At 39.6% G+C, this 60,948-nt stretch overlaps 1 long non-coding RNA gene across 1 annotated transcript; it reads left to right on the top strand.

Annotated features, from left to right (window-relative positions):
- The first annotated feature begins 24,360 nt into the window (after positions 1-24,360).
- On the top strand, positions 24,361-36,214 carry LOC125964471 (uncharacterized). Its single transcript, XR_007477520.1, has 3 exons — positions 24,361-24,624; positions 35,123-35,244; positions 36,149-36,214. It is a non-coding gene; the product is annotated as an uncharacterized LOC125964471 (long non-coding RNA).
- The last annotated feature ends 24,734 nt before the right edge of the window (positions 36,215-60,948 follow it).

Raw genomic sequence — 60,948 nt, 5'->3', positions numbered from 1 at the left:
CATGATTGATTCCTCTTCGACGTGACCCATAATGTAAAGGACACAGGAATGAAAAGTCAGATTCCATCCATGATAATTATCTCAACATTTCTAGGGCGTCTTGCCCCACTGTGATCTGACAGGACCACACCCACATGCCAGGCTGTGTCTCAGCATCCTGACACCTTCCTGCTCTGTGAGCCTGAACTTATACCCCCAGCAAAGCTTGAGTGTAAAGAGTTCTTAGAGGACAGAAGTGGAGATGGTACATCTCCTGTTGCTGGTTGCTACAGCTCCCTAAGGGATACTTCTTCCTGAAGTTTCAACCATTCTACTAAATAAGGTGTAGGGACTGTGCTGTCTCCTGTTGCCTTCACTGTACTTAGAGGAATTCTCACATTCAGAGGACTCTCCACAAACATGTGTTGAATGAGTTATTGATTCAATGCAAAAGTCAACTGAATTTGCCGTGTACCTAACACGCTGTAAGAGTGTGAGAATTATGAAACAAGGTCCCTAAACTTCAGGAGACTACAGTCAATCTGAAGAGACAGTAACTGGGAAGGAAGAGCTGGTGATGGCTCCTTGAAGAAGGTGGGGATTAGACTGAGTCTGAAAAGGGAAGGAGAGGAAAGCAAGGAGTCAGCCAGGAGTGAGGAGGGTGAACTGACTCCTGTGCTATCTCATTGGAGGCTGGCCTCCACATTTCTTGCACCCTGTTTCCAGAAGAAGGAAGCAAAAATGTGGCTGAATGGGTCTATGTTGTCATGCAGGAAATGCTTGTGTGCCTTTAAAACAAATCGTCATACTCAAAGCATGTAAATTAAATCAAAGGATTCTTGCAGAAAGAAAGAGACAGCAATTTTTTCCCATTTAACTTTCTTTTGAACAGAAACATAATCAATTTTCATTGTTCTCAGCCATGGAATTTACTGTACCCAGTGTCCTACTAAAATATCATTGATATGATGTACATGAATTCCAGCCTCAGGATAAACTCATGGAAAGTGTCAATTCTCCCTTGATGTTTTTTTTTTCATTATGTACAGAATAAAAAGGGAGCCATGGTGTAATGAAGGCTTGACAAATATCTGTGACATAAAATATGATCACTAGAAGAAAATAATGGTACCTTTCAAACTTTCCCCCCCAAATCCCATTATAGAAATAGGAAACCAGGAGTCATGCTTTTAGGAAAAGAATTGAAGCCAAATTCTTTCTCTCCTACTCTGGGAGTGTGGTTCTATGTCAAAATATTAGGATTAGAAGTTGAAATATAGTCTCAAAAGCCTGGATTAATGGACAAGATCATATTACCAACCTAAAAAGAATGGCTAAATTTCAAAATAAAATAGTTACATTTTGAGATTTTATCCCAACTTTATTGTAGATAGGAAAGATATAGGCCATTTACTGATATTTTTTAAATGTTTTATGGCTGATATAAATAGCTTCTGAGTATCAATGTTTAACATGCACAGACATACATACACAGAGTTCCTCAGTTATTATTTTGGAATAGAGGTTTCATTTTTAAGCCAAACAGACAACGTTATCTGTTTATGTCTGATGTTTGTGTCTCAGTATCTCACAATTTCCAGATAATCTGAAGCATGTCATTCCTTCCTTTAGTTAGAAACTCTAGATGACTAACATTCTGTGGCGTTGACTGAGTCTCTTCCAGGGCTTAGGGATTTGTGATTTGGGTTTAGAAAGTCTCATTGTCATGGTAATTTGGGATGCTTTTCAATAGAACTCAGGGAAAGTGGTAAATGGTTTCTTAGGAATTATAAGGTCAAGCTATTAGTTCATAAGAAAGAAAGTCAAAGTTAATATGAGGAACAGTTGTGGGTTTTTTGTTTGGTTGGCTTTTTGGGTTTGGTTTGGTTTTGTTTCATGTTGTCCGGACTTGAGAATCCAGGAAGGAAATTAAACTTTGCTGTCATGTGGTGTGTTTGAATTTAGATACTCCTGGAGAGAACCATCCATTTCTTGGAGAAGAACAACCTTCTCATTCTTTCCCTCCCCTCTTCTGTACTTCCCCACCCTGAATGCATGGGAGCTGAGATCAACCTCTTTGCTGTGTGAGTCTTGGACACCAAGACCAGAGCAATAGCAACTAGGCAGAGGAGAAAAAGGACTGACAGCCAATGTCCAAATTATAAAGATTATAAAACTTACAGGACACTAGGAGAGAGAGATGTGGGGAGAAGGGATAAATTAGGAGCTAGGATTAACATACACACGCTACTATATATAAAATAGATAACCAACAAGGACCTACTGTATAGCACAGGGAACTGTACTCAATATTCGGTAATGACATAAATGGGAGAGGAATCTGAAAAAGAATGAATATGTCTATGTGTATAACTGAATCACTTTGCTGTACACCTGAAACTAACACAATATTGTTAATCAACTATACCTCAATAAAATAAAATTTTTAAAAAAGGAGAGAGAGATGGAGACTAAGATTTCCTCATGTTCTCGGTAAATCTGGTGGTTCCCAAAAGAAAAAATGGACAACGGGGACGTGAGTGAAAAAGTGTAGGAAAAGTTTAGGGGAAAAAGTTTAGGAAGTGGGAAGAAAAAAGCAAACAAGTAACAAGGAGGTCCATGGCTGACACCTCCTTTCTGAGGCTTACAGGGTATTAGCTATTTCATGTGCATTTCCCAGAAGTGGGTGTAGGATGGGTTGCCATACCCTCCATCCTCTTACCTCGGCTCTCTACTCCTTTGGGGTAGTCCCACAAACCCCTTCAGTTAAGGACTTTTTAAAGGGCTCTTTGGGATCTACTGAGTGGAGAAGCTATTCCCTTCCTTCCTGATCTCTGGTGAGTAGATCTAGCTCCCTAGACACAACATGGGAAAGGAAGGAGCTTCTATCTGAAACCAACTACCTGGTGTGAAACACACAAAGGCTGAGTCCCTACAAGCTGCCAGCTTCTCCTCACACAGATCGTAGCTAGAGAGCCTAAGTGAGAGCAGAAAAACAGGAGTGAGACAGGGCTTCTTCTTCGGTTAATATTCCAGTTATGTTCTGCAGTTACAGAACTGACTGTATAGATATGAGACAGGCAATAGAAGAAAGAAATCTGGGCGTGATGTATAGGATGACCAACAAGTCAAATAGCTGGTGGGAACCACGCCTGGCAGCCAACGCCTTCCGTCAGACCTCATGAACTGAGCGCCCAACTTACTCCAGATGGAGACAAAGTCTCTGTAGCAGTTTCTTCATTCGAGTCTGTCATGTCGTCAGTCCCTGTGAAAATTTAGCAGGGGATGGAGATCGGTAAGAGGGAGGCAGTGAGGAGTGACTAGGGCAAGTGATGTGAGCTCTATGGGCTTTAGAATCTGGTCCAGGGAGGCCCTGTCTTGGCTGCAGTCACCTGGGAGGACATTAAAGTCCTGGTGTTCATGCCTGGACCGAGTAGCTCAGCATCTTCACGGGTGGGACCCAGGCATCAGTATTTTTGAAGGTCCCCAGGTGATTCCAACATGCAGCCAAGATCGTGAATCACAGCACTTGTACATTTTCATGTAAGGAATCTACCAGGAAGCACAGATTCAATCCCTCAGCAGCTTAGGAGTTTTGGGAACTCCCTGTGGTAACGTGTAGGTCTACAGAAACTATGCTGTGGGTGACAATGGTTCTCAAACTTTGCTGCACATGGGGGAGACTTCTTTTTTTAAAAAGTCCACTGGCCAGGTCACAGACCAAACAAATTAAGTCAGAATAGTATAGGGGCAGAACACAGGTATCAGTATTTTTTAAGTTTCTTGGGTTATTCCAGGTCCCGTTTCTGTGGCTTAATTTCTTCTCAGTTTTATAGGCAGGGAAATCACTGGTGGATGTTGATAGCATCAAGACTCGGGTTCAGCAGGTCTGGGCTGGAGCTCATGCTTCTGCATTTCTCCCAAGGTCCCAGGTGATGCTGACGCTTCTGGTCCATGGACAACACTTGGCTTTGGTCTATCTTCTTGTCAGTAAGACACGAGGGGCACATGTACAAGTCAGCAGCTGCCTTGGGAGTTTCAGAGAAGCCCCTGTGCTCTTGCCAGTGATGAGAGGGAGAGAGGGAGAAGAAAAAACCCCAAAGTCATCATTTCACAACATATACATTACCATATACAATATTATGTTTTATACTTTAAACAATTATAAAGTTATATGTCAATTATATCTCAATAAAAATGGAAAAAAAATCATGGCCTCTCTCAATACCACATTCTTTCATAACCAAGTCTAAATCCCCTGCTCACAGGAGAGAAAATGTCTCACAATTTTGTGGTCTGTGGGTCCTCATGACTTTTCTGCATTAGGTCTCACTTTTGCTAGTTATGCTGTGGCTAATAGAGCAACTTTCTACCTTTACGTGACCATGCAACTCCAAGAAGTGAGTTTGGAACTCACCTTTAAGAAGGTGTTGTTTGTAGGTTCACATGGAAAACATAAGGAAAAGGCAGGATTCCCAAGAGTGGGGATGTGGCTAATAAAATGAAAGACAACGCAGGGTTCTCCAGCTATCAAATCTCCCCAGGAACACACTGCAATATAACCTGTGTCAGGTCCTCCTTCCTTCAATGGAATGGTGGGAAAAGGGACACCATGAAGTAGCTAGCGCACAATTGTCCAGCCATTGAAAAGTGTTCAAGAATTCAGAAGCAAAAGACACAGTCCATTAGATCAAATCTAAAATGATAAACTGTAATGTAATAAATGGAATATTCCACACCTTAGGTCCAAGAAATCAATAACCCAAGTTTTGGTTGAGGAGATCTGAAATAATAGGACGAACGAATATAAAATATGTGCACATTTTAGCTGAAATGCAAGTGCAAATTAAGTCAATAGAGTAATGTTGCTGTTATTTATTCATTCAATTATTCAGAAAAAATCTAGGTCAAGTCCAGTGTTAAACCCTGTGCATACAGAAAATCAAACAGGATCTCTGTCCTTCATCTATTCATAATCTAGCCATGAGAAATGAAGTACAGAGTCTTGAGGCAAAGCCATATGTGCTCACTTCTTCTCTTCACAAGGAGCATGTTTGTTTCTGGAACAAATGCCTTAAGAGGAACCTTGACAAAACCCGTATCTTTAGGAGGCTGTCATTAGAACCACAAATCTACACATACAATGATGTTTGAAAAACAGGGGAAATTTTGCTATGATTTTCAAATATGGGAAGAGTGATTATTCAGAAGTGGGTTGGAACTTATTTCCTCAAGTTCTCTGGAAAGTCAGCTCAGCGCCAGGGGTGATACTTACTGGGAGGCAGGTCTGGCTCAGAAAAGAGCGGGACTGGAGGGGACTCACAGCTCAGAGATCCCCGCACACACGCTGAGTGTCGCTATGCAGAGCAAGTCCCTCATCCTCTCGGGGGTCTTCACGTGGGCAGTAGGTGACACTTTGTCAGGGGAGAGCTAGGAAGATCATGGCTGTGGGTAGGAGTAGAAGATGACAGACTCAGGAGAACGTCCAAATCTGAACACTCATGGGTGCATTACAGGCTACATGGTCATTGTCTTGTCTATGATGAAAAGAATAATTTTAAGGTGACTCCGGATTTCTCAGACCCTCTTTTCTTTGTAAAACCACACATCTAAATGGAGTCAGGGGCTGAATGTGCTCATCTAGAGACTGGGGTACAATTGACAGGAGTCACCCAGAGCCTTGGAGGTAAAACGTCCCAGGGGACATTCAGAGAAACTGATGGGAAAGGATCTCACAATCACAACCTAGGAATAAAAGGGAAGATTGAAGAAAGAAGTGGGCCTGAAAAATAAACTACAAGAGGCAAAAATAAAGCCTTGGAAACATGATCAGTACCTCTCCCCCTCACCCCCCAGTCAGTAGACTGGAAGAGGAGATGTGTAGAGGATGGATTTGGGCAAATTACTTTGGATCGGACTGGACATCTTTACATGTGACCAGCCATGTGACTAAGATGCCCGCTGGTACTGAAGAACAAGACACGTTGCCCTTAGCCCAGACCCTGGGACCAGCAGCTGGGCTTCGTGTCCATTAAAAGGTGACCAAGGTGAACTGGTTTTCTTATGGTCCTTCCAGCGCATGGCAGCAGTTCCCTCCTTTAGTTACTCACAGGCTTGGTGAATCTCCACCAGATAACTAGGGCTGATAACTAGAGCACACACGCTTCCAGTGTGCTCCAGAGTGGCCAGTACTTAGTGCTGGCCTGGGTGGGAAAGGAGAATCAAGTTTTCTCATATTTCTAAAAATAGCATCTTTGAAAGGATTTTAAACTTTGACATCCTTTGTGTCATTTTCACGCTTCACTCATTCTGTCCAAGTGAAGCTCAGCTTGAATTTCCTAACGATATCTTAATTAGTTCTCATAACTATTACATGTTAGTTCTCATAACTATTACATGTGGGTCTCTAGTGATGCTATGACCCATTTGTAAAAAGTTAGTTTCCTTGAAATTACTGTAAAACTATTCTGGAAACAGTATTATTTTCATTAGAATTAATAATGAATCCCTCACCCAATCCACCAGACTTTTTGTTTTTTTTATTCTCACTGTAGCTCAGTTCTCACTGTAGAGAACTACAGTGGCTGAGTCACTCAACCCAATGGCTGAGTCCCAGCCATTGAATTCTGCTCCTTAAGTCACCAATGGACAAACTTTATTTGATCATTCTAGGATTGGGGTTTAAACATTAGGTTTAATTTTTAAAAATCAGGATGAAATGACAGACCATTTCTTGACTCAGCGAGTTGACTGCGGATAATTCACTTGCAAACCCTTCTGTTAGGGGCAGATTTGCAAACCTCAACACAAAGGGAACCTTTCATAAAAGCTTTTCTCTGCCACAATGTTTTGCTACCTTATTCTCAAAAAGCAAGCCTTCTGTGAAGCTGCCTAACACACTACATGATTTAAAGTGTTTTTTATCTCACTTAAAATATTGCCGCACTAAAAAGTAAGATCAAGGAATAGTAGGTGTCACAGGGATAGGACAATTTTAAAAAATTGTCCTATCCCTGTAATTACCGATTTACCCTATTGCTTCCCTTCTTTGCGTTTGTCATTATCTTTTCATGTTTTCAGTTCTTATTCTTTGCTCTCTGTTTCATCAGCCTTTCTTCCCTTTACCCCTTTTGCTTCCCAGGGCAGACCACCCTAACATATATGCCATAGGACATTTCTAGAGAAATAGATTTTTCATGAATTTTCAAAGAGACAGATTCTTTTTATGCAATCATACCTCCTTTGCAATGGAAGGTGCATGTGGGTTATAAGATGCTTCTAGACTTCTCAGCCTCTTTGGATCTGGAGATGAAGGGGGAGAAAAGTTTTCTATTTTTATCTGTGAAACTTTCACTTGACATCTACAGCTCTGCTTGCAGATGATTTTTATCACTTTAAAAGTTTAAAGAGGACAAAGACTGATCCACTTCTTTTCTAAAGAAAAAAACTACAGCAATTGTGATAATCTTGTAGAAATAATGCCCTCTCAAGGAAAAATTGTTTTCAACTGAGAGGTTTCTGGGATTCTACAGCATTCTTCTGGAAGAATGAGCTGGTGTCCAAAGGGTGGAGATTTTTATAACTCAACTGGAGTTCATACACCAGGAAAAATAAGTGGTCAGCTCCAGAAAGACGCATCACGTTGGAATTTGGCAGATGGCATCAGTTTAGCCTAGGGCTGTAGTTCAATTCAGGGTCAATATATAGCCAATCCACGTGAATTCCTACTAATCCTATAACCCTACTTTTATTCTTATTCCTCCAGTGCTGAACTTAGAGCCTGGTTCAGACTAGGCTCTGAATAAATTTCTTTTTTTTTTAAAAAAATAATGAATATTTGTTGAGTGAAGGCTTCTGGGACTCTTTTTATTGTGAAGGAATAAAGGGGAACCATTCACATAAATCCAAACTCTAGTGGCTCCCCATGGCAGTGACATTAGCTATGGTGGTCTTAGGTCCATCTCACGAGCAACTCTTTGAAGACACCCAAAGCCTTGTAAAGCAGGAGTCCCAGGACCTTGTAAAATCCGTCACTGACATAGATTACATAGGTGGGTCATGGTCTCCAATATATGAAGTTAGAGCTGTCACATTCTGATGGCTTTTTAAAGTAAAAAGTTATTTAAAATTTGAATTTATAAAGCACCTCAAGGTTAAAAAATACTAAGGAAAACTTTTCTTTTTTTGTATCCAGAAGTGTGGATCAAATGTCAGTACTGAAAGGGTTTAAGCTCTCAAATAATATCGACAGAAAAATATACAACAGCCACAGACAAACGGAAAACAAAAACATCAGTTACGATTCTTGTTGAGACTGACTTCTCTATATTGAGCATATTAATCATACATGTCATGGTGCTTTTGGAAGTGGGGAGGAAAAAAGACAGGAGAAATAAAAATCAAGACGGCAGAGTAGAACAACGCTAAGCTCACTTCCCCTCATGAACACATCAAAAATACATCTACATGTGGAACAATTCTCATTGAAAACAAATTGGAGACCGGAAGAAAGACTCCTATACAGCCAAGGCTGTAAAGAAAGATTAACATGGAATCAGGGAGGGAGGGAAGAAAGCGACCAGGTCAGAACCCACACAGAAGAGCCGGGGGATACCCCAGGTTTGGGGATCCTCCCTGGGGAGCGAGGGGTTTAAACGGAGTATAATTTGTAAAAATACTGAACCATCAATATGTTCTACACCTGAAACTAACCTGATATTCTAAATCAACTCTACTTCAGTATAAATACATAAATGTATACATACATAAACAGACAAAATTCCTGAAACAAAACAAAACTGACCTCACTTTTAAAATCTTTCTTAAATAATACCTTGGGTGTTTAATTACAAATCCACGTGGTAGGTAAGGGTGGGTGGATGAAGTACTAACTCTCTGGCTTTATGTCATTCATTTATTCTTTTATTCACTTACACCATTGGCCATTTCAAAAATGACAGCTTTTCAAGCTTTCAAGGAAGCTTGAAAATATTTAGACAATACAGAAAAGTAATGTTTTATCTGTTTAACAATTTACTTTTGGGGTAAATCACTGCATAGAAATAACTGAGTGAGGTCACTAACCATCACCCAGGAGGGATCTTTCCTGAAAATAGGTAGGGAAAAATAGCGTAAATGCTGTACATTGAAGAAAATGAAGGTAAATTTTGCCTCCCTTATTGAAAAGGAAATTTCTTTGGCTTTCTATCTAGCGTACCATCCTATCTCTTATAGCCAGGCAGCATCCTGTTACCCACAGTTGTGGGTTCCCTTGTCTCCTGGGAAGGGCAGCTCATTGGAGACAAGATGGTAGGTGGAATGGATGGATGTTGCATGGGCCAAGCACTCAGAGGAGCAGGTCATGGGTTGGGGAGCATGAGATGGGCCCTCGTTCTCCTGTGATCCTACAAAACTCTAACAAACACAAGCTGGCTTTCTTAAGAAGCTTATCAGGATTGGCAGAGTGAAGAGTTCAGCAGCAAAACTAGAAGTAAGAGGTGTCTAAATTGAACATCTGAAATGCAGGGTCAAAGTGGAGGGTGCCAGGAGGATTTGACTGGAAATCTTCAGAGATCTCAGGACAGCCACATTTTTCAAAATCTCTGATGAAGTAAGGGCCTGGGTGACAGGTTCCGTATGGCTGCAGAGTCAATAGCAAGCCACCAACTGCCTTATTCCCGTCTACTCCATTATGCCCTATTCACATCATCATTCTTGCATCTTTGAGCCACTGATCGATGTTCTGGAAGATGACTATGTGATCCTTACCTATTGACTTCATTCAGGGTCTTCCTGCATTCGATTCACTGAAGCTAACACTTACTTAGCTTCAGTGAATTTATGCATCAGAATTCATCTACTGCTTAAAAAAGTAATTGACTCTTCTCTTCCAGGGAGGAAAGTTTTAATTGTGTTAAATTGTGTTAACTAGATACTTGTGTCTCATTGCTATTTCCAATTTTGCCTGAAGGTCTCAGGTTGGTATTTCACTAAGTTCTATTTTTAATTCATTCTCCTTGAAGGAGATACACCCCTAGATGGGGCGACCCATGGGGCCAGAGCTCTGGGAGAAATGGAAGAACATAACATTCTACGGGCGCAAAAGTCTCCCTTCAAACCAGCTCCAAGAACTGTCCTGGGAATTCCCTGGCAGTCCAGTGGTTAGGCCTCTACGCTTTTACTGCAGGGGCTGCAAGTTCAATCTCTGGTCGGGGAACTAAGGTCCCCCAAGCTGCACGGCCAAAAGAAACAAAACCTTCACCTTCACCAAAAACACAGAATCTCTGTGCTAAGGAGAATGCCCTCATCTAGTAGGGAGTAGCATCTTGATGTTCATGACAACGGCATCATCTTTCTGTATCCAGCTGGGTCCCTTCAAGCTCAGGCCCAGCGCCCTGCTCACTGAACAGTTCTCTGAGGCAAAGGGAAGTGGCACCTTGGGGTGATGAGAGTCCCTTCGTGACTCACTCACGTGTTAGTTCATATGCTGGCTGTAGCCCTTGTTTGCTGTGACGGAACGTACAAAGCAAATAAAATAAACAGACAATGATGGTGACGAGCCAGCTTTGTCTAGGTCACATTGCCCCTCATTGTAATTCTAGCTCCAACCCATCAGGCATTTGGGAATTAATGTGAACCATGTAGTACAGAAAGTCCAGGAATCAAAGGCCCGGGGTCCTACTCACTAGCAGGGTGGCCTCAGACAAACCATCGCCTTGTCTGTCAAGTAGTCCCTCAATGAAACAGAGACTGTGGCAAGATCATTCTGGGGGCTCCTTCCTTAGCAGAGGTCCTGGAGACTCCATTCACAAGTCCTATCTTCATTCTGTGGTTTATGAAATAAAGTTCAAATGTATCAGCTTGGCTTTCGATGCCCTCCGCCCTCTGATCCCAACTTAGGCTCATGTCCTTTCCTCCATGCACACCCAGCACACGATCCATTCTGAAGAAGGTGGGAGAGGAGTGTGCTCATCCTGAACCTCACAAAACCCGTGACATCTGTCGGCCTCCCCAAAGCGCCTCCCAGGAACGAAGCCATTTTTCCCCTTCATTGAGTGCCCAAGCTAGCCCAGAACGCGGCATTTTCTAATTGCTCAATAAATACTTGTAAAACGAAGGAATTCCATGTGTTGCTTTTCCCAAGGTCATTTGTTTTTCTTTTTTTTTTTTTAAATATACAATTCCTTTTATTTATTTATTTTTATTTATTTTTTTAACATCTTTATTGGAGTATAATTGCTTTACAATGGTATGTTAGTTTCAGCTTCACAACAAAATGAATCAGTTATATATATACATATATTCCCATATCTCTTCCCGCTTGCGTCTCCCTCCCTCCCACCCTCCCTATCCCACCCCTCCAGGTGGTCACAAAGCACCGAGCTGATCTCCCTGTGCTATGCGGCTGCTTCCCACTAGCTATCTACCTTACATTTGGTAGTGTATATATGTCCATGCCTCTTTATCGCTTTGTCACTGTTTACCCTTCCCCCTCCCCATAGTCTCAAGTCCATTCTCTAGTAAGTCTGTGTCTTTATTCCTGTTTCACCCCTAGGTTTTTCATGACATTTTTTTTTCTTAAATTCCATATATATGTGTTAGCATACGGTATTTGTCTCTCTCTTTCTGACTTACTTCACTCTGTATGACAGACTCTAGGTCTATCCACCTCATTACAAATAGCTCAATTTCGTCTCTTTTTATGGCTGAGTAATATTCCATTGTATATATGTGCCACATCTTCTTTATCCATTCATCCGATGATGGACACTTAGGTTGTTTCCATCTCTGGGCTATTGTAAATAGAGCTGCAATGAACATTTTGGTACATGACTCTTTTTGAATTATGGTTTTCTCAGGGTATATGCCCAGTAGTGGGATTGCTGGGTCATATGGTAGTTCTATTTGTAGCTTTTTAAGGAACCTCCATACTGTTCTCCACAGTGGCTGTATCAATTTACATTCCCACCAACAGTGTAAGAGGGTTCCCTTTTCTCCACACCCTCTCCAGCATTTATTGTTTCTAGATTTTTGGATGATGGCCATTCTGACTGGTGTGAGATGATATCTCATTGTAGTTTTGATTTGCATTTCTCTAATGATTAGTGATGTTGAGCATTCTTTCATGTGTTTGTTGGCACTCTGTATATCTTCTTTGGAGAAATGTCTATTTAGGTCTTCTGCCCATTTTTGGATTGGGTTGTTTGTTTTTTTGTTATTGAGCTGCATGAGCTGCTTATAAATTTTGGAGATTAATCCTTTGTCAGTTGCTTCATTTGCAAATATTTTCTCCCATTCTGAGGGTTGTCTTTTGGTCTTCTTTATGGTTTCCTTTGCTGCGCAAAAGCTTTTAAGTTTCATTAGGTCCCATTTGTTTACTTTTGTTTTTATTTCCATTTCTCTAGGAGGTGGGTCAAAAAGGACCTTGCTGTGATTTATGTCATAGAGTGTTCTGCCTATGTTTTCCTCTAAGAGTTTGATAGTTTCTGGCCTTACATTTAGGTCTTTAATCCATTTTGAGCTTATTTTTGTGTATGGTGTTAGGGAGTGATCTAATCTCATACTTTTACATGTAGCTGTCCAGTTTTCCCAGCACCACTTATTGAATAGGCTGTCCTTTCTCCACTGTACATTTCTGCCTCCTTTGTCAAAGATAAGGTGACCATATGTGCGTGGGTTTATCTCTGGGCTTTCTATCCTGTTCCATTGATCTATCTTTCTGTTTTTGTGCCAGTACCATACTGTCTTGATAACTGTAGCTTTGTAGTATAGTCTGAAGTCAGGGAGCCTGATTCCTCCAGTTCCTTCTTTCGTTCTCAAGATTGCTTTGGCTATTCGGGGTCTTTTGTGTTTCCATACAAATTGCAAAATTTTTTGTTCTAGTTCTGTGAAAAATGCCAGTGGTAGTTTGATAGGGATTGCATTGAATCTATAGATTGCTTTCGGTAGTAGAGTCATTTTCACAATGTTGATTCTTCCAATCCAAGAACATGGTATATCTCTCCATCTATTTGTATCATCTTTAATTTCTTTCATCAGTGTCTTATAATTTTCTGCATACAGGTCTTTTGTCTCCTTAGGTAGGTTTATTCCTAGATATTTTATTCTTTTTGTTGCAATGGTAAATGGGAGTGTTTTCTTGATTTCACTTTCAGATTTTTCATCATTAGTATATAGGAATGCCAGAGATTTCTGTGCATTAATTTTGTATCCTGCCACTTTACCAAATTCATTGATTAGCTCTAGTAGTTTTCTGGTAGCATCTTTAGGGTTCTCTATGTATAGGATCATGTCATCTGCAAACAGTGACAGCTTTACTTCTTCTTTTCCGATTTGGATTCCTTTTATTTCCTTTTCTTCTCTGATTGCTGTGGCTAAAACTTCCAAAACTATGTTGAATACGAGTGGTGAGAGTGGGCAACCTTGTCTTGTTCCTGATCTTAGTGGAAATGCTTTCAGTTTTTCACCATTGAGGATGATGTTTGCTGTGGGCTTGTCATATATGGCCTTTATTATGTTGAGGAAAGTTCCCTCTATGCCTACTTTCTGCAGGGTTTTTATCATAAATGGGTGTTGAATTTTGTCAAAAGCTTTCTCTGCATCTATTGAGATGATCATATGGTTTTTCTCCTTCAGTTTGTTAATATGGTTTATCACATTGATAGATTTGCGTATATTGAAGAATCCTTGCATTCCTGGAATAAACCCCACTTGATCATGGTGTATGATCCTTTTAATGTGCTGTTGGATTCTGTTTGCTAGTATTTTGTTGAGGATTTTTGCATCTATGTTCATCAGTGATAGTGGCCTGTAGTTTTCTTTCTTTGTGACATCCTTGTCTGGTTTTGGTATCAAGGTGATGGTGGCCTCGTAGAAGGAGTTTGGGAGTGTTCCTCCCTCTGCTATATTTTGGAAGAGTTTGAGAAGGATAGGTGTTAGCTCTTCTCTAAATGTTTGATAGAATTCGCCTGTGAAGCCATCTGGTCCTGGGCTTTTCTTTGTTGGAAGATTTTTAATCACAGTTTCAATTTCAGTGCTTGTGATTGGTCTGTTCATATTTTCTATTTCTTCCTGATTCAGTCTTGGCAGGTTGTGCATTTCTAAGAATTTGTCCATTTCTTCCAGATTGTCCATTTTATTGGCATAGAGTTGCTTGTAGTAATCTCTCATGATCTCTTTTATCTCTGCAGTGTCAGTTGTTACCTCTCCTTTTTCATTTCTAATTCTATTGATTTGAGTCTTCTCCCTTTTTTTCTTGATCAGTCTGGCTAGTGGTTTATCTATTTTGTTTATCTTCTCAAAGAACCAGCTTTTAGTTTTATTGATCTTTGCTATTGTTTCCTTCATTTCTTTTTCATTTATTTCTGATCTGATTTTTATGATTTCTTTCCTTCTGCTAGCTTTGGGGTTTTTTTGCTCTTCTTTCTCTAATTGCTTGAGGTGCAAGGTTAGGTTGTTTATTCGAGATGTTTCCTGCTTCTTAAGGTAGGCTTGTATTGCTATAAACTTCCCCCTCAGAACTGCTTTTGCTGCATCCCACAGGTTTTGGGTCGTTGTGTCTCCATTGTCATTTGTTTCTAGGTATTTTTTGATTTCCTCTTTGATTTCTTCAGTGATCACTTCATTATTAAGTAGTGTATTGTTTAGCCTCCATGTGTTTGTATTTTTTACAGATCTTTTCCTGTAATTGATATCTAGTCTCATGGCGTTGTGGTCAGAAAAGATACTTGATACAATTTCAATTTTCTTAAATTTACCAAGGCTTGACTTGTGACCCAGGATATGATCTATCCTGGAGAATGTTCCATGAGCACTTGAGAAAAATGTGTATTCTGTTGTTTTTGGATGGAATGTCCTATAAATATCAATTAACTCCATCTCGTTTAATGTATCATTTAAAGCTTGTGTTTCCTTATTTATTTTCATTTTGGATGATCTGTCCATTGGTGAAAGTGGGGTGTTAAAGTCCCCTACTATGAATGTGTTACTGTCGATTTCCCCTTTTATGGTTGTCAGTATTTGCCTTATGTATTGAGGTGCACCTATGTTGGGTGCATAAATATTTACAATTGTTATATCTTCCTCTTGGATCGATCCCTTGATCATTATGTAGTGTCCTTCTTTGTCTCTTCTAATAGTCTTTGTTTTAAAGTCTATTTTGTCTGATATGAGAATTGCTACTCCAGCTTTCTTTTGGTTTCCATTTGCATGAAATACCTTTTTCCATCCCCTTACTTTCAGTCTGTATGTGTCTCTAGGTCTGAAGTGGGTCTCTTGTAGACAGCAAATATATGGGTCTTGTTTTTGTATCCATTCAGCCAATCTGTGCCTTTTGGTGGGAGCATTTAGTCCATTTACATTTATGGTAATTATCGATATGTGTGTTCCTATTCCCATTTTCTTAATTGTTTTGGGTTCGTTATTGTAGGTCCTTTCCTTCTTTTGTGTTTCTTGCCTAGAGAAGTTCCTTTAGCAGTTGTTGTAAAGCTGGTTTGGTGGTGCTGAACTCTCTCAGCTTTTGCTTGTCTGTAAAGGTTTTAATTTCTCCATCAAATCTGAATGAGATCCTTGCTGGGTAATCTTGGTTGCAGGTTTTTCTCCTTCAACACTTTCAATATGTCCTGCCACTCCCTTCTGGCTTGCAGAGTTTCTGCTGAAAGATCAGCTGTTAACCTTATGGGGATTCCCTTGTGTGTTATTTGTTGTTTTTCCCTTGCTGCTTTTAATATGTTTTCTTTGTATTTAATTTTTGACAGTTTGATTAATATGTGTCTTGGCGTATTTCTCCTTGGATTTATCCTGTATGGGACTCTCTGTGCTTCCTGGACTTGATTAACTATTTCCTTTCCCATATTAGGGAAGTTTTCAACTATAATCTCTTCAAATATTTTCTCAGTCCCTTTCTTTTTCTCTTCTTCTTCTGGAACCCCTATAATTCGAATGTTGGTGCGTTTAATGTTGTCCCAGAGGTCTCTGAGACTGTCCTCAGTTCTTTTCATTCTTTTTTCTTTATTCTGCTCTGCAGTAGTTATTTCCACTATTTTATCTTCCAGGTCACTTATCCGTTCTTCTGCCTCAGTTATTCTGCTATTGATCCCATCTAGAGTACTTTTAATTTCATTTATTGTGTTGTTCATCGTTGCTTGTTTCATCTTTAGTTCTTCTAGGTCCCTGTTAACTGATTCTTGCAATTTGTCCATTCTATTGACCATTCTATCTCCAAGATTTCGGATCAACCTTACTATCATTATTCTGAATTCTTTTTCAGGTAGACTGCCTATTTCCTCTTCATTTGTTAGGTCTGGTGGGTTTTTATCTTGCTCCTTCATCTGCTGTGTGTTTTTCTGTCTTTTCATTTTGCTTATCTTACTGTGTTTGGGGTCTCCTTTTTTGCAGGCTGAAGGTTCATAGTTCCTGTTGTTTTTTGTGTCTGTCCCCAGTGGCTAAGGTTGGTTCAGTGGGTTGTGTAGGCTTCCTGGTGGAGGGTACTAGTGCCTGTGTTCTGGTGGATGAGGCTGGATCTTGTCTTTCTGGTGGGCAGGTCCACGTCTGGTGGTGTGTTTTGGGGTGTCTGTAGACTTATTATTATTTTGGGCAGCCTCTCTGCTAATGGGTGGGGTTGTGTTCCTGTCTTGCTAGTTGTTTGGCATAGGATGTCCAGCACTGTAGCTTGCTGGTCGTTGAGTGAAGCTGGGTGCTGGCGTTGAGATGGAGATCTCTCGGAGATTTTTGCTGTTTGATATTATGTGCAGCTGGGAGGCCTCTTGTGGACCAGTGTCCTGAAGTTGGCTCTCCCACCTCAGAGGCACAGCACTGACTCCTGGCTGCAGCACCAAGAGCCTTTCATCCACAGGGCTCCTTAATTTGGGATGATTCGTTGTCTATTCAGGTATTCCACAGATGCAGGGTATATCAAGTTGATTGTGGAGCTTTAATACGCTGCTTCTGAGGCTGCTGGGAGAGATTTCCCTTTCTCTTCTTTGTTCTCACAGTTCCCAGGGGCTCAGCTTTGGATTTGGCCCCGCCTGTGCGTGTAGGTCGCCGGAGGGCGTCTGTTCTTTGCTCAGACAGGACGGGGTTAAAGGAGCCGCTGATTCGGAGGCTCTGGCTCACCCAGGCCGGGGGGGTAGGGAGGGTCACGGAGTGTGGGGCGGGCCTACAGCGGCAGAGGCCGGTGTGACGTTGCAGCCTGAGGCGCGCCGTGCGTTCTCCCGGGGAAGTTGTCCCTGGATCCCGGGACCCTGGCAGTGGCGGGCTGCACAGGCTCCCCGGAAGGGCGTGTGGCTAGTGACCTGTGTTCGCACACAGGCCTCCCGGCGGCGGCAGCAGCGGCCTTAGCGTCCCATGTCCGTCTCTGGGCTCCGCACTCCCAGCCGCGGCTCGCGCCCGTCCCCGGAGCTCTCTCAAGCAGCGTTCTTAATCCCCTCTCCTCGTGCACCAGGAAACAAAGAGGGACGTAAAAGTCTCTTGCCTCTTCGGCAGGTCCAGACCCCTCCCCGGACTCTCTCCCGGCCAGCCGCGGCGCACTAACGCCCTGCAGGCTGTGTTCACGCCGCCAACCTCCGTCCTCTCCCGGTGCTCCGACAAAAGCCGGAGCCTCAGCTCCCAGCCCCGCCCGCCCCGGTGGGCGAGCAGACAAGCCTCTCGGCTGGTGAGTGCCGGTCAGCCCGATCCTCTGCGCTGGAATCTGTCCGCTTTGCCCTCCGCACCCCTGTTGCTGTGCTCTCCTCCGCGGCTCCCAAGCTCCCCCACTCCGCCTCCCGAAGTTTCCACCCGCGAAGGGGCTTCCTAGTGTGTGGACACTTTTCCTCCTTCACAGCTCTCTCCCGCGGGTGCAGGACCCGTCCCTATCCTTTTGTCTCTGTTTAGTTTTTTCTTTTGCCCTAACCAGGTACGTGGGGGGTTCCTTGCCTTTTGGGAGGTCTGAGGTCTTCTGCCAGCGTTCAGTAGGTGCTCCATAGGAGTTGTTCCACGCGTAGATGTATTTCTGGTGTATCTGTGGAGAGGAAGGTGATCTCCGCGTCTTACTCTTCCGCCATCTTCCCGGAAGTCTCCATTTGTTTTTCAAGTGGTGATGTGCAAAGGTTAAAATGGCTGATTTTCAAGTACCAGTAGCTAGTGAGCACATTTCTGAAGGATAGGGGAGTCTACTGATACCCTTGAAGGTTTATCTTGTAGGTGCCTATATACCCTATGTATCCCCCCAATTCTGTCCTTATTCTCAGTCCTTTTTTTCATGCATTTGCTGGGTCCTGGCATGGCTTTCTCGCTGCCTCTCATTTTTCCAAGCCCTGTACCACCCGTGAAGGGTTCTCAATCTCCAGGCCCATATTTCTTTCCTCTTCTAAAGTCCTATATGGCTACCATTCACCTTTTACTTATTAATACGTAACATTTCACAGGGAAAAGCACAGAGATCAGGAGACTCAGATTCTTGTCCTAAATCAGTACTGAAATTATGAATAAGTGTCTTCACGGAGCCTAATAATGAGGCGGTCTGATGAATCTGGCCTCCAAATAAGTTTCAACTTTTGTGATTAGTGAATGATAGGGTCCATGTGGAGCAGGGTTCCGTAAAGATTTCTAAGGCAGTCCTTGCCATAAGTGGGAAAGAGGTTAGTTAGCAACTTTTGCTGTGGCCAGAGCAGGAATGGCGTCCGAGCACGAGACCCAGGACTAAAACTTCAGGAGTCTCGGGGCACGTGCCACCTTCCTTGTGAGGTCCTAACATTATCTTTGCCTGGTCTTCCTCTGAAAGGGCTGTCCTTTGATAACAGCTCTCACGCAGACCTTTGCTCGGTATCCTGCACATAGTAGCTACTCCGTTAAGATATTTTGAATGAAGAAAGACTTAAACCTTGAAAAATTCTGCAGGTAGCCATTTCAATTCAATCAAAACACATTAAAAGAAATACACAGATTTGTTTTTCCAAAGCGTATTTTTTCACGAGTTTATTTTTACTTCACTCTCCGAAGACTTAAATGTAGGTTTCTCTAGAAAGAACGCTATACATCCAACGTGATGCTGAAAAGCTCTTAAATGCTACAAGACGCTTATAGCCACATGCTTGATGAATTCTGTATGATAAAGTGACTGAGTGTTTTTGTATGCAGCGTTTATTTTTTTTAAATAACAGCTTTATTGAGATATAATCACAGACCATAAAGTTTATCATTTTATTGGGTAGAATGTGACGGTTTTTAATATTCTCACAGTGTTGTATATTTATCACCACTCTCTAATTCTAGAGCATTCTAATAAGCCCCATATCCATTTGCCATCATTCTCCATTGCTGTTCCCCCTAACCTCTGGCAACTACTCAACTACATTCTGTCTCTCTGGGTTTGCCTGCTTTGGATATTTCATATAAATGACATCATACAATAGGTGTTTTGTGTGTGTCCGGCTTCTTTCACAGGGCATCATGTTTCCAAATTTCATCCATTTGTAGCATATAACAGCACTTCATTTCTTTTTTTGCGGTACGCGGGCCTCTCACTGTTGTGGCCTCTCCCGTTGCGGAGCACAGGCTCGGGACGCGCAGGCTCAGCGGCCATGGCTCACGGGCCCAGCCGCTCCGCGGCATGTGGGATCTTCCCGGACCGGGGCACGAACCCGTGTCCCCTGCACCAGCAGGCGGACTCCCAACCACTGCGCCACCAGGGAAGCCCTCAAATGGTAAATTTTAAACTTAGTGAGCAACTCCCCAAACTGAGATATTGGAGGATACACAGGTATCAACCGTATTTTAATTATACTGTTCCCAAACAATAAGTTCTAGCTTATCCCTCCACTCTTACAATCAAGCAACTTAGTGACACACTTGATCAGTAGCAGGGACGCTGAGAACATTGGGCCTGAGTTGTGAGTAGAATGTTGTAGCACGCAGGGGAAAAGCCTCATGATAACTCTGTTCCTTGCGTACCTTGAGATACAGACACCAGTTTCCAGAAATCAGTGGGGCAGGAAATTTCAGCAAAGAAAGGAGTTATCTATGAGACCTCTTCAAGGGACTGGGTGCTGAGTCTGATAGACACAGCACAGCCAGCCCCCTTTCCACAGACTCTAGAATTTATTGCCTGTGGGATGCAGTTCTGAGCCTGTGCCCTTACCTGTAATAACACCTACCCCAGGGGATTGTTTGGAAGAAATGTGGGATAACAAATGAAAGTGTCTGAGATGGTGCCCAGCCCATAGAACACTACATATGAGTATTTCAGGTGCTAACCCTTCTCTTCCAAAAAATGCAAATGTGAGTGGTCCAAAGAACAGTAGGCTTGTAATTAGAAGATACGGATTCGAGTTCTAGTTTTGCTATTTGCTAGCTCTATGAACTTGGATAACTCAACTTAAGCTGAACTTTCTCTGTCTTTAAAATGAAGATAATCATGCCTTCTTTGCCTTGCAATTGCTTGACTTCCAAGACTTTTAAGAATGTACGAAGAAGTGCTTTGTAAATGTACGTGTGCTCAATGAATATGTATTAATACAACGTATGGCCTCCATTCCTCCTGACAAAGTTCATGCTTGATTCCTGTCCTCACTGGTGACAAGAGATCAGAGGGAAAAAGATAACACCAGCTTCCAAGGGCTGCTATACTCAACCACGCTATGACACAGAGATTCCATAATATTCGGGATCAAAACTCGTCTTCTTCTGATTTCTGAAACTCAGGCCTGAGATAAACATAATGCTGCACTGAACTGAAAATAAAATCACCCAGCCTGGGGCAGCAGTAAGTCTCTAAGTTTCACAGAGATGCTACAGAATCACTGTGAGCCTTGCAGAGGTCCAGGGTGCCCAGGGTCCATGTAATTTCTATTACTGACCTTCCATCTTGGCAAAAGTACACAATGCCCCATACATGCCCCTACGTCACATGTAGGGAGAAAAAAAAATCTCCAAAGAAGAAAGTCTAATGCTTACGGTACATACTATAGATTGCTTGACTCAACAGATTCTAGCTCGCCTTCCTGAGCTATAGAAACTGTCACACTAAAAATTATATTTTAAAACTGTCAGGGAATTCCCTGGTGGTCCAGTGGTTAGGACTCCACGCTTCCACTACAGGAGGCAGGGGCTCGATCCCTGGTCGGGGAAACTAAGATCCCGCATGCCTCACAGTACGGCCCAAAACAAAACAAAACTATTATGAAGATAGAAATCCACAAGTAAACTAACTTGCACCACACAGACACAATCCCACATGTCTTAGCGGGGAAGGGAGAAAATCGAAGCCGTGCCCCACATTGAGAAGATCCAAGTTTTGGCAAGCAGGGCTATAGTTATTCTGGACCGTAGGGTGTGTTCTGAGGTCTAGGCATATGGCATATATGCTAGGGTGGCTCTGCCCTGGCATCTGGTAGGGGATGTCAGTACTGATGTTCCTAGTGAAGAGCTTCATTGCATCTGGCTTCATTGTTCTTCACCTAGTAACATCTAAGACCGAACCCCTGTGAACTGCTTGAATCAAATCACATCTCCGTCTGATTAATAGCTATAGTTAATAGCTATAGTCAATTCTGTTGTCAGTGACTAACAACCTCAACCAAGAGTACTACATCACAGCACCCTGATGAGAATGAAAAAGAACCATGGAATTCAGATTTGACAACATATTCGGAAAAGGTGAAAAGAGGTGTTATTTTTAAAAATCAGTTTTTAAATATGTAATATCTCTATTATGAAGTTGAGAGAAAAATAGAGTTCTTTTTTCTGGGATTGTAGTCAATTTAGTGCTATAGGTATGCAAGTTTTATATAGTCATAAAGTCTGTAGTTGCTGTTGTTGTTGTTTTTGGTAAAGTACATTTTTGTTTAATATTTCCAAACCTTTCTTCTAAATCTGTTGTCCTCAAGTTAAGAATAGCAGTTTCCTGCCAAAAGTTAATAATAAAAAAAAATATATATATATATATGTATATATATATATATTTTTTTTTTGCAGTACGCGGGCCTCTCACTGCTGTGGCCTCTCCCGTTGCGGAGCACAGGCTCCGGACGCGCAGGCTCAGCGGCCATGGCTCACAGGCCCAGTCGCTCCGCGGCATGTGGGATCCTCCCAGACCGGGGCACGAACCCGCGTCCCCCGCATTGGCAGGCGGACTCTCAACCACTGCGCCACCAGGGAAGCCCAATAAAAATATTTTAATTAACGTTGGGAAAGTTTCCTATTTTGCAAACACAATTATTTTAGAATTACGATTTATAAAATTAACAGTGTTAACCATATTTTGCCCTTCTGGGGACCTTCTGCTGGAGGACTTGTAGTTTTTCAGGTCTAGGATCTTGAGGGACTACATATAAATCATTGTTTGAGTCTTAGAAGAAATTTGAGAGGCAGAGACACCTTATTGTAGACAAGACAAGAGAGCCAGCCAAATGTTATTCTAACAACAGTCTACCACCTTATTCTTGCAAAAAAAAAAAAAAAAAAAAGGCCTTAAATGATAGTTAAACAGGCTATTAGTCTACTGAACTCTGAGGTCTCTATGATGAAGAAGGCTGGGTTACAAAGTCACATGGCCCTCCATAACTTTACAGCATCTCAAGGAGGCACCTGCACTAGAATTCAACCTGAATGCTACATTTTCATATCAGAAGAAACTTCTAAGATTACACATTTAAAGACACATGAAAAAATCAGATTTCTGCCTTAAGTGTTTCACTTCCTAGTCTTGGTGATTGTTTAGGGAGTTGGTTTGGTTCCTGAAGCTCATGGCTTAAATCCCTGTTTAAGACTTTATTAATATGACTAGCTGTATTATTTACATGCTGTCTGTTTCATAAGATTGCCGTCTCTTGTGTTACCCAATGTGTAACCAGGCCTCCAACAAAATTAATGAGGGCTAAACATCTTGAGGCAGTCGATCATATAAATAACTCTAAATAGAATAATTGTAATAGTACAACTCTAGATATGGGAAGAAGCAACAAGGGAAACATTTCCTGGATCGTAATAGACTAGTAAGACAGGTGATTCCGTTACCGAGCAAGCTCACTCTGCTCGCCGCATGACAGGACGTGGTGTTGAGGCAAGAAATAGTGACGTTATTCGGAGCCTGCAGACTGAGAGGATGGTGGACTCGTGTCCTAGAGTACCATCTTGTCAGGGTTTGGATGCCAGCTCCTTTTATAGCACAAAGAGGGGGAGGAGATGAGGAAGTAAATAAAAAGACCCTAAGTTTTGCAAAATATCCCCTGGAATGGCCAGCCTCAGGGAGGGGCAGCCATCCCCAGGTGGACAGGGTCAGGATGTTTCCCTGAACAAAGGCACTTTGGTTTAACATTCAGGGAGAGGGGCGGGGTTCCCGCAGGCAGGCCATTACGTATAGACAATATCCTTTTAGCCAACAAAAGCAACAGGAAGAAAAGGTTAAAGTAAAAGAAACAGATGCACCGTGTAGTCAGAATTGGCTCTTCCCTGTTACAATTCAGAGAATTTTCATGTTCAGCGCTGGATTTAGACTCCAAATCCGGAGAATTTTAGATTATCAACAGGGCCTAATCAAAAACAACAGCACATTGAGCGGGCTGTCAACAGAATCCTCACCTGATGAGCCATTTTTTTTCAGTTGACATATATCATAATCCAGCAGGATGACAGTTTGAAGAATTTGGTCTGGAACACAGAAAAGAGCCCTTGGTACTTGATCCGTGGAAAAAGGAGTGAATTATCCCCACTCACTCTATCTTCCCTACTAAGACTTGATTTAGTTCATTTGATTGTAAGTCTTAATCTTTCAGCTGTTTCCATGTACTCGTATGCTTTTGTCAGATTTGACTCCCTGCCTCCTAAACTAATGTTAATTTAAAATCTCACATCACCTAGCCATGTCACTGAAATGTACGCGTATTTAATGCCAGCACTTAATTGCCCAAGACATTAAAATAACTATCAAAATGCCAAGCTTGGCAGAAAGAGCCTATTGTCCGTAAATGACATTTTCAGTGGTTACTTTAAAGGGCTCGGCAGCTGTCATCCCCTGGGCAAGAGCTGGCAAATTGTTTTGCAAAATATCAACTTCTCTCAAAATAGAAACACATTCTGCTGATTATCAGTGCTTCTCTTTGAAAAAGATAATTACAATACTTTACTCTTGGACGGTTCTTCGTACCTTATAAACCACTCTATTATGTCATCTCTTGAAATTAATTCCTATTCCCAGTTCATGTAAAAGGAAATCACGATCGTTTCAATTATCAGTCAAATATTTAAGGCTTCCTTGTATATTTCTCGTCTTTCTTGATGTTGGGTTTGGTCATGTGACTTGCTTTGACCAATAGAATTGCTTAGTGTCTATGAGGTAAACAAAGGCAGGGATCTAGCTTGCCATGTTGGGCACACCTTCCGGGCTTCTTCTGTTGTGTGAAGAGCTTCCCCCACGTATCTCCTGTGCCTTCCACCCAGGCCACAGAATTAGCCCATGTAGAGGACTGAGTTTAATCCACAGCGAGGAGACAAGCCCAGCTCACCCCTTGAAGCAGAGCCACTCCAAATCGGCCAATCTGCAGTGGATCTATCGACTACAAACACGGGAATACATACCCATTGTTGTAACTGAGTTTGGTTACAAAGCATTATTGTCGATACAGAACCTGAAGTTTAGAGAGGTTGGAAAATTTTCCCAGCGTGACACGGCTGGTAAGTGTTGACGATGAGATTCACACCCAGGTCTGTTATACTCTGAATAGATTGCTTTCCCTACTGTACAGCTCAGTGGGGCGTGAATAAGAGAAAATATCCTTCATGCACTTATTCTTTCACTGTCCTTTAGAGGCACCCCTCCATAGCCCCATGTTCAGTGGAATGGTTTTGTGAAGGCAGAGCAAAGAAATATACTTTTCTCTTTTGGTTCTATATGTCAGAGCAGATTCTAGATGAGACAGGAAGCCCAGTCCCTCATGTCTTGTTAATGTCTTTCAAGTTAACGGCAGACTTGAAATCGAAACTTCAGAGGACTAGAGATTAAAGAAGGGATATATCGTTGTGATTAAGAGCACAAACTTTGGAATCAAGCAGACTTAGGCTTCAATACTGGTTAACACTCTATGTGTGATATATATATATATAGATATATAATTTGGATACATTGTTTAATTTTCCTAAGCTTTAGTTTCCTAACATATAAAATGAGTGCAGTACTATGAACCTTATAGGATTATCCTGAAGATAAATGGCCTGATATAAAAATAGGGTCTGATGCCTATTAGTATTAAAATTATGGATTCTAGAATTAGGCTGTCTAATGAGGCTGTGTGATCTTTCATTTAATGTGTGGACTTAGGTGAATTCATAAACTCTGTTCATTAGACTACTTTCATATAAAATGGGGACAAGATTGTATTTATAGGATTACTTCATAGATTAAATATGATAATAAATGATCTGACATACATTATGTATTTAATATATTTTAGCTATTATTTTTCTTTCTTAATAAGTACAGAGTAAAGAGTAGCTTTATTTAAAAAATTCATTATGATTATTCTACACTCTGATGCTATAGGGGATTGGAAAATTCTGGTAAATTCTCAATCTCTTTGCAGGGCGACTTTTTTGAGTATAAACTCAGTGCTGAACATGAAAAGAAAATTTCCAAAGGACAAGTTGCTAAAAGTTTAAACTTTTAGAACGAGAACCTTGATCACATGTTACGTGAACATTTTATAGAATGTTACAGTGCAAACCAAAGCCCAAGTCCCTTACTCCCAAATGCCAGGGAGAAAAGGATGGTATGTGTGTGTGTGGGAGACACTAAGGCTTTCAAAGGCCAGACAGGTAACATAAATGCGTATGGAATAAGAAAATAGTGAGTTGTGAGTACAGGTGAAAATGTAAAAATTAAGCCTTGCTTTAAGAAATTCAGTTTCCAAATTCTGAACACATTATGTTGGCAAAACAAGGCATGTGTACAAGGTACATTCCACTGATGTCTCTCTTTGGGTGGCAGGGGAGAGCATTTGTTTCACAGCCCTTGCTGGCAGTGGAAGGTAGTGAGATATTTCTGTGTTCACTGATGCAGTGAGGGTGTCAGATGTCCTTGAGCATCTATTTACATGGGCTGATTTCTACTCAGAAGAGACTGTTCTGAAGGTTTGTGTACAGGTACAGGGAACAGATCCTGGAAAGGAGTGGTGAGCTTGCTGTCCACCCACCCTTGTGCCAGAGCGTGCTGCAGAGTTGGGCAGGGTGATGTGTGAATGGAACCTCTAGGACTGTGCATTAAATCACATGTATGTGTAGTGGCCCTGCAGCACCAGGGACCATGGAGTTACATCAGAGCCCTGTGTAGGGATGACTGTTTTCTGAGAAGCCCTGTGACCCGAGCAACACAATGTGAGGCCCCAACAGCGCGTAACACAAAAGAACAAACACATCTTCCCCTACTGCTATAGAACAGACAGGGGGTGATTCTCTTTATGTCATTGTTTTGTTTTTGTTTTCAATTTAATTTTTATTTTATATTGGAGTATAGTTGATCAACAATGTTTTATTAGTTGCTGGTGTACAACAAAGTGATTCAGTTATACATATACATATATTCATTCTTTTTCAGATTCTTTTCCCATATAGGTCATTACAGAATATTGAGTAGAGTTCCCTGTGCTATACATCGGGTCCTTGTTGGTTATCTCTTTTATATAGAGTAGTGTGTATTATATATGTCGATCCCAAACTCCTAATTTAACCCTCCCCCAACCTTTCCCCTTTGGTAACCATAAGTTTGAAGTCTGAGAGTCTGTTTCTACAGACAAATACAAATAAGTTCATTTGTATCATCTTTTTAGGTTCTGCATCTAAGTGATGTCATATGATGTTAGACAGGGAGTCATTCTAACAGGAGACAGTGTCACCCCTCGGGGAAGCCCAACAGATGAGGAAAGAAGTGCGTCATTTGTAAAACTAAATTCCAAAATGATTTGACTGTTTGGTTATTTTTCATTCAAGCGACTTTGATGGGAAGTGAAATACTATTTTTATCCATGTATTAGAGAAAGCTTGAGCCCTGCCATGTCACGTCAGTCATGTCATTCTGAGCCCTCCTGAGTTTGGTGTAGATGGCAGATTCCAGAAGATGCCTGGGTGTGCAGGCTTCTTCCGGAGAGCATGGCTTTCCCCAGAGGGCTCTAGAAACCTTTACGTCTCAGGGCCTGAACAAAAGGGCAAAAGCTAGGGGAATCTGAATTTGAATGTCATGGTTACTTTCCTCTTATTCAACCACAGGCTGGAAAGTTCTTGGGAAACAAGTAGACGAGGCCCTGATTTTGAATAAATGCCAGTGAACGTTATACAGTTTCAAAATAGGCTAGTTACTAATTTTAGGAAAAATTATATTCAGAGATATTGCTACCTTGCAACTGTGGCCCATGTTTTGATGATGACATGTCAAGTTCTATCCTGTTATATCTGTACATCTATATTTGTATCTATATTTTATAAGAACCTTTCAAATTGAATCCTGTTATCTGCAGTTGAAAGATGGAAAATAGAGGCTTTGAAAAGTCAGCAACTTGCCCAGGATTACCCAGGAGGTGTTCAAACCCAAGCCTGATTGATTCCAAATCTGCAGTACCTACTCGGCTTCAGAAATCTCTGGACCTAACGTGTACCTCGCATTGACCATAATGTTTTGTAACCCACAGCTAGTTGCTCCACTATTATTTTCATTGCTTATCCATGTGGACATTATCCAGAACCTCCTCAGCCTTCTGGTTCACTGTCTGAGTGCACAGCATCCCATTAAGTTCAGCACTGAATCTATTTCATCAAGTCTCTTGGTTCATGGAGAAGTGAGTCATCACTGGCCCACTGATCCCATAGGTTGGAGCTATGGGATCATCCACTCACCCCTTCATCGACAGCTTCTTTATTTATGTCTGCACTTGAGATGATTGTAAGTAGGAAGAAAACTCCTGGCCTGACTTTTCAAGAAACATAGATTCACATATATAAATATTTATCTTTGAGAGGAGCCTTTTACCCTTCACAACTAAGGGGGACAGAAACTTGCTGCATCTTTTTAACTGAAGAGAGACTCTGTTTCCTTCCAACTGTGGGTCACTGCTTTGTCTCATTCTTTTCAGATTCTTTTTTAAAAATACTTTTTTATGGTAAATTGATGTATGAAAAGCTGAGCATATTTAATGCATACAATTTGATGATAATGTGTATTGGATTTAATGTACACAGTTTGGACATATACATACACCCAGCTGTGAAAGCATGACCACAATCAAGGTAATAGACATAACCATCCCCTCCAAGGTTTCCTTGTGTCCCTTTGTTTTGTGTGTAGGGGAGATAAGAAAACTTAACATGAGATCTACCCTCTTACATTTTTGAGTGCATGATATAGTATTAACTACAAGTACTATTTGCACAGCACATCTCCAGAACTTATTCATCTTCATAACTAAAATTTTATGCCCATTGGACAAGGGTTCCCCGCATATTGACCTTTGCAGAACATCCCATTTGGCACAAGATGATGACTTAATGAGTCTATTATGATGCTAAGGAACTGTTTGTTGAGAGAGAAACTCCTCGCAGCATATTTACTATTCCCTGTGCATCCCTGATTCCCAGAAAGAGATGGAAAACCTATGTAGAATAATCATATAAGTTTAGTATTAAAAATGCATTACCAAGAACTTACTGTATGCAGAGGAAAAGAAATGTTTGCCTCTAAGATTTTCCCAGGAAGAAAAGATTATGCAAGGAAAAGAGAAAGTGTGGAGATACGTTTGATTTTGGGGTAGGGACTCTGTACTATGTCATCAAATGAACAATGAGCAAGGGGGAAACGGTGTAAACTGAGATTACTCTGGTGACTTGCAGTTCTGATCAACTTGCCAGGACGATGCAGAGGCTCATGTTTCACAAGCAAGAGCTCTGAGCGATGGTTTTAGCGTCCCAGAGAGCTCAGTAACTGAGAAGTTTTCCACCTTATGGTGGATGTGTGTCTAATCACAGGAAGGAATCTTTTTTAAAATTATTTATTTGTTTGTTTTACATTTCTCCACTCAGCAGCAGAAAATCTTGGACTGGAGCCCTTAGCTACACTCTGCTTGAGTGCCAATTTCCAGTGTTTTAAAATGAATCTTTCAATGAATACTAATGTTCTCAAAAGAAAGTACGCAGAGGCCAGCAAAACAGTGTTCATGGCTTCAGGATGATAAAATGGGGAAAGCATTAAACTGGAAGTGCATGAACCCAATTTCTAATCCCAGCTCTGCTTTGTACCAACTGTGTGACCTTAGGCAACTCACCTTACCTCTCTCTGGGCCTTAGCTTTCTCCTCTGTAAAATAGGTAAAGACTTCTGAGTCGTCCAATACAATAGTCCCCAAGTATGTGAATTAAATTAAGATTCACTTTCTCAGTAACACTAGTGAACTTTAAAGTGCCACATGTGGTTAGTGGCTACAGTATTGCTAGCACAGATTGTAAACCATGTTCATCCTTAAAGAAAGTTCTTCTGAATAGTCTAGTAGAGATGATGTGTCTGTTCTATTCTAACTCAAAACTGTTGAATCTGTGCCCACATGCCATCTGTGTAAATCAGGATGATAAAGCATGGACTCCTGGCCCTAGAACAGTAGTGCTTGTCTGCTAAACTTGCTAATGAGGGTGGCATTTGTGACAGAGTGGTGAGGTATTGGCTGGGATCACTGTTCACCCACCAAGCAGATGCAACATGAAACACGATGGAAAACCCCACCAAAGAAGAATGAAAGAGAGAGGGGCTGGCAGATGGCACCCCTGCATTCCCATCCCCAAACCTCCCACGTGGTCAAACCTCAGAAAGGAGCAGAAATATTAGACCCAGCCCTCAGAGAACAAGGGTGTTTATTGTATACTTACCCATAACCAGCTGATTCTGGATAATTCACAATTTAGAACGTGGTTAATGCTATAAAGACTCAATTCCAAAGAAACCTGTGTCTAGAGTAGCTAGCATCATTGGCTCAACTTCCCAGCAAACCATCAAGAAAATGCTACCCAGTACCATCTCTCTGGGCCTCAGAACATGGTATTCAGAAGACCAAATCGTGATCATTTCTGGTCATTCAGCTCCTGTCCTTTGGCCACTTAACTCCTATTCTTTCCTTGGACACAGCTGACTTTGGTTGCTCCTGTGGTCGTTGGTTTTTACTTTTTGAGTCGAGAGCTCAGAGCATAGAAAAGGGGCACGGTTAGAAGGATGTGGGGATTCAGGCCAAATGCAAATAATTCCTGCACATTTTTCATTCTAATGGAGTGCAATTGAATCCACAGCTGAACCTCATTTAATCATGGCCTCGGGGTCTAGAGAGCTGGGCCAATGGAAAATCCACTGCAACAGTCTTTCAGCCTGAAGTTTACATTCTGTGCTCAACCCATGTCAGCTCTTGCTCTAATAAAGTAGGACTGATCACAAACATTTATCTAGCACTAGTTATGCACTTGGAATGCTTCCAAATGCTTTAGATAGAATTGCTCGTGTAATCCTCAGGGAAACTTATGAGGTAGATGTTGTGAGGTGTTCCCATCTGACAGTGTGAAACTAAGGCACAAAGAGGTGAAAAGATTTGCATGAGGTCACAGAACTAGGAAATGATGACCATGGATTCTGGACTCAGGGACTCTAGTTTCAGAGGACTCTGGTTTCCAGTTTAATCATGATGCTATATAGCTTTTCTGAATAAAATAGATTTTTAGCTGAAAGCCAGCTTGTAAATAGCAGAACTTTGGTAAATGAGGTAGTTTCCAGGTTGACATATTAGAAAATGAGGCAGAGCAGAGAGATTGTGACAGGAATGCGGGTGAGCCTGGTTGACCCTGTTTCAACAAATCAGTGACCACACCGGTCATGCAAATTAAAACCCCAAACACATTCTTTCAACAGAAGCTCTTAGCTAATACTTAGCATTATTAATTCATTAGACTTTCACCTTCTCCTTACCGGGAAAGTGCAACAATGATGTAGTCAGAAGGAAGCACATGATAATGTCGATGGGGGCATAAAAAGGTGATGTAGAAAAGCAAGGAGTTGAGAGAATAAATTTGAAATGTAGGGGAGGAGCCCACTTGAGATTGAGTTTGAGCTGATGGTGTTTGTCGTCTTTTAAGAGTGTACGAAGAAGTGCAGCAAGGGGCAAGGTACTTCTTCCTGCAATCCAGGCAGCTGCTACCCCATGGTTAGAGAATTTCCTATGATAGTAGTCAGGGTGAGACTCTTCCAGACACAATATGAGAAAAGGCTAAGAGGTTAATGCACAGTCATACATCTAATATGATTTGTCAGGAAAACAACCCTCCTTTGAGGCAGTAGTATGAAATAGTTTAATGCTTGCCCTAAGACATTGAGGGTCATATGTAGTAACTTAAAAAAAATCAGTTTATCTGAGTGCTATATGTCTATCTCTTTCATACTCACTTTGTATTGCTCTTTGGTGGTAAACATTCTGAAATTCATTTTAGAGACAGAGGCCGGCTTTAAGAAGATTTTGTCACTGTGTCCACTCCCATCACCAACATCCTCATTTCAGCACACATGCACACACTTGCACACACACCCACACACACACACTTCTCAATCTGAATTCCAGCGTGAACTATCAAGTTCTATAAGCATTTAGCATTCCATTTTCCTGGATCTGTTATTTCTATTCACTTCCTTTTGCACCTCCACTCCCTTTCCTAAATGATCAGCTCCTCTCTGGAGGCAAGGTCTGTAGGATTCAGCCATTACTAGGTTTGTAATTGGTTTTGGCCATTTACTAGCTGTGTCAATATGGAAAATGGAAACTTTTCTTATCCCCTCAGAGCCTCATTTTCCTCATCTGTAAAATACAACTGCCGTTTCCGACTTCTCTGAGCTGTTGGGTGCAGATCAAACGTCTAGGGCGTAATAGATGTTTAAAGGATCAGTTTCTTTTGCCGGTTTCTTCCGTTCTTAGCTCTAGAGCGTGGACAATGGTAGATATTAGTAAGCTCATTGAATGTTTGTATGAATGAAAGAGGATGGATTCTCAGTACATGGCAATGCTTCTGAGCTCAACACAGTAAAAACATCTCCGGAGCACACTATTAATTCGATTTTGATCCCTTACTTTCCTAAGTTCTTTTCTCTATCTTTTTACAGACTGTGCATCCCAATCCTTTTTGGTCGTACCATTATAATGGCATATCTGACTCTGCAGATATGTGGGTTCACTATGAGCTGTGTAGCCCTAATAGCTAGGAAGATGATGAAAATAATTCAGAATAAAAGCAAGCAGTTGAATCCAATCAAGGTTAAGATAGCATGCATTACAAATTTTCTTGAATAGACAAGAGAATAAGATACTGATAGAACTCCCACTCAAGGTAGTAGGCCATTTGCCTTGTTAAACTCTTAAAGTCTCCCCCACAGTGATCATAAAAAGCATGGAAATAAATTTTAATCAAGGTCCTAGACAGTATCTCTAGTTGTTTTTTGTTTTTTGTTTTTTTTGTGGTACGCGGGCCTCTGACTGTTGTGGCCTCTCCCGTTGTGGAGCACAGGCTCCGGACGCGCAGGCTCAGTGGCCATGGCTCATGGGCCCAGCCACTCCGCGGCATGTGGGATCTTCCCGGACCGGGGCGCGAACCCGTGTGCCCTGCATCAGCGGGCAGACTCTCAACTACTGCACCACCAGGGAAGCCCTCTCTAGTTCTTATGTAACCTTTACTAGTTGAGACAGTGACTTCAAAATTGTTTAGATAATATAACTCTTGTTAGCAAATAAGAATCTTTTAGCATTGAGAAAATTTGGAAATAAATGTAGGCATACTTAAGAGAATTATGGTATTAATATTGTGTATTAAATATGTGCTTGACATCTTAAGAGTTTGTAATATTTAAAACAATTTTGTCTTTGAGAGTAACGTATCAGCTTTATGATTTCAATGTGCAATAGCAATTGATTTAAATGAGTGATTTGAGATTGAAGTTTCACCATGCAATGTGAGACTGTTTAATACAAATTTAAAATTTCTATTTTTATAAGTTTAATTTCTGGATTTGAAAAAGGAGTGATTTAGGTGCTTGAGAAGATTTTTCACATGTCAAGTATTTGAAGTTCTTAAAAAAGAAATTTAATGTATTAAATTTATAAATTGAGTTTAAAATATTCAAAAGAGTTAAAAATTTGAAGTTTTAAATAGGACAGAATATTAGTTGAAGTCCCTTTAAAACTGTGTTAGATTTTGCTAAATTTATAAGTAAAATAAAAAGATTCGTAAGTAGAACTTAAAACAAAAAAAACTAGAATATTTAATTAATTGTAATAAATTAAATATTAATATTAAATGACTTCTGGATAATCTTTTCTATTAATGTCTTCCTAGGGAACCCGCAATCTTACCTCAACAGCTCATTAAACCTAGTTTTTTTCATTCTTCTTTTGATGACTATCCCAGCAATGAATTGGGGAGTTGGATGTCAGCCACCTGAAGGATCCGTGTTATGGGGTCTGAACCAGCACTGAAATTAATCAGGAAAATGACTTCAGGCAGCTCAGATCTCCACACACAATGTTGTCTATAATGGGCAAAGTGTAAATATAGTCTTCTCTCTCAGAGATGCCCACCTTCTTAGGTGAATAAAGAAAGATAAGGAGGGAAGAAAACTAAAAAATAACACAAAGTAACAGCAACAGGAAAATGAAACAAAATAAAAACAAAGCAGAAATCACCAGCCCTGAACTGAAGTTAGCTCTGCTGGAAAAGTTGGTACAGTCAAGCAGAAACCAAAGCATGATGGGAGATGTCATTCCAGCATGATGAAGAGTGATGTATCCTAATAGCTAAATGTCAAGCCATTTCATATGCATTACAAAAAAGACAACTGGAGTGAGAACAGGAACTGCAGAAAAGTGGCAAGCATTTAACCTTCATGAGAGTATTTCAGAAGATATTTTGTTGCTTTATGCCTGTAAGGTATGTCTGTCCATAGTGAGTGAAAATGACCATCTGTAATCAGTTACAAGTACCAAAATATGGTGACATAAAAGGTAATTTCAAATGAATCACAGCCTTGTATTATATTAGTACATATAATAAATGCCTTATTTTGAATATATACAATTTTATTAATGGACACTTAGCTCCTCACTAATAAATGTTAAACAAAAATAAAGAATATCGGTTTGAACTATATGCTGAGTTATGGCCTGTTGGGGCCCACATGACCCAGTTTAGCCCTCTTATTTATACAGGGGTGGAAGTTATGCTACAGGAAAATATGCTACAGAAAAATACGATACCCAGGTACATATAGTAGAGACTATATTACCCAAATAAAATCAATGTTTCGTTTAGTTTGGCATCACTGTGATGCCAGAAACACCCTGCTTTATCTCCCCCCTTTTCTAGCTAATCCCTCTTTGGTGTTTGAGCTAGCATTTAGTAATCTAATGTGCTGCTAAATATGGCACTGTTTTAAGTTTTCTTCTAACAGATTTTTGTTTTAAATAAAGAGAAGGCTCAGAATATTTCAAGGTGTTTTAACATTTCCATTTTCTGAAAAATATTTCAGAAAATTTTCTGAAATTTTTAAAAATTTTTTTCTGAATTTTTAAAAATTTTTTTAATTTTTAAATTAAAATTTTTAAAATTTTAAAATTTTTAAAAATTTTTAAAAATTTCTAAAAATTTTCTTAAAAAATATTTTGATCTGGATAGAATATAATCATTTGAAAACACAATTTAACAGTCTTCTTGTCCAACGCAGTTAAGACAGTGCATCTGAGGAGAAAATAATTTACATTTACTGAATTCCTTCCAGGTGCCAAACAAGCTTGAACCATAGTCCTTGAGAGATGCAATTTTGTCATCTCTCTACCTTTGGTACTTGGCACTAAGTCATGTCCAGCAAGAGTTTGTTGAAATGTACCAACTTACTAATGTAAAGGAGTCACTTGTTTATAAGGTCCAACTCCTGACAGAGAAGTGAGGGCTGTAACAGAAGCCTTCAGAAAGTTCTTGGAAACAAAGTAGAGAAAATGATGACTTCTAGACATGGGAGATGTGGGTTAGCTATAATTTTAGGGACTTCAACTACACTTGGATCAAATTTCCATAAATTTCTACAGCATTAGGGATTTTCTTTTCTTTCTTTTTTTTTTTTTTGATAGGCAAGAAGTGGATTTATTTAGAGAGATTCACATTCCATAGACAGAATGCGGACTGTCTCAAAAGGCGAGAGTGACCCTGGGAGAAACACACTCCACGGACAGAGTATGGGCCATCACAGAAGGTGAGCGGCACTAAGAATTTTCAATGGATATTCTTACTTAAGTGGCATGGTTTCATTTATAAAGCCAGTGGAAAGAAGCTGAAATGTATGTAGAAAGGAAAATGTGAAAATAGGAAGGCAAGAATCAGAGAATAGAGTAGGCATTCTGATAGTAATGGGTCATGTCAGTGTCCATCCACTGAAATGAGATTGCTCTAGACAGAAACAATTTTAAAAATCAGCTGAGACTGAGTTAGACCACACATTTCTGCCAAAATATTGTGTGTGTGTGTGTGTGTGTGTAGTGTGTCTGTCTGTCTGAGAAGTCAGTTGTTTATTCTGACATTCTGATTGTCTGGAACAGTGTCAGGAAATCCATGCAGTGGATTCTTGCATTTGGGTTAAGATATAGTCCCTGCAAAGATCTTATGAGACACTATTACATTTCTTATTTTAAATAATCATTTAGCCACATTTCTCCTTAGCCCATGGTTTTCTGGTCACACATACTGAACAATAGCTTCAGTTGTTTTTTGCTTGACTAATTATCACAAATCCTCACACCTAGACCGTGTCTCAACACAAAAGAAACTTTCAGGAAATGTCAGTGTTGATGAGTTTTTGCTGAGAAAATTAAACCCAACAGAGACTTCGCCTCTTGGTAACTAGGAGAAAAGCCCTATTGTTTCTTTGGGCCTGAGAGACTAATGATTTAAGCTGATAGATTATTAAATTTTGCTGTTTTAATACATTTATAAAAATACATGTATCAAATAAGTGAATTCTGCAAATTCCACACTATATTTCAAAGTGCTGTTCACTAGTCTATTGTAAAGTGTTGTAAGACACATATAAAAATATTTAAGGCCCTTCTGAGAGCTATAAAAATGACAATGACTGTCTACTGTTTAAACTCAAATACTAGGCCTAGTCCAGTCTCCTGAACTTGCGGATAATTTAATGAAAATTTCCTGAATAATGAACTGTTGCTACAATCAATTCAATGAGAAGAAAAAATAAATAAATCAACAAATTTGTGTCAACTAGGTAAAATGACAAATTAACAACATTTTATTTTATATCTGGTCAGTCAAGAGGAAGACTCTCTTCAGATGCCCGCAGCCTCAGAACCCACACCCATCTCTGAATGGCTGGCTGGTGAATCAGGAGTCCTCTTGAGGCAATTATAGAGAAAAAGAGGAAGAAGAACATGTTTCTCAGCCACTAAGTTTCCTATTAGTCTGTGTAGAAACAGAAAAGCGTTCAAAGTTTATTTTATTATTTTTTTCTTAAGAAAAAAAAGTTTTCTTAAACTTTGTAAGAAAGCAGACCACAATTTTTTAAAAAAGTTTAATATGGGCTTCCCTGGTGGCGCAGTGGTTGGGAGTCCACCTGCCGATGAAGGGGACGCGGGTTTGTGCCCCGGGCAGGGAAGATCCCGCATGCCGCCGAGCGGCTGGGCCCATGAGCCGCGGCCGCTGGGCCTGCGCGTCTGGAGTGCGCTCCGCGGCGGGAGAGGCCGCAGCGGTGAGAGGCCCGCGTACCGCAAGCAAAAAAAAAAAAGTTTAATATTCTGCTAGATGTATAAAATGATGATCTTGCAAGGAAGAGAAGAAAAAAGATCACGATGCCTCTGTAAGAGCATTTTGCTTCTGTGTCCTGTACTCCAAACTCCTTCTTACAGAAAGAGGTGAAAGAAGTCTCATGACCACAGCCTTCTCATCCGTCCCTACTCATTTTCGCTTGGCCATCCTGTGCTGCTTAAATATCAGCTAGATACAGACCACCCCAAAATATAATCTCCGGCCCAAATCACTTGACTGAACTCCATTTATGGGTCCCCAGTTGCTTATGGGCAAGATCCACCCGAGGGCTGCATAGACGTCTCAGATTTAGGGTGCTCAAAACAGATATTGTCTTTTGTTTTTTTAACCAGCCTACCCTCTTCTGTAGTGAATAGGTCTATGATCCACAGTCACCAAAACCAGAAACTGAGACATCACAGGGAACTCCTCTCTCCCTCCCCCCTCACACGTGAGAGATATTCATCATCACTGATGATCTGTACATCTATACATGATCTATACACTGATGACCGATACATCACTGAGATCTATTCATTCCACATGTGCAGTATATCCTAAGTCCATATATTCCTCTCTGTTCCCTGTGCCGCTGCTAACTGCAGAATTACTTTACAATTTAAAAAGTTAATTTCATTTTAACTAATTTAACTTTCATTAAAAACTTTATTATTTTTAAATTAGAACTCGGGGGGATCTAAATAAAATTCTAATGCAGTCTCATTACAAAGAAAAACAAAAATATATATAGAAGTATACATAATAAAGTCTCTTACATTTCCCCACCTCACTCTCATCTCCAGAGGTAGCAATTATTAACATATTATCTAGTGTCCTGCCAGATCTTTTTCTATGCATTCAAGGAAATATGCACTTATACACATAATCATAGCTATTCAAACATGAATGGAATTACAGTGTCTTGATTAATAATACTGTGTTAACCATGTCTTGGAGATTATTCCATTTTAGTGTATATAATAATATCTAACACTTATTTAGTAATAACTATGTGCTAAAAACTGTTCTAAGTGTTTGATGTGTATTATCTCACCTAATTATCACACTGTATCTGTGTAGTTAGTACTATAAATAATATCCCTATTTCACACATCAGAAAATGGAGGCATATAGAAGTTAACTAAGTACAGATAAAATAGACTTAAAAATGATTTAGCTAAGTTGCAGAATATAAAGCCAATTTAGATTTCTATATACCAGCAACAAACAAACTGAAAATATTAAAATACACAATAGCATAAGAAATCAAGTAACTAAGAATAAATAGAACATGTTGTAAACTAAAAGTTATGAAACATAATTGTGTGAACTTCAGAAAACACCTAAATGGAGAGAGAGATCATGTCCCTGGAAGATTCTATTTTGTAAAAAATTAAGATTCTCCACAAATTGGTCTATAAAATCAATATAATTAAAATCCCACAGAGGTATGTATATACAAATGAAAAGGGCCAAGAATAGCCAAAACAATACTGAAGAAGGTCAATGTGGAAGAAAAATTAGAGTCAAGTACCACATTTATTTTAAAGGAATAGGAAGATGGTATGGACAGCAAAACACATGTCACAGAATATAAGCTCAGTAACAGATTCATCCTTACACAGTCACTTGATTTATGAAAAGGGCACAACTGCAGAGAAAGTGGGAAAGGATGGTCTTTTCAATAAATGGTGCTAGAACAGTTGAATACCCACAAGAAAATGAAATCTTGACAATATCTTTTAACACACACACACACAATTCCAAATGAATTCTATACATTTTTTTTAACATCTTTATTGGCGTATAATTGCTTTACAATGGTGTGTTAGCTTCTGCTTTATAACAAAGTGAATCGGTTATACATATACATATGTTCCCATATCTCTTCCCTCTTGCGTCTCCCTCCCTCCCACCCTCCCTATCCCACCCCTCCAGGCGGTCACAAAGCCCCGAGCCGATATCCCTGTGCCATGCGGCTGCTTCCCACTAGCTATCTACCTTACGTTTGTTAGTGTGTACATGTCCATGACTCTCTCTCGCCCTGTCACAGCTCACCCTTCCCCCTCCCCATATCCTCAAGTCCATTCTCCAGTAGGTCTGTGTCTTTATTCCTGTCTTACCCCTAGGTTCTTCATGACATTTTATTTCTTCTTAAATTCCATATATATGTGTTAGCATACGGTATTTGTCTTTTTCTTTCTTTCTGACTTACTTCACTCTGTATGACAGACTCTAGGTCTATCCACCTCATTACAAATAGCTCAATTTCACTTCTTTTTATGGCTGAGTAATATTCCATTGTATATATTTGCCACATCTTCTTTATCCATTCATCCGATGATGGGCACTTAGGTTGTTTCCATCTCCGGGCTATTGTAAATAGAGCTGCAATGAACATTTTGGTACATGACTCTTTTTGAATTTTGGTTTTCTCAGGGTATATGCCCAGTAGTGGGATTGCTGGGTCATATGGTAGTTCTATTTGTAGTTTTTTAAGGAACCTCCATACTGTTCTCTATAGTGGCTGAACCAATTCACATTCCCACCAGCAGTGCAAGAGTGTTCCCTTTTCTCCACACCCTCTCCAGCATTTACTGTTTCTAGATTTTTTTGATGATGGCCATTCTGACTGGTGTGAGATGATATCTCATTGTAGTTTTGATTTGCATTTCTCTAATGATTAATGATGTTGAGCATTCTTTCATGTGTTTGTTGGCAATCTGTATATCTTCTTTGGAGAAATGTCATCCTTCAATTTTTAATTTTTTTTTTTTGCGGTACATGGGCCTCTCACTGATGTGGCCTCTCCCGTTGCGGAGCACAGGCTCCGGACGCGCAGGCTCAGCAGCCATGGCTCATGGGCCCAGCTGCTCCGCGGTATGTGGGATCCTCCCAGACCGGGGCACGAACCCGTGTCCCCTGCATTGGCAGGCGGACTCTCAACCACTGTGCCACCAGGGAAGCCCCCATCCTTCAATTTTTTATTAAAGTTTTTAAAGTTAGAAAATTCTGAGTATGATTCAATTTCTCATGGGTAATGGCCAAAAGACTTACACCTCTCTACTGGTTGTCATGGGTTTTTAACAATAAGTGCACACTGATGCATGAATGCAAAGTCAGAAAATGATGAGAAGTATTAGAAATTATTGGAAGAATTCTGAACTGAAATTGCAATTCACAGTAATCAGGTTTTCCATGCATAGCTCATAGCAGATACATAGACTACATCTGTATGCCCAGCTCTTAGCACATTCGTTGACACAATGTAGGCACTCAATGTATATGTGTTAAATTGAAACACTGGCTTGAACACTGAGGATAAGAGAGCATTCCAGCCACTCTTACAGTGATCAGTGGATTTTTGAAAATGTCCAAGATGGTGGAATATACAAATGAACTATCAGTTTACAACCCCCCAAAGTTGTTAGATTCCTGCTATAAGCATGACACAGGCTTCCAATAGGCTGGTGGGGTAACCCAAGATCCAGACAATATACCCCCATCATCACGTCAAGCTCCAAGAAAGAGAAAAGAATCTGGGAGAGGGTATGATAAAGTAGAAAGGATTATAATTAAAGATCAAGGATTCTTTCACAGAGAATCCTGTAGATTCCTTGGGTTTAGAAAGAAAATTCAGCTTTCTCTCTCTCTCTCTCTCTCTCTCTCCCAGAAATATTCTCAGGATGCCTTCTGCTCTCTGATTTAGTCAGTTTGGATATTCATGGGTCCATTCATTTTTCTAGCTAATTTCAAGCACTGTTGAATATAATTACCATTAAATCAGGCATATAACATGGTAAAATGTGTATTTGTAGTTCGTTCTTGGCTTACTCCAGAGACAAGGTCACGGAAAATAATTCTCTAAACTCTTGGGCTTTTGGGCTTTCAGGAACACAGCCTTTTTGTCATGTGACTTTCAGGGTGCATGTGTGCCCTCCTTTGTTTCAGCCTCCACTTTGGATGTTAAAAGTCAATAATACTCATCAACGTAAGTGTCTATCACACTAAATGAAGTAAGTCAGGAAGAGAAAGACAAATATCATATGATATCACTTATATGTAGAATCTAAAAAAATGATACAAGTGAACTTACTTACAAAACAGAGATATAGTCACAGATGTAGAAAACAAACTTATAGTTACCAGGGAGGAAGGGGGGGAGGGATAAATTGGGAGATTGGGATTGACATAAACTATATGTAAAATAACTAATAAGGGCCTACTGTATAGCACAGGGAACTCTACTCAATTCTCTGTAATGACCTATATGGGAAAAGAATCTAAAAAATAGTGGATACATGTATATATATATAATTGATTCATTTTGCTGTACAGCAGGAATTTACACAGCATTATAAATCAACTATACTCCAATAAAATTAAAAAAATAAAATTAATAAAAGTAAATGATTCTCTGCTTTTCTCCAAAAGAATTATGGGCTAAGCTTTGTGATCTTGAAGTTGAAACAAACAATTTGATGTGTATTCTCCCCTTAAATATTTCAAGTTATCTACAGAAGGATTCATTTGACATCCAAGACATTAATGTGTAGTCTGTTTATTTCTGCAAGAAAAATCTTCTCCACCTTGCCCTTCCAGCTACCTAGAGATGGAATAAAAAGGGAGAAGCCTATAAGTGTGGACAAGGAAGGACCCTGGGGCAGGGCTGTCACTGACCTTGGTGGTACCAGCTGCTCTGTGGGAAGTCATGAGTCTTGGTGGAAGTTTCCTGCCCACCCCTTTCAAGAACTTCTCCTGGAGTCACATATTTAGAATCAGTGTTGGAAGGGACTTGATATTACATTTAGTACAAGAAATATATAGATAACATTTCCCTGAGGGTATCCAAGTGTTGGTGTACAGCAGTTAATGCTATTCCCTAAATTTTTCCTAATTACGTTAAAAACAAGGCAATCACGTCTCAATCTTTGGTCCATTTGAAGCAACCACTGTAGTAATAATGCCTCTGTCTATCACACTAGAATCTAAATACAGATCATGAATAGACAGAATGAATATGGAAATGTGAGTTATGATACTGATATTAATATCTATGAAAAATCACACAAAGTGATGGATTTAAGAAAGAGTAAACATAAAGGAATGTGGGACAATGTAAAATAATCTAGGTCAGTGACTGTTTCTTACTAACTGTTTTTTATCAGGCATTGAACACAGGCAGAGTACGTGGTGGGGCTCAATTATCATGTATTAAAAGATAAATAAATGAATGAATGAATAAAATAAATATGAAATCAGGCAGCATATCCACAGTTATGAAATGTACATAATGAAATTTGCAAGACTCATATTACTGAGGAGGAGGGTGGTTGGACAGGAATACATGGATCAGCTCCAAAATGAAATTAAGTGTACTTTATCTTTAATAAATACCAATAAATGCAGATTATTCTTTTCTTAAATGAAATATAAAAGGAAATAGATGTCAAATGGAAAAAAGCATAGTGTAAACATGACAAATATGTTACAGAACTCAGGTCTGGCTTATGGTTACTAAAGGGGAAAGGTGGGGTGGGAGGGATAAATTGGGAGATTGGGATTGACATGTACACACTACTATATTTAAAATAGATAATCAACAAGGACCTACTGTATAGCACAGGGAACTCTGCTCAATATTCTGTAATAACCTAAATGGGAAAAGAATTTGAAAAAGAATGGAGATATATATATATGTGTGTATAATCTGGATCACTTTGCTGTACACCTGAAACAAGCACAACATTGTAAATCAACTATAATCCAATATAAATTAAAAAAAAATTTAGTGAAATAAAAATAAACCCAAAAAAAATCACTACTCAAGAGGCAAATGTTGATAGAAAAGAAAGTTGCTTTTAATCCCAAAGATGGCAATCTGGGAAGAAGGCAGGTTCATGTCCCCCTAAAACCAACTCTGAAGATTCTGCTCTGCCATGAAAGTTTTTAAAGGGAAAAGGGAATTAATCTCAGCTAATGCTTGATACAGGGGGTCAGAGTCATCATCATCCCCTACTGCCTGCAGGCTTGTTGTCTCCCTGTGATCTTTCTTTAGATGCTATCATGTTCACACAGTGTGTTTTCAAGATTACTGAAGGGGAAGCTAGAGAAGAGATCTGGTCATCTGTTAATTACGTATTCTTCTTTCCTACTTCTTTGATCTAAGAAAAGAACCAGCAGGTTAGGCAAGGTATTGTGTGATCCAAAGATTTAAAAGGTGTGCTTGCGACAGAGATGAGCAGAGCATGGGGCACCTGGTTTAAAGTTAGTTACAATACAGCTTTGCTAAAGTGACAAGAAAAGGGGTTTCCTGCAAAGATCTGCTTACGACCACCACCCCCATCAGATATCATTCCATTTCTATGGGGTTAGGGATTAAAGTTCATCTCCTAGAACTGTTTCATGCTGAGAAAAGGCATTGAGGTCTTAGAATGAAAGACATCAATATGGGTTTGAAGCATCTCTTTGCTGACGGTTTTAGTTGCCCCCTGCTTACATATACAGGCAGAACAAGCTACAATTATTTTGATGCCCAAAAATATATAGATTATTATGAGAAATAGGGTTAATCTCCTTCTCTTGAGGCCAGGTCTTGAAATTGTGCTAGCCATAGATTCATTACTGCTCAAGTTGGAGCAACTTATGTCATGGCTGTTGTGTTGTCATCATGCAGTCAGCCTTTCCCTCTGGTGGCAGCTATAGTATCTATAAAATGATTCAGGAATGTGCATCAGACACTGAATCTGTGACTCTGTCGTCCTGATCATTAACTGCTTGAGTCCATCCTTCTGTGACTCAGGGAGGCCTGAGAAACTTCAGCTTTTCTACAAACAAGGGCATGGAGGGGTCTTTGTACTTGGGTGGGGGAGGGGGGGTGCCCACAGGATTCTGCTTGGTTCCAAATAGAAATAAACGTACATAAATGAAATTATTAAAAACATGGTTAAAGAATAGGATGATGACATTTCATCCAAGGCTATGGAAGAGCTTCAGTGAAAAATCATAGCAGGTCAAGGACCAATAAATAGCTTATGACATGCAGTGGCAATAATTTTCAGTAAGTGCCAGGCTGTCCTAACCCAGTGTCTATGTTCCAGTAAATTAATCATTATTGAAAGTAGAATAATTTTCACCCAATTTGTCAATCATTGGAATACATTAGCCAGTTGATAAATGTTAGCTAAGCATGAAACAAAGTATACTGTGCAGCTAGCAAATCATTGTTAGCGAATCCCACTGTGAATGTCTAAAATGCTACCAACATAAAGTAAAAAAAAATTTTTTTAAATGCCTTCAAACTGCATTTTAAACGTGTTGGGGACTTCCATTTCCAAAAAGAATAAGGAAAACCGCACGTTACAGTTGCTCTCTCCTAACAAAAACAAGCTAGATAAGCTATAAAATCATAGTTTTAAAAAATAAGCTATAAAATCATAGTTTTAAAAAATAAGTCTGAGATCTAATAAGGCAAAGAAACCTAAATCAAGAACATGATAATTCTTCTTAGAAGTGGATCACTTTCATGACTTGCAAAGCAGTGAAAGAAGGCAGAATCTACCCTAAAGGATAAAGAGAAATGAAAAAAAATTAATGAACTTTTAAAATCGTATGTTGGATGATATGATACATTGGAATCCCGAGCAGGCCCAACTACAGATTGCCTGCACTCACCTACCAAATATTCCCTTTGAGCCTTTGCTAAGTGCATGGGGTAGTGGGCTGAAGGCTGGGTACAGGCAGAAGAGCTAGATAAATCCCCCCCTCCCCAGGGAACTTAAGACCTTCACCAAATGCATTGTGACTACATACCCTCCTAGGTTGGTGATGGGGCAGCAGGGTACATCTTTCTAAGAACAGAATGGCAGTGGTGAGACTGAAGAACAAAGAAAATGCTTTAGCAACCCAGAGAGCAGGTGACAAAGAAATAAACTGTAATCCAGAGTGTCATTATGGCAGCAGGACTATAAAGCATAAAGAGTTTTCTAAAATCTCAAAGATGTTCAGATCTTAAGCCCTGCTAAAGAGAAATTATATATCCTATTAACAAGACATACTAAGCCAATGGTGAGCTGAATCTAACAAAAGTTACAGAAATCTCAGCCCTTACCTCAATGACAGAATAGATTATCCAAGTTCCCCAAACCAGCAGACCTACAGAAGAAGGTGCAGGCCCTTTTTGGAGGAACATAATTATTTATTTTTCTACACATACACATTCAACATAAAATCAGAGATTATGAGACACATACAGAATCAAGAAAATTTGACCTAAAAGCAAAGATACTCACAATAGAAATAGCTTCAGAGGTGGGCCAGATGTTGGAATTATCAGAACTTTTTTTTTAATGAATGTGAAGAATGTATTAAAATATATACTCTAAAAAGTAAACACCATGGGATGGGAACAACCAATGCGGAATTTGAGCAAATATGTGGAAACATTAACCAAATGGAAATGTTAGTAATGAAAATACCATATCAAAAATGAAGAATCCATTTAATGAAATGAATAGCAGATTGAACGTAGCCCAAAAAAGAATCAGATACCTGAATATAGGTCAATAGTTTATTCAAACTGAAACACAAGAGAAAAAAACAGAAAAGAAAACATAACAGATCAATATCTGTGGGAAAATATCAGATAATTTACATAGGAATAATTGGAGAAGCAAGAGAGAAGAGAGAAAATGAAGCAAAATAAATATTTTAAGAGAAAACAACTGAGGATTTATCAAATGTTATCAAAGAAATTAACTCAGAGAGCCAAGAAATAATTTCAAATAAACCTCAATCAAGATATAGTAAAAGAAAACACACTAAATTATATCATAGTCAAACTGCAGAACACCAAAGATGAAAAGAATATTATAAAAATAACCAGAGAAAAATGGCAATGACATACAGGAGCACAAGAATAAGAGGGATGTCTTACTTCCAATAAGAAACAGAGTGCTCCAGGGGCTTCCCTGGTGGCGCAGTGGTTGAGAGTCTGCCTGCTGATGCAGGGGACACGGGTTCGTGCCCCGGTCCGGGAAGATCCCACATGCTGCGGAGCGGCTGGGCCCGTGAGCCGTGGCCACTGAGCCAGCACGTCCGGAGCCTGTGTTCCGCAATGGGAGAGGCCACAACAGTGAGAGGCCCACGTACCGCTAAAAAAAAAAAAAAAGAAAGAAAAAACAGAGTGCTCCAGAGAGAATATCATCTGAAATGCCGACAGAAAAAAATGTTAACACCCAAATTCTATGTTCAGTAAAAAAAAATAAAATAAATAGCACTAAAGAAGGAAGATGAAATAAAGACATTTCAAAATGAACAACAAGATCCTACTGTAGAGCACAGAGAACTATATTCACTATCTTATGATAAACCATAATGGAAAATAATATTTTAAAAAAAGAATATATATATACATACATATATATATAACTGAATCACTTTGCTGTACAGCAGAAATTAAAACAACACTGTAAGTCAACTATATTTCAATAATTAAATAAATAATGAAAGAAAGAAAGAAAGAAAGAAAGAAAAAAGAAAGAAAGAAAAATAAAGAAAGGGAGAGAAAGAAAAAGTGAGGGAACTTGTCAACAACAAACTGACACTACAAGAAATATTAAAATAATTTCTTCAGACTGAAGAGAAATAAAAGCAGGTGGGTAGGCTTGCATTTTCAAGAAGTGATCAAGAGCACTGTAAAGGGGACTTTTCATCATAGTTGTGTATGCATACATATTCACACATCACGCATTTCTCTAAAGCATCATTGACTGTTTAAAGAAAAATAATAATGACATATTGCTCGGTATATAGCATATGTAGAAGTAAATATGAGACAACAAGATCACAGAGAGGGGAGGTAAATGGAATTGTAATGTAAAATTCCTAAATTGCTTTGTAAGTAATATAATTATTACTCAAAAGTAGACAATAATACATTAAAAATGCACACTGTAATCTCTAGAGCAATTGCTAAATAGTTAACATCAAGAAGTATAATTAAAATGTCAATAGAAAATGAAACAAAGAATACTAACAAACCTTATTTTCTCATCCAAAATATAGCAGTGAAAGAGGAACATAGGAACAAATAGATGGGGCAAAAAGCAGCTCAGATGGTAGGCTTAACTCCAACCAGGTAATTAATTATATTAAATATAAATGGACCGACACTCCAGTTAAATCTATGACATACTAAATAAAAAACAAGACTCAAGTAAGTGTTGTTTGCAGGAAGCACACTTTAATAAGAAGACCCCAGAAAGATTAAAAGTAAAATGATAGGAAAAGATACACTGTGTAAACTCTAACCATAAATAGGTATGGCCATATTTTGTATTAGACAAAGGAGACTTCAGGACAAAGATTATTAATAGAGATAAAGAGGGACATTTTATCATAAAAGGTCAATTCATAAAAAAAAATTATATGCCTATGTATTTTTTTAAATTATTGACTCATTTTATTTATTTTTAAAATATTTATTTATTTATTTATTTTTGGCTGAGTTGGGCCTTTGTTGCTGCATGCGGGCTTTCTCTAGTTGCAGTGAGCAGGGGTTATTCTTCATTGTGGTGCAGGGGCTTCTCGTGGTGGCTTCTCTTGTTGTGGAGCACAGGCTCTAGGCACACAGGCTCAGTAGTTGTGGCTCGTGAGCTCTAGAGCGTAGGCTCAGTAGTTGTGGCACACAGGCTTAGTTGCTCCACAGCATGTGGGATCTTCCTGGACCAGATCTCAAACCTGTGTCCCCTGCATTGGCAGGTGGATTCTTAACCACTGTGCCACCAGGGAAGTCCCAATGCCTATGCATTTAATACCAGTCCAAGATCAAGGTGCCAGCTATTTTGATTTCTGGTGAGAGCACTCATCCTGGCTTGGTGGTGGCCACCTTCTCACTGTGTCCTCACAGGTGGACAGTGTGTGTTCTTTGCTATTTATTCCTAAAGGGCACTAATCCTATTGGATCAGTGTCCTGCCCTCATGACCTCATTTAATCTAAATTACTTCCATAAAAGTCCTGTCTCCAAGTACAGTCATTTGAGGGTTAAGGCTTCAACATATGAATGGGGGGGGGGTTGAGACTGAAACAGTCAGTTCAAAACAAGTAATAAATATTTAAGAAAAAAACATGAGTTTATTGGAGAGGAGTTGCTTTTGCTTTGTTGTATTTTTAAATTTATTTTAGAGATACCCTTCCATGGAATATGAAATTAGATTTAAAAAATGAAAAAAAAAAGTACAGTTCTGCAGCTTGAAAAGTATCTGGAATGTGCTGAAAGAAGTTATTCATTTTTTTGAAGTAATTCTCCCAATGCAAAACAGACAACAACTAATTTAGCAAATGGAAAAGCTTATGTAACAGCCCTTCAGTTATGAAAATGCAAATAATTCCAAACATTTGTAACACTTCCAGGAATTTCATGAAACAATGTTTTAACATCCTGACTCAAGATATAGTAGCAAAACATGCCAAACACCAACTAAACCAAATGATAAATTTCATTTTGAGAAATATGGAAAAAACCACATGGCCATAATGAAAAATAATGTCTTAATCAGATACTGTCTTGAAAAGATTCAGAGAAAGAATTCTATGGGAAAAATGTTTGGGGAGAAAAATTAATCTGAAGACACATACAGGCTGCTCCTTACTCCTAAAATTGATCTCAATTTCAAGAAGAAAATAGCCTCTTTTTCTAGTGTTGTATCTCATATATTCAGGACACACACTACAAGGCTGAAAATATGAAAAGAGAACTTGGCTCCTGACCTTTTATACTTTCTCCAGGAAATGTTGTTTTTTGCTGGTAGCCAACAAAAATAAAAGCCACTTGTAAACCTAGGATGTAATCAATGACAAGAAATAAACGTATTCATATGTGCTAAAAACAGTATTGCTCTCAGCTGAAAATTGGATATATCTTATGAATGCATGGACCATAATAAATCAGTGTTTTTTCCAGGTAGATTGTTTGCCTCTCAGGCTCAAAAGCCGCAAAGATTTCGAACTAATTCTTCTTCTGCATACTTTTGGGCCCAATATGTGAGGTATATTCCTTTCTCCTCTCATTTTATTTAGCACTTAGAACGTGCCTCTATTTTTTTTTTTTTTTTTTTTTTTTTTGCGGTACGCGGGCCTCTCACTGTTGTGGCCTCTCCCGTTGCGGAGCACAGGCTCCGGATGCGCAGGCTCAGCGGCCATGGCTTACGGTCCCAGCCGCTCCGCGACATGTGGGATCATTCCCGGACCGGGGCACGAATCCGCGTCCCCCGCATCGGCAGGCAGACTCTCAACCACTGCTCCACCAGGGAAGCCCGTGCCTCTATTTATAAGAATAATTTCTAAGGTTTTCATTTTAAAATGAATTCAGTGTTGGGATCCGTACCATCTTTGATCTTAAATATTGTTCTTCTGGAAATGATGATGGGATCCAGTTAAGAGAAGAGAAAGTTTAACATCAGGTTCTTTACAATATACTCTCAAATATTCTTGTGGAAAATCTCATGGAACATCATTGAAAGCGGTCTTTTTCATGAAACTTGAGTAGATTCATGACGATTCCAGTGCAAAAATTATGTATTTGTTTAAAAAACCAAATGAGACAAAGAAGCCAGCTCTATGTCATTATGATCTTTTGCCATATGTAGTATCCGAGTATATCATCACCCATGTAGCAAATTGAAGGAAATTAGCAATTCGTTATGTGTAGTAGCAGCTCTTGGTGCCCCATCCAAATTCCCTAGCACTTCCCACTCGGTGCACACCTGCTAGACTTCCAGCTGCATTCCTGCTTTACTTGAAGCCTTTCCCTGGCTCTTGGAGCTCACTTTGCTGCCTACATGGCAAGTTGGAAGCACCAGGGAGTTAACACTCCCTTGGGGCAGCTTCCATATTGCAGGGGTGGAGTTGTATGAATACCCCAGATCGCTCACACCATAGGAAGGATCACTCTGCAGTGTGGTCCACACTGGTTCCCACGTCCCCAGAAGGATTAAACTCCGTTTTCCCTCAGTGGGGACTAAAGTGGATACTAAAGCCTTTATTGGCTGCCTTCCTCCTCTGTCTCATTTCCTCACTCCTCTTCTAGTGACTTCAGAAATCACCTCCCAAATAGGCCTTTTGTTCTTTAATCTCTGTCTCAGGGTTTGCTTCTAGCGGACCAAAACAAAGACATTATGGACCATAGTCTGCGATTCTTCAGAGATTTAATTTTCCCAGATGGAGTGAATCACCACCTCTTGACATCAATTATAAAACTGACACTTTTAGTGGCTGAGCCAAAAAACCTTAACCAGTGAGATTATATTGCAAAACTATATTGTCTCTAGTAGAGCAGGTTTTACATAATTTGTTACTGAAAATGGGGATCCAGCTGCTCGCCGCTCAAAAGCCAATAAAGAGGCAAGTTTGGTGGAAAGGAAAGTTTGCTTTATTTTGGAAGCCAGCAGCCAGGGGGGAAGGTGGACTCCTGTCCAAAGGCCGACTCCCCCACTGACAATCAGGGGGCAAGAGCTTCTATAGATGGAGGGAGCGGGCTATGTGCAGAAACAGCACAGGCAGCTCTGACAGGCATCTTGCAATTAGTCATGCAGTGGTCTGACCAGCGTCATCTTGATTGTTTTAAGTACAGTGAATCTTTAGTTCCAGGGTCAGTTTGTTCTCACTTCTTTGAGGCCAGCTCTCAGAACTGTGGTTTATGTCATGGCTACAGTCTGGTCATCATGTAGTTAACTTCTCCCACCTGGTGGGGTTTTAGTATCTATTAGACAGCTCACAGGATACAGCTCAGAATATTACCTATAGCCTTTGAGGAGGAACTAAAGGACTTTGACTTTGCTTAATGACTAAACTATTATTATTTGGTCATTTTTGACTGTTTTCCTTTGTTTCTGCATTTTCTCACTTCTTTGAATAAACTTATTCTTTGGCCAAAATTGTTCCAAAGACAAAAGGCAGGCTGAGGATATCAGGGGGAAGGACCATAGCATCCGGCTTGGTGTCAATTTTAGCCTACCATACATGGATAGACCTTTCATTATGGTACTCCAAAGGTCATTATCTCAAGTCTTTAGTGGGGGACCCATTATTTTTCTAGAGAAGAATTCTCTCATCTCCTCCTTGGGGAATTATAAGCCTTGATGCTGGCTTTCTGAGGACGGCACAGAAGGGTTGCTGAGAGTCTCATAATTTGACACAGTCTCCCTGTTTTGATTTTGGTTTGTTACCTTTAACTTTGCCAATGCTGTGTGTCTCAGAGCCTCAAGACTGTTTCCTTTTTTAATTTCTTTTTCTCGCAATAAACCTCTACCTTTTCTCTGGGGTGGGGAGAGATACTTGTAGAAGGTGAGAATGGTAAATACCTTATACATTAATTTATCTAATATCCCTCTTTTCAGCCTCATGCTTTCACCCATATTCAGTTGGTTCTCCAATTTCTGGAACTTTCCAGGGAGGAGCAAGGGACATGGATTTCTCCTTAGGATCTTTCTTATGTGTTCTTAGGTTTCAGCTTTCTCTGCTGTGTTAGTTATCACTCTTCCAACTGAGGCCATACTTCCCCTACTGCTGTTCTCTTCTCCAGTTCTCTCTGTCCTCCTAGCCTTATTCTTTTGTTGCTTATTCCTTTTATGTAATTTTAGTGAGATTTCAGTATGGAACAGAGAGAAACAGATTAAAACCACCAAGTTCCACAGAAGCTAGAAATTGTTCTTTGTTTTTGGGTTTTTTTTCTTGTTTGTTTGCTTGTTTGTTTTGGCAGAGAAATGTTGGCTAAGGTTATCAAGGCCATCAAGAGTCCCACAGTCCTTCCAGTTTTGCAAAGTGCATGACCTGAAGATGTGCTGTGAGTGCTATGTGCCTTCGCTATATACAAGTTTCATTTTTATAACAAGGTCTGATTTCTCTGCTGCAAAATCATGTTGACATAAAAGCCCTTCACATTTCTGTGGAAACTGTGCTCTTTTAGAACCAGTAGCATAAAGTTTCATTTAATCTGCATGAATCTAGAATATTTGGTGCCAGAATGTTTTTTTTTTTTTTTTTTTGTCTTAAGGGAAAAATAAAAACATTAAGAGTTTGAATCGCTGCTCACACAGTGACTCTCAAACAGTCATACAGAGTCAGTCAGTCTCTGAGAGTAGATCAACTCTACCATTTTGAAAATCAAAGATTTAGGAAACACCATGGGGAAGGGTGTGGGGGAGGGATAGACTGGGAGTTTGGGATTGACATGTACACACTGATATGTTTAAAACAGATAACCAACAAGGACCTACTGTATAGCACAGGGAGCTCTGCTCAATACTCTGTAATAACCTAAATGGGAAAGAATAGACACATGTATATGTATAACGGAATCACTTTGCTGTACACCTGAAACTAATACAACATATTTAATCAACTATACTCCAATATAAAATAAAAACATTTAAAATAAAATTTATTTTCCTTAAAAGAAACAAAACAACAAACAAACAAAAACACCAACACTAAGGGCCAAGAAGAGGAACCAAAACAGAGATTTATAAAAATTGATCTAAGTTTATAAAAATTAAGATGTACTTAATGAAGCATGAACCTGGAGTGTAAAAGGGAAAAAAAATATTACCTTGAAATAGGGTGACCATATATACGTATGCCCAGTACAGCTTGCACCCAATGGCAACCAAGACCCAGATCAGGAGAAACACTTAGAAGTGCTTCCTTACCACTAAAATCAGAATGTACCGTGAACCAAGAATCTCAATAAAATAATGCGACTTCATTTTAATCAGGAAAGGAAGAAGTTCCAAGTTTTAAATTGGGTTCAGATTTGGCATGTCAAAAGAATAAAGAAATTGTTTCACCTGATAGAAACAAAATGGGTTTGCAAGAAGTATCAATATCAAAATTGATCAAAATTTTGGTTTGTTACCTTTAGAAGAGCAGTCAGTGGAAAAGTGGAAAGATTGCTTTTTATCCACTCGTACTTTTGTCTACACATTATATAAGTAATGGCTGTAAGTTACAGTGTTATCTGTGTAGATGAAATACAAGTCACAGATGTTATCTGTGAAGTCTGGTCATCTCCTCCAGGCAGAAGATGGTAGGGGCATTTATGGCTCCCTGTTTCCCACTTTTGCACTACAAAATTTATAAGAAACTCCTATGACATAAACCTACAGCAGCCTTCAGAGATTTCAACAATAACTAACCTGTCCATTAACTGCAAACTTGTGCGAACTTTTTTTTTACTTAGAAAGTCTGAGATATTTTAATTAAAGACCAGAATATACAACATTCGCATATAATTTACTTTTTTAATTTAAAAAATTCTTTATTCTAAAATAAAGTTTTAAAGTAATGTGAGTAGTGTAAGATATTCACATACACAAATGTGTAAAGTTGAAAGTCTGATGTAATCTACACAGTTCAAAGAAAGCCATTAATAGACTTTTCTGTGCATTATGAACATAAACACATACCTTTTTAAATGAGTTCATACTACACATATTTCTAGCAATGGTTTGTTTCACTTAATACATCATGGCCACTCTTCCATGCCCATACACAATGAATGTATTTTATTCATTTTAACAGACATGTAGATTTTCTTGTATGGCTGAACCATGTGTTATGTAACCGATTCTTTGCTGATAAACATTTAGGTTTTTTTTCTATATTTTTCTACCATGTAATTAATTTTTATTCTTAGGTAGTAACTTAACCATTGTCACTTCCTGTTGCGTCTTATCTTCTGAATTGAAAATAATTTCAGTGTGGCCTTGACCTCTAGTTTAATATTTGGATCTGTCAAATGTTGATATTGGTAGATAGTATATTAGGCCTCAGTTTCAAGTAATAGAAACCCAATCAGAGTAACTTAAGCAAAGAAAGGTATTTATTGGTTCACTTAACTGAAAAGTCAATAATTTACTTTTTGAAACATAATTAACGTATAACATTATATATAGTTTCAAGTGTATAACATAATGATTCCCTATTGTATATATTGTGAAATGATCACCACGGTAAGTCTAGTTAATATCTATCATCATACAAATTATTTCTTGTGATGAGAAGTTTTAAGATTAACTCTTTTAGCAACTTTCAGATGTGCAATATAGTATTATTGATTGTAGTCACCATGCTGTACATTATATTCCCATGACTTATAACTGGAATTTTGTACCTTTTGTGCCCCTTCACACATTTTGCTCACCCGCTTACCTTCTACCTATGGCAATCACTAAACTGTTCTCTCTACCTGTGAGTTTGGGGTTTTTCTGTTTGCTTTTTTTTTTTGGCAGTACGCGGGCCTCTCACTGTTGTGGCCTCTCCCGTTGCGGAGCACAGGCTCCGGACGCACAGGCTCAGAGGCCATGGCTCACGGGCCCAGCCGCTCCACAGCATGTGGGATCTTCCCGGACCGGGGCACGAACCCGCGTCCCCTGCAACGGCAGGCGGACTCCCAACCACTGCGCCACCAGGGAAGCCCATGTTTGCTATTTTCTTTTCGTTTTTTTGGATTCCATATATAAGTGAGATCAAACAGTATTTGTCTTTCTCTGTCTGATTATTTCACTTAGCATAATTCTCTCAAGGTTCATCCATGTTGTCATGCAAAATTTTATAAACATCTACCATAATATCAGATAACCTAATTCTAATATTTCTATTAAAAATCATGTGTTAGAAGTAAGTGATACCTTAGAAATCACTCACTTCCTTACTGATACATGAAGAAACAGCCCTAGAGAGGTGAAGTGACTGGATCATTGACTAGAATCCAGACCCTTTGATTCTCATTCCAGGGTCCATTTATCATTATGGGGGGAAGGGTGCAACTTGGGGGTAGCTATTCAACTTTTTGTTCCTCCACTAAACTATTTTTGATTCAAAGGTTTTCGAAATAGTCCTTTTGAAGACAAAAACACCAGCAGAAATGCTTACCACAGAGAGAAACAATTCATTCATTTTACTCATTCATTGAATAAGTGACATGTGCTGTTTCTGGCAGTGGACGTGGATCTCTTGCCTTTATGGAACTTGTGTTTTAGTGGGGAAGGAGAGGATGGAGACAGACAGTCTAAAGAAAATAGATAGAATGAAGAAATGCATAGAATGATCCATCCTAAGAGGAAAATAGAATGAAAAGAAGAAGCCAACTATTTGACCCAGCAATCCCACTCCTGGGCATATATCCGGAGGAAACCATAATTCGAAAAGACACATGCACCCCAATGTTCATAGCAGCACTATTTACAACAGCCAAGACATGGAAGCAACCTAAATGTCCATCGATGGAGGAATGGGTAAAGAAGGTGTGGTACATACATACAATGGAATAGAATTCAGCCATGAAAAAGAACGAAATAATGCCATTTGCAACCACATGGATGAACCTAGAGACTATCATACTGAGTGAAGTAAGTCAGACAGAGAAAGACAAATATCATATGATATCGCTTATATGTGGAATCTTAAAAAATGATACAAATGAACTTATTTAAGAAATAGAAACAGACTCACAGACTTCAGAAACAAACTTATGGTTACCAAAGGGGAAAGGTAGTGGGGGAGGGATAAATTAGGAGGTTGGGATTAACATATACACACTACTTTATATAAAATAGATAATCAATAGAGACCTACTGTATAGCACAGGGAACGCTACTCAATATTATGTAATAACCTATAAGGGAAAAGAATCTGAAAAAGAATAGATATATGAATATGTATAACTGAATCACTTTGCTGTACACCTGAAACTAACACAATATGGTAAATCAACTATAATGTAAAATTTAAAAATTAAGAAAAAAGAAGAGCGTGGCTATGTTCGTTTTAAAAAGTTCCTTCTAAGGCATAAATCCTTGCACTAGAAGCTGAATGAACGCAAGGAGCCAGCCATGTGAGGCTCCAGGGCAGCTCAGTCTAGATCGTGGAGGTGAAGGGCCTGAGGCCAGAACAACACTGGCAAATAATCCAGGAGGAGAAAAGCCAGAGTGGCTGGAAGGTGCTGACTGAGGGAGATGTGGGAGGGGATGAGGTCAGAGGGAGGTAGGAGCCCCGTCCTGTCCACGGCGAGAAGCTCGGATTTTATTCCCAGTGTAAAGGAATCCATTCAAAGGCTTTACACAGGAAAACATAATTTCTCAATTGATTTTCAGGTTTTTAAATCACCATGACTGCATAGGTGGAGAAAGATTACAGTGATGCCACGATAATTTGGTCTATGTTTTGCAACATACAATGGAGGGTAAAACAACCTAATCAAATAAGACAAGGGAAAATATAACTGGAATCATGTGAACTTTATTTTTATCCAAACACTGGGGAAAGAAAGTCACAGGAAAAGACAGCTGAAACCCACTACAGTTTAAGAATCCAGAACTTTGAAAATGCTTGTTAAAACTTGTGGTAGGGTTTCCCTGGTGGCTCAGTGGTTGAGAGTCCGCCTGCCGATGTAGGGGACACGGGTTCGTGCCCCGGTCCGGGAAGATCCCACATGCCGCGGAGCGGCTGGGCCCGTGAGCCATGGCCGCTGAGCCTGTGCATCTGGAAAAAACAAACAAACAAACAAAAAAACTCGTGGTACAAATTATGTGGTCAAAGTTAGTTTTGTGAAAGTCACAGTAATGAATCTTAATGAGAACATGAATGTGTTATATTCTAAATCTAGCTTATTTTCACATTCTTTTGTCTTTGATCATTTATTCTACTTTATCATGACCTGTCCTTGAGGGAACAGAGATTCTCCATAAGCCATTTGCCTCCTTTTCTGGGGACCAAAGCACAGAAGTGTCCTTACAGTATTTTATATATACCATCTCATTTATCTTAACTGAAAAATTACAAGATGGATTTTTTTTTCCATTTTCCAAATAAGAAAGTTGAGACTCAAAGTATTTGGCAAACTGTCCTGGGTCACACAGCCTGTAAATGGCAGAGTCGAGATTTTAATTCAGAGAGTAAGGCTCCAAAGACCAAAATCTTCTTCTTGGGGTATTCCAGAAAGACTTCTTCATGCTGTAAGAGAACCTCAGATAGACTTCTGCCTTGCCTGTGGGATGTGGAGTATGTATTAATTTTCAGTCATTAATAATCACCTTCCCAATCACTAACAGGAATATTCTTACACATTTTAAAAAACTTGAATGATAATTAATTGAATACTAATGGTGACCCAGGAAATTAAGATTAATGTAGCATCATAATAGCTTTAAAATTGTCTTCTATTAAAAAAAAATTTTAAAGGTTGGATGCCATGTCATAGCCTCCTCCAGTAATATTTATTGATACAAATTGTTTTCCTTTTTGTAGTAATTTAATGCTCTCCTGAACTGGCTCCTGTGATTTCAGAAGCTGGCCTCTGAACAGTCATGCACACTGATATGGACTCCCAAGATGAGAAATTCATTTTCTGCTTGACTTTGTAAGTGAAATTACACTCGGACACCACTCCTTTCTGCTGTCACTGAAAGGTATTAATGAAACATGGCACCAGAAATTTATTTGCAAGGTTGTCTTCTATTATATCCTTCGGTCTGGAAATGCATTTTTAGATTCCTGTAACAAGAGAAGGTGGGGAAAAGAAATCTCTCATGTGTCCTATAATCAAACTTATTGTCTGGTCTCCAGATTGAGAGGAAGTCAACATTTTCAGAGAGGTCTTAAAGTCATGCAGGAGAGCAATTCTCAAATGAAAACTATATCGATATTTACACTCTACCATTGGATCCCATGCCTCAGGTTGTCTTTAAACAGGATGTGCTAATTAACAATAAGTCAGAAATCATTGGAAAGCCTATACCACCCTTCAGAAATGGAAGTTATCTAGATGATGAAACCCATTGTTCAGGGTATGGTTGCAGAAGCAAGATGTTTAGTGTCAAGATGAAGTTTCTTGGAGTATTTCCCTGCTGAATGACTCCTTCTCCCCGCTCAGAGACCATACTTAAGCAGCAGCCTGTTCAGATGTTCTGATCCAAAGACAAGTCACCCAATACTCCTCGAACAACCTGTCCATATCCTCGCCAATTCACCACGATTTATTAATTACACCGACCTAACCAAGGTCAGCCAGTTTTCTATCTACTCTGCACTCAAGGGTCATCTACACGTGCCCGTGAGCTATCCTCCAGTGCCTTACTTCCACACCCAAAGTAAGTAACGTATACCCACATTCTTGTATCGCTATGTTAACACAATAGAGTGAGTGGTTTTGTGTCCTGGGTAACCTTGGTTGGCCGTTGAGTGTACCCTTCTTGACTACTGCTGTATCCCCAGCAAAAGCACTTAGCACACAGTAGAGAAGCAGAAGATATTTGTTGAGTAAATAAATGAGAAAATGATTCTAGGGTGGTTGTGAAAATCCTTCCAAAGTTGTGTAAACCATATTATGCTTCTAGAATCAAAATTATGGACAGAACCAGACTTAATTTCCATAACATTTTCTAGGTACTGTTGGGCTTTGAATTAATCCATTTTTCATTATCCTTTTATGTTTGATTTTGCCATTTGGTGGTTGCAGTTTTTGCCACAAATTGTTCACTACTTACTTTAAAAACAGTATCTGAACTCGAACATGGGCTAATGTTTGGTTCTCTGTAGACTTGATACATTTTGATCTTTCGCTTTTACCGATGGCAACACTTATAGACCAATTGGACTATGACAGTTCATTAAAAATCATTTATTTTTCTGGAATCTTTGAGGGGTCATTGTTTTCCCAGTAGCTCTAACATAACTTCTTCCAATTAATTTTCCTTCATCCCCAGGGCTGAGTTAGATGGTCCTCCCCTGGTTTTCATAACATCCCTTATCACTGTATTTACTATTACCTTCTGTTCTAATTGACTACCAGTCCCTCCCAAACTTGACAGTGTGTGTGCAGAGATCCTGTGACCTAGTCACTATTTCTCTTTTTCTCTGGAACTTAGCCCAGTGCTTAATATATAGTAAAGTCTTAATGTAAGTTTGGTGAATAAATGGATAAAGAAAGAAAAAATACATGATCGAGAGATAGAGGTAGAGAGAGAGAGAGAGAGATGGAATTTGAGGAGACAGGCAGGTCTCCCTTTGGACTCTGCCATAAACCCTTGACAGGCTTTTGTACACAGTGAATAACTTGATTTTGGAGTCTACTCTAAAAATTGATACCAATGGTCATGGGCAGAGTGGTGTTGAAAGCAAGCATCTGAGGACTTTTTAAGCAACTTCTCATACACTGAGACATTTTTCTCTAAGACTCAAAATTTCACATGGTTTTTGTCCAAGTTGTAAAGATGAGAAAGCATCCCAGATAGTAGCCATCCCTCAGTGAGGAATCTGAAGAGTCTGATGTAGTTGATAAGTTTGCCCTAGTTTTCTGAAACACCTACTGACATGGGGAGGGGTAGGCAACAATGATCAAATTCCTCCCTTATGTTCCTAAACAAACCAGTTTTGTACTAGAATAGAAAAAGATAGTTATTAGGTGAATTATTGCAAGATATAATTGGGAAACAGTAATTTTCTCTATCCCAAGTACCCAGTTTCAGTTCTTACTACTTGGAAATTGTTATTATTATTATTTTTTAAACTGGACTGAAGTATAGTGGATTTACAACATTGTGTTAATTTCTTCTGTGCAGCAAAGTGACTCAGTTATACATATATATATATTCTTTTCCATACTCTTTTCCATTATAGTTTGTCACAGGATGTTGAATGTAGTTCCCTGAGCTCTACAGTAGGACCTTGTTGTTTATCCATTCTATATGTCATAGTTTGCATCCACTAATCCCAAACTCCCAATTCTTCCCATCCCTTCCTCTGCCCTTGGCAACCACAAGTCTGTTCTCTATGTCTGTAAGTCTATTTTCGTTTTGTAGGTATGTTGATTTGTATTGTATTTTAGATTCCACATATAAGTGATATCGTACGGTATTTGCCTTCCACCTTCTGACTTACTTCACTTAGTATGATAATCTCTAGGTCCATCCATGTTGCTGCAAATGGCATTATTTCATTCTTTTCGATGGCTGAGTAATATTCCATTGTACATATGTACCACATCTTCTTTATCTGGACATGGTTATTATTAATAACCCCAGGCCCTGGCTGGGCTATGTCAGACTGGTGTCCATCAGCATATTTAATGCTCATGAAAACCCAGTAAGATCCAGGGCTAGTAACATTTTGTGCAAATTGGAATCATGCAAAATTTAATTTTGCAAATCTGAAAAAAATTAATATAAAGTTATCAACACATTCTAATTTTATTTACAAAATTTCAAACATAGCAGATGTCTCCTAATTGTAAAAAGCATGAAGAATTGCCACATTTAAATGACAAGCCTAGAGAATTTTAAATAATATTTATGCTTTGGTCACATGTGGATGTGTCACAGTTGCTGGAAAAAAATAATTGTTAGAAACAAGGCTAATACTTACTAAAAAGTAACTAAGCACTTCATAGTTATCTTCCCCTTTATTTTATTTTATTTTTAATTTATTTATTTTTTTGCGGTATGCGGGCCTCTCACTGTTGTGGCCTCTCCCGTTGCGGAGCACAGGCTCCGGACGCGCAGGCTCAGCGGCCATGGCTCACGGGCCCAGCCGCTCCGCGGCATGTGAGATCTTTCCCGACCGGGGCACGAACCCGCGTCCCCTGCATCGGCAGGCGGACTCTCAGCCACTGCGCCACCAGGGAAGCCCCTCCGCTTTATTTTTTACACGAAAAGAATTTTATGTGGTAAGACCACTATAATCCTTATTTTGCAGATAAGGAAAAAGTAAATAGCAGTAGGATTTAAATTCAGGGAGGCTGGCTCCAGGCTTAATTAATACCTGACTCACTTTCCAGGATTATTCTTGAATTATGTGCACTTTGAAGTAATATAACATTTATGAACTCTCTTCTTACATAAAGTGTACTTGCATTTTACGTACTAAAGCTTCAAACTGGTAAAGGAACTTGGCCAAGGCCTCAAAGCCAATAGAAGCCAAACTCATCTGTCAGGAGCATTAACTATTATGTCTAGATAAAGTCACAGACATACCCTGCAGACAAATCTGAGACTCTAAGTCCTCCAGTTTTGTGCCTGCCTGTACTCTCAGCTTTGGGCATAATGGGTAAATTAAGGCCATGCAACCCCTCATATTCAATTCCTAAGC

The sequence above is a fragment of the Orcinus orca genome, chromosome 5, assembly GCF_937001465.1.
Source record: "Orcinus orca chromosome 5, mOrcOrc1.1, whole genome shotgun sequence".
Taxonomy (NCBI): domain Eukaryota; kingdom Metazoa; phylum Chordata; class Mammalia; order Artiodactyla; family Delphinidae; genus Orcinus; species Orcinus orca.
This window is presented reverse-complemented; position numbering and strand designations above follow the sequence as displayed.